This window comes from Sceloporus occidentalis, unplaced genomic scaffold (genome assembly GCF_023333645.1).
Source record: "Sceloporus occidentalis isolate IW3139 unplaced genomic scaffold, rSceOcc1.0.p SCAF_14, whole genome shotgun sequence".
Taxonomy (NCBI): Eukaryota; Metazoa; Chordata; class Lepidosauria; order Squamata; family Phrynosomatidae; genus Sceloporus; species Sceloporus occidentalis.
Genome location: NW_028316994.1, coordinates 504,060 through 569,459, shown reverse-complemented (window position 1 = coordinate 569,459; position 65,400 = coordinate 504,060). Strand labels below are relative to the sequence as shown.

General features: G+C 38.3%; 7 protein-coding genes across 7 annotated transcripts; 2 read left to right on the top strand and 5 right to left on the bottom strand.

The window, feature by feature from the left end:
• Positions 1–6,603: 6,603 nt before the first annotated feature.
• Positions 6,604–15,258, bottom strand: LOC149303387 (vomeronasal type-2 receptor 26-like). The gene is made up of 5 exons (XM_089480681.1): positions 15,034–15,258; positions 13,201–13,492; positions 8,954–9,080; positions 7,280–7,350; positions 6,604–6,612 (listed from the first exon to the last, which is right to left on the bottom strand). Exons 1-5 carry the CDS (start codon positions 15,243–15,245, stop codon positions 6,604–6,606), a joined length of 711 nt encoding a protein of 236 aa, XP_089336807.1. The 5' UTR covers positions 15,246–15,258.
• A 3,937-nt stretch (positions 15,259–19,195) lies between these two features.
• On the bottom strand, positions 19,196–20,134 carry LOC149303386 (olfactory receptor 10C1-like). The gene has a single exon (XM_089480516.1). It carries the CDS (start codon positions 20,129–20,131, stop codon positions 19,196–19,198), a length of 936 nt encoding a protein of 311 aa, XP_089336642.1. The 5' UTR covers positions 20,132–20,134.
• Positions 20,135–24,021: 3,887 nt separating this feature from the next.
• On the bottom strand, positions 24,022–31,917 carry LOC149303385 (vomeronasal type-2 receptor 26-like). Its single transcript, XM_089480680.1, has 5 exons — positions 31,585–31,917; positions 29,447–30,304; positions 27,981–28,208; positions 25,782–25,908; positions 24,022–24,923 (listed from the first exon to the last, which is right to left on the bottom strand). The coding sequence occupies exons 1-5, from the start codon at positions 31,915–31,917 to the stop codon at positions 24,022–24,024; spliced, it is 2,448 nt and encodes an 815-aa protein (XP_089336806.1).
• Positions 31,918–36,969: 5,052 nt separating this feature from the next.
• Positions 36,970–41,474, bottom strand: LOC149303384 (vomeronasal type-2 receptor 26-like). The gene is made up of 3 exons (XM_089480675.1): positions 41,325–41,474; positions 38,810–38,936; positions 36,970–37,871 (listed from the first exon to the last, which is right to left on the bottom strand). The coding sequence occupies exons 1-3, from the start codon at positions 41,472–41,474 to the stop codon at positions 36,970–36,972; spliced, it is 1,179 nt and encodes a 392-aa protein (XP_089336801.1).
• A 1,152-nt stretch (positions 41,475–42,626) lies between these two features.
• Positions 42,627–46,946, bottom strand: LOC149303383 (vomeronasal type-2 receptor 26-like). Its single transcript, XM_089480674.1, has 3 exons — positions 46,738–46,946; positions 45,829–46,120; positions 42,627–43,505 (listed from the first exon to the last, which is right to left on the bottom strand). Exons 1-3 carry the CDS (start codon positions 46,944–46,946, stop codon positions 42,627–42,629), a joined length of 1,380 nt encoding a protein of 459 aa, XP_089336800.1.
• A 4,613-nt stretch (positions 46,947–51,559) lies between these two features.
• Positions 51,560–52,501, top strand: LOC149303382 (olfactory receptor 10C1-like). Its single transcript, XM_089480081.1, has one exon. It carries the CDS (start codon positions 51,560–51,562, stop codon positions 52,499–52,501), a length of 942 nt encoding a protein of 313 aa, XP_089336207.1.
• Positions 52,502–64,094: 11,593 nt separating this feature from the next.
• On the top strand, positions 64,095–65,048 carry LOC149303381 (olfactory receptor 10A7-like). Its single transcript, XM_089480673.1, has one exon. The coding sequence runs from the start codon at positions 64,095–64,097 to the stop codon at positions 65,046–65,048; it is 954 nt and encodes a 317-aa protein (XP_089336799.1).
• Positions 65,049–65,400: the final 352 nt, after the last annotated feature.

The following is a 65,400-nucleotide window of genomic DNA, read 5'->3' as shown; positions in this document are numbered from 1 at the left end:
GAAAGTGCATGCTGAATAATAAGTCTTAAAGGGACATAAATCTCTGTTGTCCCTGCTGCAACAAACTGATGTCTATGATCTACTAGGTTCATTTGAAGCAGAAATGAAGGTCCCTGTCTAACTGCTTGTTATCTAGATGGCTCTAGTTCCGAAAATGGGGCTTCTATGAGTAAATAACACTAAAACCCTGGAATGATGCTACCTGTCCCTAGCATACTTTGCACAGCATTGTATTTAGTAACATATTCAGATCACTTTGCAGCCTGAAGTGGAGTAGCCAATAACCCTGGGTTCCAAGGACAAATGCCTTACTGTAGTATGATGCGTCACTGTAACACTGTAATAAAACAAATCAAAAAAGCCACATCTTCACTCCTCTTTAACTTGGAGTAAAAATAAAATAACATGACATAAGTACAAATACACCTCATGTAACAAAGTCTCTGACAAAGAACCACCTTTTTTACAAAGTCTTTTTATGTCACTCATTTGCGCTTTCCTCCTTTTCTTCTGTCTAGCTAGAAGTGTTTTCTTTGTTTTGTTTTTTAAACAACCTCAGTATTCAAAGGAGATCTGGAGAAACACAGTCTCCCAGAGTTTGCATCTTCAGAGCAATGCATCTGAAGTAAACAATGCAATAAAACTTGACATGGAGAAGAATGGGATTTATACTCTTGCTTGTTGTACTGCAGCTGTGTATTCTCTGACCAGAACTTGCCAGGTAACCAGCAGCTGCCTGCAGCATCCCTTACTGAACATGTCTGAACAGGGAAACACAGTTCAAAGGAGAGAACAGATCAGCCTGCCTCACCAGCTATTCCCAAACTGATTTTAAAAGACAAAGAAACAACAAAAACAAAATATTGATCTGTAAGTCTGGCTATCAAAATTGAAATCATAACAAATGTAACAGCAAATTTTTATTGATTAGTCAGCTGACCCTATCAATAGAAGACAGAATACAAAATACATAATACAAAATCTAAATGTTAGAATGTCCAAATACATACCAGGATAAAAAATTGATCACATCTAAATAAATAATAAATGTAGAGGCTGGTGAAAGAAAAAGTTATTCCATGATCCATTTTGGGAGAAACTATCAAATGGTCTCCTAAATTGTTTTGTTTATTCGTTCAAGGCTTCCTTGACCTCTTTGTTTAATTTGTTTCATTTCACATGTGCAAGTAGCTAGTTTGATTAAAAAGTTTTCTAAAACATGATGAACTGCTCTTTTTTTCATGTTGCAGCAACCTACCTCTATTATTTTCATGTTATTTCTCCCACTGGAACCAAAAGTTCTGCTACTTGGGGCCCTGAACAGACAGGCCAAAAAATAAAAAATAAAGCTGTTTTGGGTCACTTTGGAGGTATGCTGTTTGAATGATGCATGCGTCTTAAGAGGCCAGAAGTCATGCCAACGCCAAGCTCCAGTCCTAAGGACTAGAGTGCAACTTTGGCACAGCTTCTGGCCTCTTAAGATGCATGTGTCATTTAAACAGCATACCTCCAAAGTGAACCAAAGCAGCTTTATTTTGTCCTGTCTGTTTGAGCCCTAAGTCATGCTAAGGAATACATCTACTTTGCTAACTGAGGTATATTTGCAATTTACAGTTCCTTGTAAGTATACTAACTTTACTCACCTAACGGCAAAGCCAGCCTTTACAATATCACATGATTGATTTCTTTTACAATTATCATGTACTTTATTATGTATCTTCTATCTACATATCCCTACCTGGGACACCTTGTAGAGGCCTAAAATATTGGCCGTCTGAACAGAGGTTTCTGAACCGACCACTCCAATGACAGCAGGCATTTTGCAGTGCCTTCCACATCTGTAATTAGGTAAATTTTCTTTTTGTACTGACAAAAGGGACAAGGTGGTCTCATAATTGAATCTTTCTTCAAAGAAGTTGTCATAGATGTGGAAGCCCAGCGTGATATTGGAGAAGAGGTCTGGGTGATTGTTGATCTCTTCTACAGCAAAAATGAAAGCCAAGGCATGCTGATGGTTCTTACTTACCACCCTGAATTGGAAACAGTATAGTTTAATTTATTTCTTTTCATTCCACACATATCAAAGGTATAAAAGGATAATGCTTCAGTCCCATAAACACTTACTGGGGTATAAGTCAGGGAGGGTATAAATGGACTTACAAATAATTTGATTTATATTTGCAATAAGATTTTTTATAAAAAAAAATAGACAGTTATTTTAATATAAGCACATAGTAAAATATTCTGTTTTAGTTAGAACAGTAATCTAGTGTTAAGAGGCTATAAATGTTATAGTTGGAGAAATCTGGAATGCAATAAGATTTGGAAGTGTTTTGATGAAAGGAAGAAATGCATTCTAGATGTATCAAAGTACAATGGAAGTCACAAAGCCCTGTACATAGAGAGACGGGAGGAGTTATTATATTGCAATAGTGATCATACAAGAGAGGTTTGTCCCCTCTCTTCAACAACAGAGGTTTGTGTGAATCAGAATCTCTTAAAGCAGGTTAACAAACCACATACATACCCCAAATGAAGTAAATACTAGAAAGAGAGAGAGGAAAGCCAAATACAAGACATGCTTTGAACTTTGCTAAGACCATTTTTAAATTGTGTTTTCTCCACAGAATCCTATAGCTCATACCTACAATGTATTATTTATAGTGCATCATAATATATGCTTTCATTTTATCTTTTAATTCAATAGCAAAATTATCTATCCATTCCTGCTGCCAGAATTTATAGCTCTGAAGCACTGCTTCTCTTCTCTCCTCCCTCATTTACAGTAACCAATGTATTATTCTACATTATCTATAAAAGGTTTCTACAATGGTATTGTCAACTTGAATACTTATAGTGATGATGTTAATATAGTGGCTCACAAAAGTCATCGTAGTGTAATGGTTTGAACTTTGGACTGTGACTCTGGAGACCAGAGCCTGAATCCCTGACTGATCATGGAAGCCCACTGAGTAACCTTGAATGAGTCACACTCTCTCAGCCTTAGAGAAAGGCAAAGGCTACCCCCTCTGGAAAAAAAATCATGCCAAGAAAACCCCATTATAGGTTCACCTTAGGGTTGCCATAAGTTTCTAATGACATGTAGGCACACAAAAACAACAACTACTAATATATTTCACATTGATTCACATCACTCAGGCACAGAATCTGAACTATTGCATTCTGTTTGCACTTACTTAAAGGAATATTCAGTGTAGCTGGGTAAAATATTGAAGAATTCTTCAAAAAACCCCAAAGTAACCAAAGATAAGACTGCACCTATAATATGGTTCCCTGGCTTAAAATAGCCATCTCTGTATCTGTGTGTTGTTGCTCTGCAGTCTCCCCTTGGGTTTGTGTTGATTGTCTGGAAGCAAGACATGAACAAGAGCAGCAGGAAAATCATTGCATATCTTTGTAATATACTGGAAAATTCAGTCAAGTTCACCATTTGATTTATCTGAAGCCACTGAATACTGGAGCAGAAAAACATATATATTTTCCTTTAATTTTTATATGAGGTAATATTCACCCACCAAGTGATGGTGCCCTGCTGCATCAGTCCAACTATCAACGACAGAAATACTATTTATAGCAGGTTTCATAACTTATGGATGTTTTTACCAGGATCTTAACTTGATTGATTGATTGTTTTGCTTTGTTCCCCGTCCTACGTCTGGTTCCCATATGGAAAACCTCAATTACAGTATTTATTTTTCCTATATTATATATATAATTATAGTGAGGATAATTGTCTCTCCAGTGTCTTTGGTTCTGCGTAACTGACCATCTGGAGAAAAATATCTGTAAAAATGTGTAGTGGGCCAAAAATATATTGTGAACGTCTCAGCCCTATTCACTGTTGGTTCTTCAGAGCACAGGTTTAGGTGGAGAAATTTGTGAAAATTGCGACTTATGTTTAAGACTGGCCACTGAATGGTTTCTCCCTGACCCCAATGCATTTTTGCTGCTGCTACTACAAATGCCCAATCTTAATTCCAAGGCCATACTCTATACTTTACATGATACATCTAAGTCTGTAGCTGCTGCCTTCTTGGGATTAGCTGGAGAAAAATAGTAACTCTACAACAACTCACCATTGTAAGTGAGGCATTTTTCATCAATAATGTCCTTGGAAACATGTTAGGCTAAAATTCATTGGTTGAAATATAAAAGGGACAACCACCCTACCCTCTAACATTTCTGATGTCCCCTCACTTTCATAGTCTGACGCGTGACCTCCTCTCTTTGCTTTGAAGTTATCTTAAACCTCTTATTAGAAGGCATGTGGTCGTTGATACTGCCCTGCATTCACCCTTTATACACTTAGCAAGATCCCTCCCTCCCTCCTCATACTAGGTCTCATAAGAGTGACACAAAAGATATTACCACACAGGGTTATAAAACAGAAGAAAAACAGAATGCTTATGTCATTATAGTGCAATCGTGTGAAGATTTTCACACAACGTTGCACTCATCCAATACTTGTCCCATGAATAAACTGGAACTGTCTCGTAACTTCTTATTAACTGGGAAACCCTGCAAATGGTTTCCCAATAGCTCTTCATACTATTCCAAAGGTGCGAAAGCTAATAATGATACATTTATGGAGTGCTATTGGGGAGGTTTTCACACACTGCACTTTGGCACATGCAATTCGCTCTCATTGCTAAGATCATTTTCAGAGTATTCGGAGTAGATTTCTGTCTTATTTTGAGGTATAGGGTACAATTTTATTTGAACTGGATATATATCATGGGGGTTCAGAGACAGGAATTTGGCAAGGGGATTCATAAGGTCAACCACTTCTTTAGTTGCTGTTCAGGACGTATTCTAGTGTGAAAAGGATGGCACATTGAGACTGGGCATGACCTAGCAAGGGTTAAATGATATATGCACCTTGAATCCCTTGCTCTTAATGAAGGATATGTTAGAATGCCTAGCAAAGGGGAAATTTATTAGAAAGCTGGTGTTGTGAGAAACGTTCTTTCAGGTATGCATCAAAGGACATGAATGCAAAAAACAAACACAAACCATGCCATGTTAAAGTTAGGCCTAGTTAGCTATGTTGTAGCCATGTTGAGAGCTTGTATATAAAGAGAGGGAGGTAAGCAGTTGTGTGTAATATTTGTGTGTGAGCCAAGGCCATATAGTGCTTGGCTTTTCATGGGAATGGAGTGGAGGAAAAAGGAAGGAGGTGAATCTGGAGAGGGTTTAGAAGTGAAAATTAGCTCAGATCTAGCAAAGCATCCTATACTGTGCTACTGTGCCGATCTTTTTCAATAACCTATTTCTGGTTTTATGCATGAAGCAAGTTCATTGAGTTAGAGAAAGGGCATTACACTGGGCATATTCAGTTTGATCCAGGGAAGACTAAGAGGTGACATGATTGCACTCTTTAAATGCTGCCTTGGCTGCCATAGAGGAGGTAGGCCTGTTCTCTGCTGCTCCAGAGAGCAGGGCCAAGTCTAATGGCTTTAAGTTACAGAAGAGTAGACTTCAATTGAAAATTAAGAGGGATCTCTTGACAGTAAGAGTGGGTTGGCAATAAAACCTATCACTTAGAGAGGTGGTGGGTATCATCAAGAAAGGGGTGGAGCAGGTGGCTAGACTCAATGGTCAATGAGGCTCTATCCAACTCTATGATTCTATTGTTTGAAATGGTTCTGTTTTTTTATCAACAAACCCATTTCAGATGGAATGGTTGTCTGAAGAGAGATTTATCACTTACATGACTGAAACATGAGGTCAAAATGTCCTACCTCCTACTGTTTATGTATTCTGGCCAGTGCAACTCCTGCAGCTAATTTCTGTGACAATCAGACCCATGTTCAGAATAATGTAATAGTTTGTATGTGTTAAATTCATGAATAACTGAAAAATCAGTTTTGGGACCATTAGATTGGGAATATACAGATCTGGCTGTATCACTGGAAAGATTGAGGTAACCAGCTTAGGTGACAGGTACTGAGAAGGGAGGAAGGGTGATGAAAGACAGAGGATGTTTAAGGATAGTCTTGCCATGTACCAAGTAATATTCTTTACTGCTATCAGGAACACATAGTGCCATTACCAGTGCCAAAATAAAATCTAATCACCAATCCATACAGATTATGAGCATGAAACAAAGGGTTGATCTCTTTTAATCCTCCAACAATAAAATATATTGGTTCCAAGTAATTGTTCAGATTGTGTTCCTGTTTTTCTGTCCTGAAAGAAAAGCATGCTACCCATGGAAAAAAGACATACAATGTGTATATGTATTTACACAACGAATGCAACATTACCTAATTTTATTAGTTTTCAACAGCATATGAAATCCAGTTCTGTTAGAAATGTTTAGTCTTGTTTATATTTTTACATGCAGACATATTGACATGAAGCATGTGGGAGTCTGTAAATCTCTAGGAATGCTTTCGTTCCCACAATGGAATTTTCAGTGAGTTACCTCATCCTTTTTGTTAAAGAAATGGTGCCTGTGATTCACTTTTGGGTTCAGAAAAATAATATACATTTTAGGAGCAAAAATGCAACCCAGCAATCCAATGCCAGAGGCCAAAATAGAGAAGATCTCCACAGCCACCATGTATTTGCCTTTGGTGCTCAGATAGGCTGGAAGAAAGGATACCCAGACACTGCAAAACACTAGCATGCTGAAAGTGATGAACTTGGCTTCATTGAAAGTATCAGGAAGCTTCCTAGCAAAGAAGGCCAGTGTGAAACTGACACTAGCCTGAAGGGCCAGGAAACCTAGGACAATGTAAAACATGATTTGTGACCCCTTGTTGCATTCCACTATGATCTGATCAGTCTGCGAGAACATATCAAGGTCTGGGAATGGAGGAGAGGTGCCAAGCCACAAAGTACAAATGCCACCTTGAAAAGCAGAACAAAGAAGGATAATATAATAGGAGAGCCTTTTGCCCACCCATTTTCTCAACTTATTTCCAGGATTTGTTGCTGTGAATGCTAGGATGACTGTGATGGTTTTGGCTAGCACACAAGACAGTGCAAGAGAAAAGATGCTGCCAAAAGCAGTTTGCCTAAGAAGGCAGGTGATCTTGCCGGGATGTCCAATGAAGAGCAAGGAGGAAAGGAAGCAGAGCAAAAGAGAAATGAGGAGAAGGTAGGTAATGTCTCGGTTGTTAGCTCTTACAATAGGTGTATCCTGATAGGCAATAAAGGTTCCAAACACAAACAGTGTGAGCAGAGAACAAGAAAGTGCAGAAGAAAACAGACTGATTCCCAAAGGTTCAGTGTAAGCTAGAAAATTTATAACCTTAGGGAAACATTGGTACTGTTTCTTGTTTGGATGTTCATCTTCTTGGCACTTGTAACACTTGTATGCATCTGAAAAAGCAGAGAGATTTTTTTGTAAACCAACTTTCAATTTGCAGCTTACATAATCAGGTAAAGGCTATCACACCTACAATGGATTTACAAAAGCTTCCTGCGTGGTCTTAAATTATATGGCTTATTTTAGATTTATTTAGATTTTGAATAGACTTTTTGAAATAAATGGCGCTTATCTGTTATGAATAATTAGTTCTCTTAAATCCAGTTGGTCTACTCTAAGTAGGAATAACTTAATAATAATAATAACTTATTTATTTATAGCCCACCCAATCACGAGGAATCTGGGTGGGTTACAACAACAAAAAATACATGGAATAATAATAATTAATAATAATAATTTGTTTTATTTATATACCGCTATTCCAAAGATCATAGCGGTGAACAGCAAGTAAGCTAATTAGCAAGTAAGCTAATTTGCCCCCAACAGTCTGGGTCCTCATTTTATAGCGACCTCCTCAGAAGGATGCAAGCCTGAGTCGAGCTTGGGCCCTTTTGCTGGTCTTGAACTCGCAACCTTGTGGTTTTGAGTGAATGGCTGCAGGACAGGCATTGAACCACTGCGCCACCAGGGCTCCTTTTCAATAAATACAATAAAATCCAAATTTAGTCCCTGCCCAACCCCTCTCCCAATACTAAAACTGCAACTAAACTATCCCAATTTAAAAGCAGTTAAATAAAATAACTCAAAAGGGGGAAATAACTCCCAAAATATCCCATATTGTTGTTGTTCTGTGCCCAAATTGTTTTCAGCTCACAGCAATCTGAAAGCAAACCTGCTTCCGTGACAAGATTTCTGAGGGGGGGGGGTGTCTTTGCTTTTATCTGAGGCTGAAGGGGTGTGATTTGCTCAAGGTTACCCAGCAGGTTTCTATGGCTGAGCAGGTATTCAAACGCTGATCTCTAGAGTCATAGTCCAATGGTCAAATGGCTGGCTTTCATCCCATATTATGGATTTCAGAAACCTAATAAGCCACAATACTTGACTTGTAGTGGAGGATATCATAGCATGGGTTCATATCATTGGTCATCTACCAAACCCCATACCTCAATCAGGGTCTACTTTGTCCATTTCCATTTTATAATCCATTCTTTGCCTCCAACTCAGAGGGAGAGCACAAGTATATGATGAAGGTTTATGATTGCCCATAGGCCTTTTGTGGAAAAGGAATAATTACCCCAAACTATTTTTCAGGGTATACATGAGCATGCAGCCATTCAGAGTCTCATTGAACCTGATGCACAGGCTCTCCGAGGCACATAATTTAAGTATGTAAAAAAATCAAAACTAATTATATTACTGATTTGTGATTGGATCACTGGGCTCTGTACACAATAAAAGATACCATTTCCAAATTCTCATACTGATAGCCAATATAGCCACATTCAGACTGGGGCCTCAGTTTTTAATAAGTAAATAAATGAAAAAGGTTCTTCCTGCATGAGTCATATTTCAACATATGATTGTGTTGAATCTAGTGCCTTCATTCTATAGTTATGAGGCATGGACACAGGCAAGCAGGCAGGGAAAATGGTCAGCTTTCAGTATGCTTGAAGTACTACTTTTTTGTGGGGGGCTGGATGGCATCTCTGAAATTACCTGTCTCATTTGAAATGGTCCCTTCCGGACATGGAAAACAATCATAGCAACAAGACTGTTCTTCCTCTCGAACTTTTCTGGTGTATCCAAGGTGACATCTCTCTGAACACACTGACTGAGGCAATGTCTGAGCATAGACAGAATTGAAGTCTGATCAATTTACTTGAATTCAGTTTTTCATCTTGAAACTATATATTTTAACTTTTTGTAATTTCTCTCTCATTCTCTCTCTTTGCACTCTCATTTTCACACAGAGAGAAACTTGGCACAAAATTCAACTGATGTTTCCATGCTCAAAGGAAGGATTTTCTCTGGCCATTAAACTGAAGACATTGGTTTTTGTCTCCACCACAAGGCTGCAGAATCTCAGACGAACAAAGTGTGTGTGTGTGTGTGTGTATGAGGAGGGGACTACATAAAGCCTCATACCCATCTTAGCAAACTCTTTGAAATCAGTTTTGCAAACCCACCAACTGACACCAGGATGGCCTTTTCTTTGCTGTCTATTTTGGCTAAATAGGGTGGATGTATATATGTGTTTTTGTAGGGGACTCCTGCTTAGAATGTTGGGATAACTTGTTTGTTTGTTTTTATCTACTCCACAGTGTTTCAGTTTGATATGATTTGATGGACATTTGTCATATCTGTCAGGAAGTACAGGCCTGCAGTAAATTTCATCCTACAGACTTTTGGAAAGAAAAAAAATCAAAGCAAACCCTAATGTTATTAACAAATGCCTACCTGGTTAAAGGTGTTGGGCCATATAATGGAATCTTTCTTAATGGTAACCCTTTGTTCCAAGGATGCCTGGGAATCTACCATTCCAACTTTAACTTGGAAGAAGGATTTATTTGGGAAACCGACCAAATTAACAATGTCATAGGATCCACTCCCAAATTCCATGTTTTCGTTGAAAAATATCGCATCCCCAGCACTGTTATTGAAATGGATTTTTTTCAAAAATGGGTGAATCTAGATAGGGAAAATGAAACCCAAGGACTTCTTGGCATAGGTAACATTTTTAACTTCAACTGGTATAATGTACAATATATGTCTAATAAGAAAGTCTGGGGGGCGCAGAGGAGGAAATATCATGCCATGAGGGGAACATTTAAAAAAAGTTTACTTAACCAAACAGGAGTTGAAAATGAAACAGAGATCCAACCAAAGTATGCAACAAAGCCAAAAATCTTGTTTTGGCTGAAAACTATTTAAAAAGAGAAGATAATTTAAAGAGTACAGTGGTGAGTAGATGGAATTCTACATCCAGGATTCTATAAGAGAGACCCCTCTGCTTTCTCTAATTTCTGTCAAGAAAATGCCTTTCTTTTATTCCTTTTCTTTCATTCCTTTCATTCCATTCAGACAGCGGATGTGGGAGAGAAAAAAGATGACTCTTATTTATTTTAATGTGTATAAAAAGACACAAATCTAGTGCTTTATACTTCATTCTGCCTATTCATTCAAATGGGCACATGCGCATGCGCACAGCCACACACGCACGCACGCACCAGAGGAAAAGGTTCCTGGCTATCAGTGTATGAGTAATCTGGATGAGATCAGAAAGTACATGAGAACAAAGACTCCCAAAAATCCCCCATAAAATCTCAGCACATTTGAAATTTCCTGGCAGCATATGTGCACATGAGCAAGAACATTGCAACAGCATTTGGTCTAAAGATATGGCATTACCTTCCAAAGCTTTATAGCTTGAAGATTCAGTCTAGTTTGTTTTGTCGCCATTGCTTGTCTTTGGGAATACATGGCATGTAGAGCATGGGCCACAGCATAGACTGCATTGTAGATACTGTAACTATGGTCTGACATGATTCTTTCAAACACAGTCCTGGGAAGACTGTCCAGATTTTCCTTCCCTGTACAGGGTTTTTTATTTTGCATGATCTGGTAGGAACTTGAAACTGTACATTTAAATGCAGAATACCAGAACTGCTTCATAAAGAAAGTATCTTTGTGCATGTGGGGGTTACATGTCTGGAGAAAGTTATGAAATCCTGGGACATCATTTTTGTGGACTGACAGGGAAAGGGAACCATGGAAGTACTGTATGTTCCAATCATCTGGAACAACTTTTGATGTGAACTCTCCTTGTGTTGTTGTGACCCAAACCTTTTCTTTAATTTTCCTTATTCTGTGAGCATTAGTATAGAGTATAATTTGTAAATTTTGAATGGAGTAAGTGTCCGCATGTACAACAATAACATTGGCTTTAGTTTTATGAAGAACATCCAGAACGCTTCCCTTGGAAATTATTTTTTTTTCTAGAGTCTCTTTATGAACAGATTCTAGAAAAACAAATGGTGTCTTTTCAGTGAAGGCAACACATATGCCATTCTTATTAAGCATAGGTTTCAAATTTTGTGCAAAGCCTTCTCCTGTGTCATCATCTGAAACAACAAGTCCAATCCATATCCATCTGAAATAATGCAGCAATTGTACTATCCCTTCGTATTGAGAGACATCGTTTGGGACCATTTGGTAGGTAAAAGGGAAATATGTTTCATCACTCCGTACAGGATGAAATGAGCCATAACTGAGCTGTTGAGGAAAGCATGGTGATATTTTGAACTGTGAAACCATGTAAGGACTGGTCATCACTTAAGCTAAGCCAAGCAGTTAATCAGAGGTGCACAGATACAGGTCTAAATGTTTATCAAGCAGATATACTGATACCCAGTTATGCGCACAAATGTAGTACCCTTTAAAATGGCAAGAAAGCTACTCGATGTTCCTGTCTCTTGGGAATTGTCACTTCTAGCTGGGAATGGCTGTGTGACTACTGGACACTGTCTGTCCTCCCAAACTACCATAAGTTCCTTCTTCTGTTGCCGGTGTAAATCCACGATTCATATATATGTCCATGCAAATTTTTCTGGCAAAATTGGAGAAAGCCAAAATTCTTTTTTATGTAGATTTTAGCCTTTTGACCCCTCAAAATCCTGTACCCACCACAAATTGGACAGAATCTAATCTGAATCACTACCAATTTCAAGTGAGTGAGGTTTTTTGTTTTTTTATACTGGCAACCTTCCCTAAAATATAGACATATAGCAACCTCATAAGACAGGTAAATAATGAAGGAAGCAGTGGTCCTCTGGCTAGATGTGTTGAATACTCTGCCATACAAGATAGTAGAAGAAATTATCTCACTGTGGTGGAAATTCCTTGTTAAAATAAAAAGCCATAGAAAGATGGAGTCACCTTTGTCAGCCAGAGAGATAGTTTTTAAAATAGAGGCTTGGAGTTTAGGGGAAAAAATAGAGCAAAGGAATAATGAGTGCATCTTGACCTAAATGGAAGCTGGCACCAGTAAAAAGACATAACATAAACTACTGAGATAAGGATACATTCTTGACATTCAGAAGCAAGGTTAGAAAGAAGCTACTAAATTCCTACAGGAGGGGGTAAGGAGTGATGATGCAGTTTTAATATATGCATGTATTTCTGTTCTGATTGTAAGAATTCTGTATGTTTAAATTGTAATTAGCCAATCAGGTATATTGAAGAAGCTTCTTTGTCTTCAATAATATCAAAAGAGCCATTTTGTCTTGTTCGGGGCCTCAGCTTTTTGGAACTTGAATTCCACTGAGTTCAATGTTTTCCTTTGTCGACAATTGGAAATAAACTTATGGATTTTCCATGTATTAGGTCCTCTTGCCAATTCTTTTGCTCTGTCAGTCCTAGATTTTTAAGTTTCCTGAAATTTCTGTTACATCACACCGTGGAGAACAATGAATTAGACTGTTTTGCCTTGCTATAATAGATGGTAAAGATGATAGTAATTTCTTAAGTGCACAGCAAATTAACTCAGAAAAAATGTGACAGTACTTTCCCCCCTAATAAAATAGTAATATTGACCAATATTCACTCCATATTACACTTGGAGAAGTATGATAAAGAAATAGCAGAAGAAGAAAATTACTGGGAAATCGTCTTTATAGTGTGTGGTGACACGCTAGTTGTGAAATTGCATTGTAATCTTTGTAGCTTAACGGAAAACATTCAGAGTTTTAAAGAAGTAGCATTGTTACTTACTCTTGAGAAACACAACAGTAAAATATAATAATCAGAATAAATACACCAAGGACCTTAGACGTTTGACCATAATAGATTAGTCCTGAAAATCAACTTTGCAAGCACTGCTTCTTTTTAATGAGCAATGTAAAATTTCATGGATATTTTATCTTTTGGAAGGTGAATTTATAAAGATATTATCCACATAAGCCTACCTGCGGGATCTTGTACAGACCGAGGGTTGTGGCTATCTGAATTGACATTTCAGAAGTCTGCCCTCCAATCACAGCTGACATTTCCTTTTTCCTTCCACATTTGAAATTAGGAAAGCTTGCTTTCTGTACTGACAGCAGTGACAATGTGACATCTTGGTTTAATCTTGGTTGGAACAAGTTCTCATAGATTTGAAACCCCAGGGTGACATTGGGTAGGAGGTTCAGATCCTTGTTGATTTCATCAATAGCAAAGGTAAAGGCAAAGACATGTTGGTAATTCTTTCTCATCAACCTAAAAAGATAGTAAATCATGATGATATATGTGTTTACCACCCCAGATATAAAGGGTCTGAATGGTTAAGATAAAAGTGTTGTGCTATATGGCTTACATCCAGCCATATATTGATATATGTTTTTGTTAAATATGTTGCATGAAAATATTTTTTTCCTAGCCCTCCAGCTCTGCAATTTTCAGAAATCAGATCATTGTTACTGTTGAAAATCCCATACATACAACAATAATGCATCAACTCATCCTTATAAAAACACCAACAGGACTATAATGGAGAACAGTTGGTACAAAGCTGAATCATTGTTGAATGTTTTGCATGGGATTTACTTGAGTGAAACATAGAAACTCTTATATTGAAGATGTCCCCTTGTTTGCATATTACAATTTTCACAATCCTGCCATCTACATGGGAGGTACATTTTTCATAACAGGTGATCTATAACATATTTTTCAACTAGAGCTTTTTGTCTTTCCTCGATGATGAGTTTCAGAAGGCCCTAGCCAGCTGGGGAATTATAGTCCAACGAGTGGCATACAGTTTTCACTTCGAAATCAGAAATCATATAGTTACTTCTTATATTTATAGTACAAGCTTTTATCACATCAAATTATATCATATCACATTCTTCGGTCTGTATTTTTTCTAGTGGTGGGGTACTATGGAATACCAGGTGCTATAAGCTATGTTCAAAGGAATGTAATGGCAGACATTCTCTGAATAAGCATTACCATGAAAGCCTTATGATATGATCAACATAAATCAGAGTCAACGTGAAGATACATACCAATAACAATCCCAGAATCCAAATTCCTAAATAACAGTTGGTACCCAATTCACTGTAGAAACATATGGCACTTCACTAGGCAGTGCAAATAATTTATTTCCAAGAAAAAGACTTTTGTGTGTGTGTGTGACAAAGTAGTATTTCTGCAACTGACAAAGGTCATTCTGAGAAATAGCATGCCTTGTCTCAAGAAATCACTCATTTTCAAGGTTTACTTATTGTTAGTGGAAAATAAAACACCCCACCCAAGTGTGTATTTTAAATGTGGATGGCTGAAATACACATAAATGAAAAACAGCCACAAACAGACTTTAGTCAATGCAGAAAAATTCTGTAAGTTAAGCAAACATTGGAAAATTGTGTAATACAAATTTCAGTGCAAGAATAAAAGATAAAGAATAAAACACAAAGCCTCACAATCTGATATGAAATAAGGTCAGGAAGAAACTGCAGGTGAGTGACATTTAGAGACAATCAAATTGAAATGGAGAGATTTTCACATGAATCCATTATGAAGTATTTCTTACACTCTTTAATGATTCCCCCAGATCAAAACTGACCATATATCCTATGAGTTATTTTATGGTGTAATTGTTTACTGGTGAACATCAAACTGAGCATGTCGTAAAACAGTTATTTTGCATTGGATACACTGGTCTTCATCGTCTATCAGTCCCTTCTAAAGTTCCCATAAATCAACATTAAATGTCCTAACTTTAGATAACTGCTATTTTTAAAAACTCTCTATATACTTACTGGAACACGTATTTGGTGAAACTGAGGGGTAGGGTCATAAAGTCATCTTCTGGGAAAACACTCATGCGCAGAGAGAAAACCGTGCCAATAATATGGCTTCCTGGCTCAAAATAGTCATCTTCATATCTGTGGGCAACAGCTCTGCAGTTTCCCTTCAGAGTCCTGCCGATGGCCTGAGGCTGAAGCAGAAGCAAGAGCAACAGAAGGAACATCTTTTGGCATGTCTATGTAAACCCTGAAACCCACTTCTATTCCCTCAAACAGAGGCAAATGACAAGACATAGCATGAATATGACAATATATAACATTGCAAATATCCTCCTCCAACTTTTTCTATTTTATATGTTGCAGCATTCATGCTAATATTGTCAAAATTCTTCTATGTTTCATTGCAGCTGAGGTTTTACTGCTGTACACAGCATACATAGCAGACTCATTGCCTATAAAAGCCTGTGTCAGATTTGGGATTGATTACCCTTCACCTCCTCAACATATTGCTGTTTCCCATTTGAAAGATCCAGGTTTATTACTCTTTCAGATTGCTGTGTCTCAATAACAGTATTCTGAGTAATTACAGGGAAGATAATAATCTACTGAAAGGCTTTGCCCCACCTTTCCACTATGATCTCAGCTGGAAAGCATTTGTTTCTAGAAGCCAGAGATGAACTCAAATGGTCACCACACCATGCAACACCCATTAGAAATTGAGAAACTGGTGTTGCCTAGATAAATGTTATTTTGAAAAGACAAGCTTGCATCCTTGAAACAGGCATGGCTGGGGAGATGCCTAAAATCTGGGCATAGTTCTTTTTACCTTCTCTTCCTACTGTAGCAAAGTTGGTAAGAGCAGAACCTGGGAAACTGTGGCCTTTCTTTGTTAGGAAGAAGGTTGGCAGCAGCAGCAGCCGCTGCACTAGTGGAATGGCAACGGACTTCACATGTTTTCTTCATTTCTTTTCTTTTGTCAATAGGAATCATAGAATCATAGAATCATAGAATCGTAGAGTTGGAAGAGACCACTAGGGCCATCCAGTCCAACCCCATTCTGCCATGCAGGAAATCCAGATCAAAGCATCCCTGACAGGAATCCATTTGATTTTGCTTTATAATTGTACTGTTGGAGAATGTAAGAAATAGTAGTGTACCTCACAAACAGATTAGCAGAAAGTGGGCCACAACCAGTCCCATTCCACCCCTACTTACAGCAAAGAAATAAAGCAAGCCTAGGCCTCACCCCTAGTACGTACTGGGGGTGTCAAAATGGTAGCACCCAATACAGATGGGCGCCACCATTTTGACGTGATGGACGCTTAGCATCCGCACATCGCGGCTCGGATGTGATGCTGCAAGTGCGTCATTGGTGCCTTGCGGCATCACAACTGCGCCGCAAGAGTGTTTTCCCAGAAGATGACTTTACGACCCTACCCCTCAGTTTCACCAAATACTTGTTCCAGTAAGAAGAACCCATTTTTTGTGAGTTCTTTTTGCTGCGCGGGGGAGTCGTGCGGTTTATCTGCTGCGGCTCCCTCGCACAGCAATCACAGGCGCCTGCAGAGCGCCCTTTTTGGGCGCTCTGTAAAGCGCCTTAGTTTTCTTTGTAAAAGCACATGAAGTAGGTTTATTTACAAATATCAAAAAGTTCATAACATCTCATGGTGGGAAGCTCTGTAATGTGCTCTTCAAGCATAAAGGAGAGACAAGACAACAGACTAAAGAATGAAGGATGAACACACTACCTGCAGCCTAACTGATGCAGGATGAAAGAGTGTATAAGACGAACAAGCAGGAAATGACATGAATACATGCTGTGCCTAAATTCTTAGAGACAAATGTAGCCAACCATCTATTGAGATTGCTAAGGTTTCTACGTCTAACATAAGCAATTCTGGATGTACTCAGACCAAAAAAAAAGAGGTTTCATGAAAATACAAAAATAACTGTTTGTTTATTTTATGTTTTTCTTGCAGGAAGGAGCATAAATATTTATTAGCTTTTCTGTCTCAGTCACATCCTTAAGTACTATCTGCCTTGAATTTGAGAAAGGGGCAATTTGATGTTCTTATTCAAACACAAAATAAATTTATTTGGCAGTCCTAAATTTTCAGCTGCTTGCAGAAATTACCAGTTAGGAAACTATGGGAGCCTGAGTGAATATGGGCTGTCTACATGGGTAAATGCAATAACACTCATTTTCAACTTTCAGATCCCACGTCTCTCCCGCCAGGATTCCTGGGTGTGATAATCTCCTGACAGAACGGCAAGGTCAATATAAATGTGGCATGTCCTACAGAGTCCAAGATCCCAGTGACCCATGAGGCAGAAGATAGTTGGAAGCAAAACTTCTTCTTCATGACAGTGGTGTATCACAGTGGGAGACATATGGCTATATAATGATCATAGGCCATGATGCAAAGGAGAAAGCATTCTGTGACAGCAAACAGAAGGAAGAATTACAACTGTGTTGCACATCCAGGGAAGGGATTCTGTTTTCTTCCAAGCAGAGACTCACTAGCATAGTAGCATGTTAGGGATGGTAACTTATGCATAGCAGATCTCCAGGAATAACAGGTTTCTAAGGAAGAAATGCATGGGTGTATCAAGGGCAGAGACAAAACTGACAATGGTGATAATGGAGATGTTACCTACTAATGTAAGAAAACAGAGACACAAAAATACTATAAAGAAAAAGAACTTCATTTCTGGGAGATTAGAGAAGCCTAACACAATGAAATCGTTTCATTTCCCATGGTCATTTCATCAGAGCTTTCCATTTCAAAGATCTACAAGAAAAAACAAACGAGTTGTTAATATGTTCCTATTTGAGCCCCAAAAACCCCACATTTCCCTCTGTGTTACATTATGAGATATAGATACCAAGCTGGATAAGAATGAAAAAGAAAAGAATAGTAAAAATATATTTTATTCCAACCTACTACAATTTAAACAAATCCACTCTATAAATGAAAGTAATTTCATTAAACAAACAAACAATTATCCAAACATAGGTCTTCTTAAAGCAAAGAAACAATTCTGCTGCATATAACAAGCAAGATCCTAACTATCCATACTCAAGAACAAGTAGAACTTACAATAAATGTTCCAGCCATTGTAGTAGGCATTGTATCTGTATCTGTATCTGTATGTAATTCACATTTTTCACAAAGGCACTTTGTTCAACCTGTTTCTCAGAAAGGACTAAGTACAATTTCACAACTGGCATTCCAGCAAAAGTATTTCACCACTGAAATGTTTAACTATTACAACATTTAAATTGTTTCAGTAGTTTAAATGAGCATGAAATATGTCAATTGGATCAATTATTAATGCCCTGTACCATTATAACACTACATTAAACAATGAAGCATTTCATATTTAAGGATAGATAACCTAAGTCATATCAAATGTGAAACAGGAGTGGAGCCCCTAGGACTTGCTCAGCCACCAGTCCAACCAGGCGAAACTCCCAAGGCCTTCACTTGAGTGGGGGTGAGTGGCAGAAATGCCCACAGCCCCTGCCTGAACAGGTCCCATAAGAGGACTCCCTGCCTGTACCCTTTCCAGGGTACTGACACCTCAGTTTAGTCACTGTCTCTTAGCTTTATCTGTCAAATAAATTGACTTTGACTACTGTAAAGGAAAATGAAGATTTCCTTGAGCTCTATGGAGAATGGGCATGACAATGTTAACCCTATGGTGAATGTTTATTTTGGTGAATGAGATCAAGTGAAGTAGTGTGTCCGAAAGAAACAGTTTGCAAATCTAAATGCAACAAAATGTAAAGGGGGAGCAGACAATACTTGTCAAACTGAAAGAAATTACATACAGACTGGTGAAAAATACATCTTTCCATCATGTGTTCTTGTGAGGTTCCCACAGATGGCTTACTAGCCACTATTGGGCTATGTGATGACTAGTGCAGTATTAGTACAGTAACACAGAACATTATAATTGGGTAAAGCATTTCCCTTTTGTGTTGATACATGTGCTTTAATGCATTAACTGATTTATTAGTAGGAGTTTTACAATTCATACTGGTTATCCAAATGCTTTATAATACAATGGTTCTCGAAGCATCAATTACAGCAATAAGGAAGCATTGATAATTTATTTTTTTACCATAGCTCATTTTATCCGTTACCCAAACATCTATCTACTGTTCCAGTTACAAAAAATAATATTTTTCCCATAGCTTTCTCAGGGCTGCCTGGATTTCCTTGTTCCTTAGGCTATAGATAATGGGATTTAACAAAGGCGTTAAAACAGTATATGAAAATGATAAAAACTTGTCCACTGGTGGAGAATAGTTGGATTTCGGTTTTAAATACATAGAACTAGCTGTTCCATAAAAGAGGACAACCACTATTAGATGTGAAGAGCAAGTAGAAAAGGCTTTATATCTGCTCTGCAAGACTGGCATTCTGATGATAGTGAAGATAATGCCAATGTAAGATAGGATGATCAGCAGGAAAGGTAGCATGATAGCCATCAGAGCCACCCCAATTACTTGAATTTCATTTAGGAAAGTGTCTCCACACACTAGATCCAACAATGGTTGCACTTCACAGAAGAAATGGTTGATGATCACTCCACAAAACGGCAAGCCAAATGTGACAGTGGTGTGCACCAGCCCAACAACAGTCCCACAAATGTATGAACCAATCACCATCTTCCAGCAAACATTCCTGCTCATAATTATTGTGTAACGCAAAGGCCAACATATGGCAACATACCGATCAAATGCCATTACAGCCAGAAGAAAGCATTCAGCAACTCCGAAGAATAGAAAGAGGAACATCTGCACGGCACATCCCAGAAAGGAAATAACATTAGGTTTCACCATCAAATTCTCTAATAGCTTAGGGATGATAACTGACATATAGCAAGCCTCTAAACAGGCCAAATGCATAAGGAAAAAATACATAGGAGTGTTAAGCACAGGATCAGATTTTACTATCAAGATAATCATAGTGTTTGTCATTAAGGTGATCATATACAGTGACAGCAACAGTGCAAAGATTAAAAGATGGAATTGGTGAGGCTCTGCAAACCCCACAAGTATAAACCCAGACTGAACTGTAGCATTTTCCTGCTCACTCATATTCCCACTGCTGTCTGTATCCACATTTCTCAGTTTATCTCTTTAACCATTGAACTATTGATTCTTCCACAAGCATTGCCTCCTTTTGCTTTCTTTTCAAATGCAGTTGCTTAAGGATTAGAAATCACTGCCATATCTATTGATCAATGATGAAGTTGGGAAAATTGGTTGAATTGTCTTGCTTTTGTTTTATAACATGGTTTCTTTTTCTAGCTCATTCACTGACCACCATGAAAGGAAGTCTTCATTCTGTAAGACAATAAAAAGCAGCATTAAAACACAGATATGAACATTATTTAGTCACTGCATCTGAAGGGATAACAATTGTGAAAACAATGGAAAATGTGACCAAATATCTCAGACCATCAAAGTATAAAACTGAGAAGCTAGAAAGAAGGTTGTTACTTATCTCACAGTTTGCTGACTGAGCACTGAGTTGTATAATGTGAGCCTCGAGTTGTATAATGTACGCTTTATGTGCCATTTCCAAGTTGTTAAAGTCATTCTCTGAAGTCTCTTGAGTGTCCTGGGGCAATTCTTTTCACTCTTGCTGCATTTTAAGCTGGAGAGGGGAGAGCATTCCTCCCTAAATACTGGAGGCCTGATCACTTCCAATTCTGAACCTTGGCCCTTTTTACATTAGACCAGAATAGCACCATGATTCCACTTTAGGGGCCATGTCAACATCCTATGGAATCCTAGGGTTTGCACTTTAGGGAGTTGCATTCAGAATTTTCAGTCAAAGAGTTCATAGGATATTACTATGGCAATTAAAGCACAATCATAGTGTTACAATTGGTAGCATGAGAGGGCATCTAGCCACTTTAAGCGTTGAAAAAAAGCCTAAGACAGTTAACAATATAATCATAGCAAAATGACTTCTTTGCTCCTTTCTAATTGTTTTTTTAAAGAGAATCTCATCTTTTTGAAGTTTGGTATAGAACTGTGTGAGTACTCCCCCATTCTGGTTGCCCTGAAACATTAAATGTTCCATGCATCAAAGCAACATGGGAAGTGCTTAGGAGTGAAATAGCCTTTGTATCAACAGGAAACCACAGCCTACTTTTAATTTGCCTTTTCTGTGGCTCAGTATAAACTTTCCAAAAAGGAACACCCTAAATACATGCCCTCCAATACTTCACAGATTAGACTGGGACACATGTAGCCAAGCAACATTAGAGGGTGGTCAAGATGCCAGATATTATTGTGAACATGGCACAAGTTAGAAGATGCTGCAGCAATTTGATTTTGCCTGACACTGCTGGGAAGGACAAGATTCCACCCACTCCTCTCCTGTTCCCACTTCTGAGATTAATGAGTGCCATTTGCATTTTGAATTCAGTTTGAAGTATTTGGGGGGAAAGCAGCTGAAAGCAAACAGGGAAACTGAGAGAAGGAGAAACTTGAACATTTTGAAAGGAGGTGGAAAAGTGGGATGACAGAAGATTAATCGGTACTGCCAAATTGGGATAGCTGGAAGGTATATAACCATAATGGGATCTACTTGACTGCCACAATAATTCAGCTACTCTTTCTGTATTTCTTTACTGTACTATATGCTCCTGCAGCACCAGGAATGAAGATGGGGAGACTCTTCTGTTTCTGTATTGTATTGCAGATGAAAACATGAAATAAGACAAAATTACATATATATTGCCTTGACAATCTCTTCTCAGTTATATGCTGGACTCAAAAAAAATATGCCAGTCTTTGTAATGTCTTCCCTCTAAGATGGAGATTTGAATATTATGAGGTATCTTCCAGCTCTTGAATAAATCTGAAAATTGGGAATGGTGGTTCATGTTTATTTATTTTTGGGTCTGAGAGAGATTTCGGAAAAACTGTTTTCCACCAAGTGATATTTGAAAGAAGATAAAACTCTGTAAGATACATAACAATTTGCAGAGAAAGAAAGATATATAAAAAAAGGAGCCATAGTAAGAAAAGAGAAATACTGGGAAACTATGAAAGAGAATGCTAAACTGTTTAACAACAACTATAACAACATTGCCAATATCTTTACTACTCCCAGATCCTGTACAGGATGGAAGAGAGGGAAGGATAAGTTATCTTGGATATCCATGTTTGTAAAACCTTTTTGCAAAAACTAAGAGTATCAGGTATAATAGTGTGGTCTACAATGATCTACAAATCATGTTTGTAAATTAAGTAATGTATTACCTTAGTGAGTCAGGGATGCTGCTGTCACATATGTAATTCTTCTTGCTCTTCTTATGTGTAACTTTATGGCACAAAGTATTGTAATACCCAAGACACACAAGTCTCCAGAAGGCAGCAGACTAAGATGAGATAAAAGCATAGAGCACAAGATTTCCCTCTTGTGGTCTTTGCAGTCATTAGCAAGATGTTAAGTGCATCTTATGTCTAGGTAATTTAGAACACATAAAATTGCCATAGTCTTGAAATCAACATAGATCTTAGCCACAAAGGGAGCAATTTACAAATGAACAACTTATTACTTATTACTTATTATTTCAGTCCCATCCTTTGAATTCTCACACATGATCCTTGGTCTATGTCTATATCAACAAATATTTCCCCTGCAAATAAACTCAGCCTCTCCCTCCACTCTAGAATTGCTTTTGTAATATTAAAGCTCAAACAAAGGTGTATATATGTATTCTAGATGTGAAGTATCTTTTTAAAAGCTAAGCAATATCACTGCCACTGTGTAATCTTTCTTTCCGGGAAGCTTAGCTAGTCAATGATATTTTTTTAGAAATGAACTCAACGTTCATTGTGAGGCTGATTTTCTGGTTATTTTCATTTATAATTTGAAATCAGACCTTACCTAATTTATTAATGTGAAAGAAAATTAAATTGACAAATTTGTCCATGCATTGAATGGACCCAAAGTAGAAATCTATTACAATTTCTCAATGGAATAATTGTTAAGTGGAAGAGAGGGAAAACTTTCTCTCTTTCAGATTACATAATGTTTAACATTTCTATTTTTTATATTCTTTGGTATCCTTTCTTTGCCCACCTGCCTTGGCTGAATTGTGATTAGATATGAATTATATTGGGTCTTAAGAAAATTTCAGAGACGTTTGAACTCATTCAGCTGTGATGCAAAGTGGCATTCTTTTAGTGTCATACACACTGAGGATACTGTAAATGGCCAAAAAGACAAACACTTGGATCCTAGAACAAATCAAGCCTTATCTCTCCCTGGAGGCCAAGATGACTAAGCTGAGGCTGTCATACTTTGCCCACATCATGAAAAGGCACAAATCATTAGGAAAGATCATTATGATGGAGAAAGTGGAGGGAAGTAGAAATAGAGGAAAACCACATGCCAGATGGATAGCTTCAATCATGGTGCTGATGGGCCTGAGCATTAGCATGATGATGATGATGATGATGATTTATTGTCAGGGTTAGAAAACCGCATTAATAACCAAGAATTTCAGTTTAAAAGTTCAAATACACCAAACTCACTTAAATCAACCCATATTCCTCATTTTAGCCTACCTCAAAGAATGTTCTGGGGACACTTCTGAAAACTAAAGAGAAAAATGTCATAGGCTGCATCCATATTGTAGAAATAATCCAGGTTGATGCCACTTTAACTTCCACGGCTTACTGATATGGAAAACTGGGATTTGTAATTTGTTGTGGCTCCAGAGCACTCTAACAGAGAAGGCTAAATGTCTCAAAGAACTACAAATTCCAGAATTCTATAGCATTCAATCATGGAAGTTATAGTGGTGTCAAACTGCATTATTTATGCAGTGCCGATGCAGTCCTAGTGAGCTTTCATAGTTATGAAATCTACTAATGCTTTTTAAAAAAAAAGACTCATTTACTTATTAAAATAAAATAATCTGAGTGGATTAAAAAAGGTAGCTAATCTAATCAAAACTTCATCAATGTTTCCTCTTTAAAAAATTCTCCTTTTTGTTCAGTTCAGGCTTCAACAAAATAATGTAGCATTTGGGGAAAAAGAGGAAACACAGCAATCCAGCACTGGAGGCTAAGATAGAGAAGATTTCCACAGCTGCCATAGACTTTCCCTTACTGCTCAGGTAGCTTGGAAAAAAGGTCATCCAAACACTGCAAAACACCAACATGCTGAAAGTGATACATTTGGCTTCATTGAATGTGTCTGGGAGCTTCCGAGCTAAAAAAGCCACAGTGAAGCTGGCAATGGCCAGAAAGCCCATGTAGCCCAGGACACAGAAAAACATTACGGATGATGACTCATTGCATTGCAAAACAATTTCTTCTGTCACTGAATGCATGTCAATCTCTGGAAAAGGGGGAGAGGTTGCTAGCCACAAAAGACAAATGCCTGCTTGGATTACGGAGCAAGAAAAAACAATGGAGCCGGTCAGTTTTCTCCCCATCCATTTCTTAATCCTGGATCCTGGCTGTGTGGCCATGAAAGCTAATACCACTGTGATAGTCTTTGCCAATACAGTGGAAACAGCCATTGTGAAGATTATGCTGAAGGCAGTTTGACGAAAAAGACATGCTGTTTTTTCAGGCTGACCAATGAAGAGCAATGCGCAAAGGAAACAGAGGAGGAGCAAGATGAGAAGAGTGTAGGTGAGATCCCGGTTGTTGGCTTTCACTATGGGAGTATCATGATGCTTCATAAACAATCTTAACATCATAGCCACTATCAAAGAAAATGAAAGAGAACAAATGGCAAAACTTATGCCCAGAGGTTCTTCATAAGATAAGAATGTTATAGTCTTGGGAATACATGAATTCTGGCCCATATTTGAATACTGATCATCTGGGCATCTGAAACAGTCACTTAAATCTGTAAACAGAAAAATGAAGTTGTAATTGCTGAAAAGTGCCACGTTTTGACTAGAATCATGTTGAGACAAAACACTAGCAAATGGCTTGCTTCACAGATATACTTTCTCAATGGTTGTGTAAGTGTAGAGACGGGGGAAAAATTTTAATGTTGAAAGATATCTTTCTTGACACATAATCACAAAAAAGCAAGAATCTGTGCAGTTTGAGATTTACTCTGAATGAAAAATTCAGGTTTCTCCCATAGAAAATGGCATTTACTGAACAGAAAAACACACACACCCTCTCTCACACTTTCAGTTTGAAAGAGGGAACAAAGACAGTTTCTGACACAGTGGTTCCACTTTGAAAAGAAGGTATTTTAATCCATATGTGCATACCTGGAGGAGCAATTAAGATGTAAAACATGTTCAAAACACCACTAATCCAGAGAATTCACATGATGAACATGTGAATTCATGTCAATGAAATGGTATTCTAGGAAAAGTGTTAATACTGTCTCAAGCAATGTCTTCCATCCATTCAGAGCTTATGGTCTGAATAAGTAAAAATGTCTGACTCGGTCTCATCACTTCCCTCATGGTCTGTCCCTGCTTCCATATTGCACCATTGGCTCATTTTGCAGATCATAGCCGAAAAAACTGCCCCCTTCCTTTTTTCTCCCACTTTGTCTCATCTGTCTTCAGTATTTACAGATGCAAAATTTACATTTACAGCAACCAAAAACTAGTAACACTGGGGATCATTATCACAGAATGCCCAGAAAGTATACAGATGAAATTGTGTACACTAATCCTGCATACATGGGTTCTAGTATACAGACAATATATTTTATTTCTGTGCATTATCCAACCCTTACCTTCTTTGTCAGATATCCATCCTTTGGGACATGGAATGCAGTCATAGCAACAAGAGGGCTTTCCTTCCACCTTCTTCTTCCTGTAGCCAGGTTGGCAGCTTGGATTACATACAGAGATGGGCTGTACCTGACCATTAGTGAAAGAGGAGCATGTGAGTCTTATTTAAAAAGGCTGAAAAGATGGATCTCTTCCGGCAGGCCTTTCCAGAATAGTAACCCGACCACCCATTGAATCAACCATGATAATGAATACCCTGTAACCCCATTCACCCATCTCTGATTATTTTGATGGATTATTTTAATGTTCAAATGTGTTTAATTGATGTTTTAGGGGAGGGAGGGAATAACTGGGATTATCATTGCACTGAATGGATTTTTACTTTAAGCCACCTTGATCCTTATGGAGAGGCAGGGTAAAAATAAAAGTATTATTATTATTATTATTATTATTATTATTATCTGGATCATTACGGTTCAGAAGAAGACAGGCTACATTGTGAATAGTGGCGTTGGAGAACAAAATCACAGGAGAATATAGTTCTGGAATATTACAACAGAAATGATGATGACTTCTACTTGAACAATATATTTTCGGCATCATAATTTTGTATGTGTATGTGTGTGTATTGATTGGAAAACAGACCTTGCATTCCCAATGACACTTTTCTCAGACATGACACACTCAGACACTGAACAACCAAAAGTCACTGAGTAAAGTTCGTGGCCATTATAAACCTAGGGGTCCACATCTCTCTCTTTCTTTTTGTATGTTTTTGTGTGTTGTGCTGCAAATATGGGAAAAAATTACAACATTTCTCTTTCTTAGTGAGGAAAGCACAGTATATTGAAAAAAATGCCTGCATCAACATTACTTCTTATTGCCTTCAGAATGAAAATGTTCTTGCCTTCAGTTATTTATTATGGCTTCTGTAATTTGTACAAAAAATGATTTTTGCAATGTTGCTGTCTTTCCCATTTCTAAAGCAAAATGGAGAGAGATTGGGGAACAGCACATGCACAGAAGAGCTGGTTGATGGGTCTAAAGGAAGCAGTGCCACCATAGCTTCCAAAACCTTGTGAACAATTGTTCTCACAACTTTGAGAACTCTTGTTTGAAGACTAGGAAAAAATATTTTAGTCTCTCATTCTCACAGTGGAGCATGAATGGAGGTTTACATCTATATAATAATATTGTGCCTATACTGTGATGAGCATTCATTCTGGCCATCTAGGTGGTCACAATGAGCTCTTCTGTTTCTTAATTTACTACTACTTCTTGTAACACCAGGTTGAGGTATCTGTCAGATAACTGTTCTAACCCTTTGTGATGGCAGACCTTAGCAAAAGGTTACAATTTTCGAGAGGAGGGTAAAATCTGTTTTCAGAGATGAGAATTTAATGAAGTAAGAGGGGTACTGACAGATTTTGTCTTCATCTTTTTTCTTATGCAACAAAGTATTTCTGCCACCATTTCAAGCAAACAATAACTCCCAGTATTCCAGTGAATGACCCCCCAGGAAAAGAAGTACATTATGGTGCAGCATGATCCCCAGATTAGATAAAAATGGTGGCCCTCATAGGGCAGTATGGGAAGCCATATTTTGTTTTTAAAAAACAGTGTCATTGGGAACAACAATGTGTCTCGGTGTTCATTCAGTATGAAGAATTGTTTGGAATACTGGAAAGCAATTTGAAGAAGTGGCAGACCTCTCTCTGCTATTTCTCATCTATTTCAGTGAAAACTGGAAAAAACAAAACAAAACTTCTCTTGCCTGCCCCAGTCCAGAAATGAATGAAGCTTCTTTTTCCCTTGCTGCGTTGCCAAAAATGTCATTTAGTTTTTAGCCGAACTATATGTCCCTAGGAAAATCAATGGGTTTGGCACAATACAACAGAGGTTGAAACAGATTCTTTTCTTGAGATTTACTCCAGGGACTAATGGAGTTGCTATGAAGCATATGGTTTCATTAACTTTGGAGTAACTCATCTTACTAAAGAGAAATTCCCATTGTACATAGAATCTGGATATTTGAAGGTCATTTCAATAGCCATACAAGATGAGAGATTGGGTACATTAAAGAACACATTAATACATGTCAGTGCAGGTCATGGTACAAGCATAATCCATCCATCATGTTCTGAAAAAGATATTCTGCCAACACGAGTATAATTCAAAATGCAAAAAGCTTGCATTTTTACCTGATTAAACCAATGATGCCACACTATGGTATCTTCATTAATACTGAATGCTTCATCTGAAGGAACCCAGGGATCCATCTTCCCAACTTTCACTCCAATGAAAGATTCATTTGGAAATGTGACCCAATTTATGATGTCAAATCCTGCAATAAGCTCCCCGTTGTCATCAAAGTGAACTTTTTCCCCAGCACTGTTATTGAATGAGACAGACTTCAGAAAGGAATGAAGCTGGATTTTAAAAAAGAAAGAAGAAAGAAGAAAGAAAGAAAGAGAAAAGAGATTTTGTTTTTTCCCTAGTAAAGATGTTGATAACGACAATGACCTGAACATGCTTCTTCGACAGACAAAATATTCACACAGTCATTTAAGAATGAAGAACAAATGTATTTATTATATATGTGTGGGCTGATATGATGCCACCTTTTCCCATTCCCTCAACCGTTAGAAACAGATTATTAGAAAACAAGACTTTTTTAATCAGGTGAATTACAAGTATGTTGTGAAGGATTTTAAAATCAATCATATGATTGCCATCTACACTATTGAAGACCCACGAAAATAGGTATGTATTGTTAAGGCAAGTGAACTTCAGAATAAAACAACTATTAAGCAACACAATTACAAGTTATACCACAGCACAATGCATACACATTTGAAAGATACTGCTTATCCACATCCTCAACTGTGAATACAATTGTGTATGTGTGTGTCTGTGTAAATGTCTGCATATATGCAGGCAGGTGCATTATAAATGATGCATGAAATCCCTGTTCTGTGAGTCAAATTCCACTACCAAATTTTGAAATCTACTCTATTTCTGATTGAAATTTGGGTATGCTTTACCAGTTGCTGTCATTTTTTATTTAATCTATTTTATATCCCAATTTTTTTCTTATATGTACTATTCAGCACTTTTAAATAGAAATGAAAATGTTCAGAGGACAACACTGTGATATAAAAAATAAAAATTATTTTAGCGATTATTTTAAAATATTTATTGTCTGCTTAGATCTGAGGATTTCAAAGTGATGCAAAATAATAAAAATATATTAAACATAAAACAGAACATTTATTTTGTTCATGAAAACAGATGGTAGGAGACTGGAAAAATGTGTATTTTTCAAAATGTATCAAAAACTGCAAAGTGTGGTGGGTTGTATTCCATGTAGCAAGAACAACTATGCTCCTAATAAATGTCCTACCAGGAGGTAATTTGAGATTACTCTAAAAGCTGAGCCAACAACTGAGTCCATTAGAAAACAATCTCTCAAGAAATGTGAATTCAGCCCAGTACAATGTGTATCAATTCTTGGTTTCATCCATTTTGTACTCTGTTTTTGTATAACTGATATTTTCTATGGTGGCGGTCATGTACTTACCTTTGGTCTGCATCTAGTCTTACTTTAGATTTCTGTTTGCACTGATGAAAGTGATATTAAACAGCCAGCAGATTAAATTGTCATTACCTGCCATACCAGATGATCATGATGCTCTCTTTTTTCTATTCTCATCTTTGCTTTGCTTTTGGGTCTGGATGAATACATGGCATGTAAAGCATAAGCCAGAGCATAGACAGCATTATAAATGCTGTAACTCTGACCTGTTACACTCTTTGGGAATACATACTCAGGAAGGTACTCCAGCTTCTCTTTTCCAGTGCAGATATTTCCACCCACATTGTCCTGAACCGAATCCTGAAAAGTACAGCCAAATGCCTGGGTCCAAAAGTCTTTAATGAAACCATCTTCCTTAGAACTGGAAGGGGTTCTGTTTTGAAGGAATTGTTGAAATCCTGGGATTTCATTGGAATGAACTGTAAAAGATATAGCACCATGGAAGTCTTGTGTGTCCCAGCTTTTCCTATTGGCGATATTTTTCAACTCCATTCCTGCTGCCAGAAGCCAAACTTTGCCTTTTGGCTTTTGCATTGTTTGTCTGAATTCATAATGAAACAACCATCTCAGTGGCACCATTGTGCGTGTTTCTCCATAAAAGACCAAAACATTGGCTTTGTTGTTCATGACTTTTTCATAAAACTCTGCTGAAGTTTTCATGAAGCCTCCCTTGTCAGCATCATAAGAAATACTGGTGAATGATTCCATGACAGCAAAACAGATGCCACTCTTAGAAAATTGTGGAAGCATTTTCTTCATGAACCACTCCATAATCTCCCCATTTGCAGCAAAGAACCCAATCCAACTCCACTTGAAATGCTGTAGTAACTGGATAATCCCTCTGTACTGATAGGCCCCATTTGGAACCATCTGACGGATGGACAGAGCATTGCTATCTTTTATTTCAATTGAAGAAGTGGCATACATGAGCTAAATACAAATGTGAAGGGTATAAATATAAAGACTTTCAGACTGGCCTATGTGATCTTTGCTACACACAAGAAAGAAAAAGTGTGTTTTTATGCTGTTGTATATTTTTTAAAATGTATTTTTCTTGATATCACTGGATCTGAATTTGCTTGGTACAATAATATCTATAGAAGCAACTAGATCTATCAATTGACTAGTGTGACCATTGAACAAACTACAATACCACAGACTCCAGGATCAGTGACATGAATTTGGAACTTAATTATTTCCCTGTTTGTGACTTACTGTAGTACTGAGTAATATGGTGATTTTGTGTGATCTTTATACATGTACACAGAAATGCACACACACACATAGACCAAACGCCAAAACTAGGATATGATGATAGTTTTTCATGGAACTAGCATGTAGTGATGAGAAAGAATGATCTTGTTTGCTTGTTCTGCTATATGTTCTTTAACCTCTTCCAACCCACTTTACCCTATTGTGCGAGTAATGTATGTGATTTAACAGAAATGTCTTAAAACTGAGACAAGATTCATTTGGAATCTAGCCTTGAACTAGCTCTCCTGTTCTTTTCCAGGATTATACATTTTCCTGGTGTGGAGTCACTATCCAGGACAGAACACTTTCCCTACTACACATACCAACATTTGCACTCAGTTTCAGGGGCTGTCCTTGGGTAAATCTACATTGTAGAAATAATAGAGTTTGACACCTCTTTAATTGTTATGCTCCATCGTACACAATCCCAGGATATATAGACTCTGGGGAGAAGAATAAAGTGCTTGTGAACTACAGATCTCATGATTCTATAGAATGACACTACAACAGTTAAAGTGATGTCAAACTGCATTTTTCTATAGTGCAGATGTACTCTTTAATGCCATTTCACAAGAAAAAGTATGGATAGGGGAAATGTGAGATTCAATATTTTCCATTATAGCAGCTAAAGTATTTGTTTTCAACAGCTGTAAGACTGTTTTGTTGCTTCTAGACACTTTTTAAATGTCCATTTATTTTTTTAGGTGTGCTGGGTTTGAGATAGTGTTTATGATACTGCTTTTATTATTGTTAGGAACCAATGATAACCCGTTAATAGATTTTGTCATAGTGAAGAGGAGAATATACATTAATACACACAAACACACACAACACTTACCTACCTACTCATCTTTAGTGGAATTGCTAATACCTCCTTATGTATAGAACACATTCACTCCTGTCTCAACACCACAAAATCATATGTGAAATGCAGTTGATAAGGAAACACATCCTACCTGTGGAATCTTATAGATACCAAAAACATTTTGTATTTCATCTGAGAAGTAAGAAGTCAGATCCTCAATGACTGCCAGCAGATTGTCCTGGATGCTGCATTTGTAGTTAGGGACAATTTTATCCTGTGAAGAAATAAGCTCCATTGTGGCACGATTGGTCCACCATGCATTCAGACAGCTGTCATAAATATTGAATCCCATTGTAATATTGGATAAGATAAGGGAATTTTGATTGATCTCTTTTACAGCAAAAGCCAAAACCAGGACATGCTGATAGTTCTCAGTCAGCCTGCTACGAGCAGAAATGAATTTTGTGTGACTGCCAGGTAACATACTTCTAAAATAGTTGTAACTTTTCAAAATTATCAGTATACAATGCTATTATAATTTACTATTACTAAGACTAATATCTTCCACATTTTATGAGACAGTGTTTAGTACAATGCTTAATCCAAGATGAGTTACTAAGGGATATGGTACGTTCTATCAAATAAGTCAGTGTTTGGAGGGAGAAACATAAACATACCCGATATGAGCCTCTCAAAGCTCTAAGAAAATCAAAATGTGTGTGGATATCGAAATTAGCATCCTTTTGAATTAAATGATGTCATTTTAAAATGCAAACCAGATATTAAAAGGAAGCAGACAAATAATGGCAGATATTCAAAGAATATGTGCAGAAAGCCATGTTAGAACTATTGCAAAAATAAAATGCATTCACAGAGAAAAGTTTCACAGAAAAACTTGAATGACTTTTCATGAAGACTGGATCTTTGGCTGAATTTGCAAACCAATTTAGAAACAGGATGAAATCAATTTATGATTAAGAAAACAAGAAACTGAAAAAGACCAAAAGGAACAGATCTGCCCATGTCTAGTTACCTGTCAGATGCATATTGGGGAAGGATGAACTTTTAAAATACAATGGAAAATCCTATACTGTAAAACTGAACTTTCTCAAATGAATAGCTACAGAGTACTAGAGGAAAGAGCATATGTTATATGTAAAAAAATCCATATACAAACTTTTTTCTTGGTAGAGGCCCAGGAGGTTGTGTATTGAAGTTATGGGGACCTATTAGGAAGAATGTCTGAAAAATAATGCCTCCGTAGATGAAGTCACCTGACTGATAATACTTAGAAAGAATAGGTTGGGAATTCCATGTTCCACATTTTAGAGCCTCAGCCTGGCACACCATGCCAGGCAGCAGAAAGAATAGCAATACCAACATCACCATCCTGAATATGATACTCCTTCCTGAATATAGATTCGCCAATGTGCATCTAATGCCTGATTTCAGTGGTTACTTCATTTGCTGACAGGCTAAAGGACGGTGCTACAGCCCATAAAGCAACAGAAATCACACTGATGAATTACTATCATTTTGTAAGTTCTACTAGCCCTTATTGTGAAATCTATGGAGATATATTTATATAATCCTTCAAAACATTTGTTATTGTTTATATTAGTGGCCATCTGTGCTCCAGAAGGGATACTGCAAGTAGCAGAAATAATTGCAGTCATTGTGGTAGTGATAGGGACTCAACACAAATTGGTCTATTCCCTGTGGCATTATTGAAGAATGAATGTGTTTTTTGTTTTGCTTTTGACACCTGAACAGAAGTACTTGCTCCCTATCAGCTGGGTAACAGTGGCCCAAAGCAGCAATTAAAAGCATTAAAATTCCCTTATTTTCTGTAGGACCAACCAGACTGTGAATATGGACTCGCTTATCAGTACACCTAGAGGACCTGTGTTTGCTTCTTGTCACATTTGCAACATCCAAGAGAAAATAAACAAGTCTGTAATGAACATTTTGTTCACCTTTGCTGTTAACTGTCCTTGAGTCGACCTCAACTCATGGCGACCCTGTAGATGAGACTTCTCCAAGACCCCCTGTCCTCCACTGATCTGGTCACACAAAAAGATGCAGTTCTTGGGGCTTAAACTAGACTATTGGCATTTTAAGAAAGTTGGTTTCTTGTACAAGAAATTATGGTTATTTTCTCCTTCCCTGGTGGTGTATAATCTTGGTCCCATAATAGGTAAGCAAGAACTGTCGTTCCGCTGAAACTGTATTTCCTTATTGCATTACCTTCACAGTTTTATGACTTTCACAGTTCTAGTGACAGAAGTGCACCCTCTCACATGCTGCTCCTGCTGCATTCCCTCTGAAGGCCCCAGTTGTGGCCTGTGATGTTGGAAGTGTGCTCCTGGCCACGTGAGCTAAGCCATGGTATTCTAGGTGAGGTCCCAAAAATCTGGATAGTGCTATGTAGGATAATTATTCACATGAAGGATATTCTTACAAATCAGGATTCTGCTACATATGACCATCCTCTAGATGAAGGACTGTCCAACAACTTGGATTGTCCTAGTTAGGATTATCCTCCACACTTATGACTGGGCTGAAAATTTGGAATTATCCTATGTAGGAATGTCCTATACATTGGCCTAAAAATGTGGGATCCATCTTCCGCATGCTGGGCTGTCCTCCAAAAACAACGGTGGAACACAATGATGAATTGCACTCTACAGTATAATTGTGGATTTTTTCCTGGAAATGTTGGACCTGATCTGGAATTATTGACCATGTCTAGAAATGTGGGACAGGTTCAACAATTCTACAATATGACCTGGCAATGTAGGACATGTTCAAAAAAATGTGATGGCCATTAAAACCTTAGGTCCATTCTGGTTCTGATTAACCAGCAAGAGTTGTGGCTTTATATGACTTAGATGTCATCCATTCCCAAACTTTGGCCCTCCAGATGTTTTGGACTTCAGCTCAAAAAACTCCTGTGTGTTGACTAAGGTAGCTGGGGTTTGTGGGAGTTGAAATAGAAAACATCTGGAGGACCAAAGAATGATATATGCAGAGGAAGACAATAATGAATAATAATCTACAGTGCAAATGTGGGCGATGTGCTGGACATTTCAGTTGGGTAGCAGAATGGCAGAACGGGGTTTTACTAATGCAGGATGACTTCCATCTGTAGGATGCTTCCTCCCCATGTAGGACTATCCCAGAAATCTAAATTGTCCTACAGAATAGAGTCCTCCAGATGAAGAACCGTGCCACAAATCTGGGCTGTCCTATGTAGGACCATCCCTCACATGTAGGACCATCCTACAAATCTGAGATGTCCTACATATGTAGGACTGTCCTACAAATCTGGGCTGTCTCTGCATGTAGGACTGTCCTACAAATCTGGAAACAGCTTATGCAGAATGGTCCTCTACATGTAGAACTCCCTTGTAAAGGTGAGCTGCATCCTCCACATGCAGGGCTCTCCCAAAAATGTCTTGAGCAGTGCATGCCCTACCAATTAAGTCTTCCAAAGAAAAATGGGGAAACACAATGATGAATTCTACTCTGCTGTGGAAATCAAGGACCTTTCCTGGAAATGTAGGATGTGAATGGCAGTCCGTGTCCTGGAAACATAGGATGGATTTAATGATTCTACCATATCGCCAAGCAATGTAGGACAATCCAAAAAACCTGGTGGCCATTGAGTGCATAGGCCCATTCTGGTTCAGGCTAACCAACAAGAGTTATTCCTTTATATGACTTACAAGTCAGCCATTCCCTAACTTTAGACCTCCAGATGTTTTGGACTTCAGCTCCCAGATCTCCTCATTATGGGCCAAGCTAGCTGGGGCTTGTGGGAATTGAACTAGAAAACACCTGGGGAACGAAAGACAGATGTATGTAGAGGAAGACAACGATGACTTATAATCTACTGTGGAAATGTAGGACATGCCCTGGACTTTGAGGTTGGGTCCCAGAATTGTAGAACTGGGGCCCTACAAATGCAGGCTGGCTTCCTTCTGTAATATACATCCTCCACATGTAGGACTATAGTAGAAATCTAAATTGCGGTACACAGTACCTTCCTCCCCTTGTAGCACTCTCCTACAAATCTGGACTGTCCTACCTAGGACCATCCTCCACTATTATGACTGTCCTACAAATCTAGACTGTACTATGTAGGACCATCTTCCACATGTAGGACTGTTCTATGTCCCAATATGTGACACCTCTTCATATACTTAAGCAGGGCTATCATATCACCTCTTAAATGTCTCTTCTCCACGATAAACTTTGCCAGTTTCCAGATCCTTCAGCATTTAGGTCACCATTTTGGTTGCAGCTTTTATTAGCTTGGCCAAGGGTAATGGAGCTGTCTTCACCTGCTGGTTCTTCACTTCCTCCAAGGTCACAACAATGGCAGTAGAAATAGACCACCACATGAAGACTTCTTGGTATTGAAGAACTGGTAGAGTTGGTGATGTATTTATGAATGTATATGTAATAAGATGTATATATAGAAAGAAGGCAATGTAAAAAAAAAATACCAAGAAGAACTATTCAGGGGAAGAACATTGGAATAACGGCAATGGATTGTTCATTATGGTTTGTCTGAAAAATAATCTCAGAAATTTCATGAACCAGAACTCAACTCCTGGTTTATTTCTCCTGGACATAGAAAGGCATGAGGGACTGTAGCAAAATTATCTACCAACCTTTTATGGGTGAGGGCATGTATTGAGCAACTTTTAAAAATTAAACTTTTGTTTTGAAGAGTTGCCCAGCACTGGGGACCTTGGGGCCAAGAAAAATCAACCTGGAGACCACACCTTCAACACATTAAAAATCTGGTGAAGATAACATTATCATGTTAGCCAGAAGTGGGAATCATGCAGCCCTCCAGGAATTCTGCCATAACCTGCCATAGCAAATGGAAGGGATGCTGAGACCTGCAATCCAGGAATATTAGAATACATGATTCTTGCACCAATATAGAAAACAGAACTATATATAGGATTGGTTCTAGACAAGATATTTCCACACTAACTATTCACCCTTTACTGATACACTGTTCTAAGTTCTGAGAATGTCCCTTTTGGCTCCTGATCCCAAGAAACAGCAATGACTTTCTAAATAATTGTAAGTTCTAAAATAGATTTGGGGGTGAAGATGGTGGTGGTGGTGATACTTTTCACAAAGGGGTGATTTAGAGTGTGGCTACTGTACTTCACTTAGGACCAGCAACATAGCAATTTAAATCCCAACTTAACCCACAGGCTCATTGGTTAAACTTGGACAGTGTCATATTTCACAAGATAACTACCTCATCTTGTAATACAGGGGAAATGTATGATTTATAAATATAAGAAATAAAATATCCTCAAGATTTAAAATGCATGTAACTGTTGAAACCAAAGGAAACAAAACAAAGACAAGTATGGTAGTGTAATCACAGCTGTATCAATTTATCATAATCTCTGAAGCTATTTATCTCAGTTCCAAAGTATTCCTTTTTTAGATTGGAAAGCTATTTGTGGATTTTAGAAAGCAATTTATGAGATCAGAATTTTTTTCAGTGTTTTCTCTTTAAGAAGAGCTCCTTCTTGTTCAGATCAGGTCTCAACAAAATAATGTAGCATTTGGGGGAAAAGAAGCAAACCAGCAATCCAACACTGGAGGCTAAGATAGAGAAGATTTCCACAGCTACCATGGATTTTCCCTTGGTGCTTAAGTAGCTGGGAATAAAGGATAGCCAAACACTGCAAAACACCAACATGCTGAAAGTGATACATTTGGCTTCATTAAACCTATTTGGAAGCTTCCGAGCTAAAAAAGCCACAGTGAAGCTGGCAAAGGCCAGAAAGCCCATGTAGCCCAATACACAGTAAAACATTACAGATGTCGACTCATTGCATTGCAACACAATTTCTTCTCTCAGTGAATGCACATCAGTCTCTGGCACTGGGGGACAGGTTACCATCCACACAAGACAAATGCCTACTTGAAGCATGGAGCAAAAAAGAACTATGCCCTGTGTCATTTTTTTCCCCATCCACTTCTTGATCTTGCATCCTGGCTGTGTGCCTCTGAATGCTAAAACCACTGTAATGGTTTTTGCCAGTAAAGTAGAAATAGCCACTACAAAAATAATGCCAAAGGCAGTTTGACGAAGAAGACATGTTGTCTTCTGAGGCTGGCCAATGAATAACAATATGCAAAGGAAACAGAGGAAGAGAGAGATAAGAAGAGTGTAGGTAAGGTTCTGGTTGTTTGCTTTGACTATAGGAGTGTCATGGTGCTTCATAAACACTCTGAGTATCAGAGTCACAGTGAAGGAAAATGAAAGAGCACAAATGACAAAACTGATGCCCAGAGGTTCTTCATAAGATAAGAAGGTTATATGCTTAGGAATACATAAATCCTGCTCCATGTTGGCATATTGATCATCAGGACACTTGAAACATTCAGCCAAATCTGAAAGAAAGTAAAATGGAAGGGAGGGAGGGAGGGAGGGTTATTGTCAATACAACCTATGTAGTATTATTATTTAATAAAGTCTTGCAATCTGTCTGGATGTCTCTTTCCTTGTCTCTCTCTGTCTCTCTCACCTTTTATCTCCATCTCTCTTATACATCCATGCAACCACATAACAAATTTAAAATAGCAAAGCAGTATGGTAGTGCAGTGGTTAAGTGCCTGTACTGCAGCCACTCACTCACAAACCATAAGGTTGCAAGTTCAATCCCAGGCAGGGGCTCAAGTTCGACTCGAGGTTGCATCCTTCTGAGATCACTAAAATGAGTACCCAGATTGTTGGGGTCAATTAGCTCACACTTTGTAAGCCACTTAAACCAGGCTTAAGTGCACTGATAAGTAGTATTGAAATGTGCTTCCTTTTGCTGTTGCTATATAGATACAAACAAAATGCATGCCTGGAAAGAGATGATACATATAAACTTTCTATATATTGAATTTCCATGCATATTTTTCTGGATGGAGGAGATTATCACACTGGCTTTATCCCATCGGGATAAAAGCATGTTTAACTTTAAAGACACGTCTTACTGCATTCTTCTATCTGTGGCCCATCTGTAGCTCATCTGTAACCCATGCTTGAAAAACCACAGGATAAGCCCAGTTTGCAGATGGTCTCAGACAGGTGAATGTAGTAAGACTCATCTTTAAAGTTAAACACTGTTTATCTCACTGGGAAAACAATGGGATAAAAGACCATGTGATAATCTCCATAGTCTCAACTAGAGTAGATTGATTGACTCAATCATTAAATGGTGAATGGATATTTATTTACATGGAGAAGAGTGCTGGCGCTTCACAAAACTTGACAGTTCTGCTCTGTGTGGAACTACTAATAGGATTCAGATCACTGTATTTGATATGTTTCTTTGGCTTACCTTCTTTGTCAGATATGAAGGCTTTTGGACATGGAATGCAGTCATAGCAGCAGAAGGGTTCACCTTCCTTTCTTTTTTTCCTATAACCAGGTTTACACTTGGCATTACACTCGGAGATGGGCTGTGCCTGAGCACCAATGAGGATAATATTAATCTTCAGCAAAATGGGTTAGGTTCATTAATCTTCTAAGAAGACTGTGATATGAAGTGAATTTTCACAAGCAGTGATATGTACGGCTACAGAGTTGTTTCACATCAGCAGTAATAATGTGGCTGACTGAAGCAATAGTTGTTGATGTTGTATGCTGGTGAAGAGGGACAGGCCTGACCAACTGTATCCCTTTTTTAGGTAGAATACACTCAAAAAATGAGTGGCCCAAGGTCAGACAGTGAAATTAATGAGTGATCATGAAAGTAAACTCTGAACTCTTCTTCTTTCCTTCCTTCCTTCCTTCCTTCCTTCCTTCCTTCCTTCCCTTCTTTCTCTCTCCCCCACACTCCTTTCTATGTGTATATATAGACAATCATTGCATTCATAACAATCTACACCTATTAATGGATCAGTTAATTTTGCTATCTGTTTGGCATTATAGCTTAGGGTGTATCTACACTGCAAAAATAATGCAGCTTGATGCCACTTTAATTGCTGTATTAAATTCTATAGAATCCTGAGATTTATAGATTTACAAGTTCTTTAGTCTCCTCTGCCAATGATTGCTGGTGCCTCACAAAACTACAAATCCCAGGATTCTGTAGGACAGAGCCACGACATTTAAAGTGATTGTCAAACTGCATCCCTCCTACGGTGTAGATGCAGCTCTAGTGATAGAAAGAAATTTTGTTGGAGTCAGCAATCTCAGTGAAGCTGGCATTTACACTTTTGCAAGGCTTATAGACCATTTCAAATGAATGAAGTAGAGACAAATGTACACATTTTAGAATATGAATATTAAAAGATACACAGGAACATGCTCTCATGAAAAGTTGTATTTGAAAATTTGTACATATCACTGTGCAAATAAGAGAAAATGGGTTAGGGAAAAGTGTACAAATTTCAGTCTAGGAAGAAAATACCATGGCCTAAATCCTGCTATTGCTTCCTATTAATGTAGATCCATTGACTCAACTGGATTTCCTTACATTTTGACCTTGGCCAAGTCACACTTTTTCAGCCTTAGAGGAAGACAAAAGCAAACCCCCTCTGAATAAAACTTGCCAAGAAAACCCAGTGATAGGTTTGCCTGAGGGTCAACATCAGTTAGAAATGACTTGAAGGCACACAACAACAACAGCAACAACAATTTGATGATCAATGAACTTGAGTCTGAAATTTTCATAACCTTATATCTACTTATGGAGCCCTGGTGGCACAGTGGTTAAATGCCTGTACTGCAGCCATTCACTCAAAACCACAAGGTTGCGAGTTCAAGACCAGCAAAGGGCCCAAGCTCGACTCAGGCTTGCATCCTTCCGAGGAGGTCGCTAAAATGAGGACCCAGACTGTTGGGGGCAAATTAGCTTACTTGCTAATTAGCTTACTTGCTGTTCACCACTATGATCTTTGGAATAGTGGTATATAAACAAAACAAATTATTATTATTATTATTATTATTATTATTATTATTATTATTATGGGTTATTACTGAGTTTTGATTTATTTGGTTGTGATACACCACATATAGTGATTATCACTACAAATCCAGCATTTGGCCAAAGTACTTTTTGGATACTTTTCAGCTAGTTTGAAAGACTGGAGTACAGTGCAAAGAGCTTTAGGAAAGGATATAATTTTCATAGAAGTAAGATAGAACTATGACTCTGGAAAGCAGGATTTGAATTGCTGCTTGGCCAAGAAAACCCACTGGCTGACCTTGGGCGAGTCAAATACTCTCGGCCTCAGAGCAGGGCAATGGCAAATCCCCTCTGAAGAAACTTGCCATGTAAATCTTGTGACAGGTTCACCATAGGGTTGCCATAAGTCAGAAATGACTTGAAGGCACACAACACACACACATAGAGTAGAATCTTCCAGTTTTCAGAAATGTTGATTATCATTGTAAGAGGAGGTGTAGGTGGTTTTTCCCCCCTCTGGAAATATGTTTTGTAATATATATATATATATATATATATATATATATATATACACACTCTCTTGTGGCTTCTAAATTTCCAGAAATGTTACATTTCTGCTCTTGGGTAGTCATAGTAGAGAGACTCATATACTTGCAGTGGACATTTCAGATTTCAGTAGACCTGGACCTTATTAGTACACCACAAATGTATTCATGATGTTGAAGCTCTATATAAATAGAAAGGTGTGTAAGTCATCTAAAGGCATATACAAAGATTCCACTAAAGTTAATTTAAAAAAGAATTAAACACACAGAGAGATGCACAGTTACTTGTAACCTGTGCTCATGGCACAAGAATCATCTCTTGCACATGGATAATTCAAAGAGGAATTCTATTAAAATATTCAAAAAGGTGATCGTACTTCACATATTTGAATTCATACCTGATTAAACCAGCTGTGCCATGTAATGGCTTCCTCATTAATGAAGATTGCCTCATCTGCAGAAGCCCAGGGATCCACTTTTCCAACTCTGACTCCACTGAATGACTGGTTTGGAAATGTGATCCAATTAATGATATCAAAACCTGCCATGAGGTTCCCTTTCTGGTCAATGCAAACCTTTCTCTCAGCAGTGTTGTTGAAAGACACAGATTTCAGAAAGTGATGGAGCTAGATTTTAAAAATTGAAAACATTTTACTTTTTTAAAAAAGCAAATAAATAAGAGTGATCTTAATGTCTGCCGTATCAATGCACTCAAAGCTGTAAAAGAACACTGGCCTTGCATTAGTGCTTCCACTGGTATTTATTTATTTATTTAGGTATTGATACCCCTCCCTTCAGCCCTAATGGCTCTCAGGGCAGCTTACAATTATTTTTAATCAGACAGTTCCCTGCCCTCAGGCTTACAATCTAAAAGACACAAAACAAAAGGAGAAGGGAATGGTGAAGGGAAAGGGGATGAGGTCCAGTGGTTCTTCTCTCCCTCTGAGGCCTGGACCAAGGCAGATGGATTGGAGGGAGGGCTCTTCCTTCTTCCAGGCTAGTCCTGATGGAGCTGGACCTGCCTGGTGAACTCCTTCTCAGGCCGGCGGATGGCAGTTATGGAGAGTGGAGTCTCCTTCCTTTCAGGCCGGTGGATGGCAGTTATGGAGTTTGTGTTTTGCTGCAGTCACTGTTGTTTGTTGCTTATTATAAGTTATGGCTTATACTGTAAATCATTTAACTGTATTTTAAGGGGGTGGGATTGGGGGATATGGACTGTATATTTTAATGTTATAGGCACCCCAATTGCATTGCATAGAGGGGCAGGATAAAATAAATTTTATTATTATTAATATTATTTATCAAGCAGAGAGAGAGAGAAAGAGAGAGAGAGAGAGAGAGAGAGGACATTATCAGACAAGGGAAATTGGAAATATAATCCAATGGCAATCCAAACGCAATCATGAAGTTTAATGTTCTTGCGTGATAGACTACCACACGCAATTTTGGCCAATGGGAAGTCAGACCGAACGCAATCAAGGGGTTTCATGTTATTGCGTGAGAGGTGATCACATGCAATTTTGGGCAATGGCAAGCTATTTTCAGGCAATGGGAAGTCAGCTCGAACACAATTCGAATTCACGTAAATTTGCTGAACTAGCGAATTCACATGAATGCATTCTGGCCCCACTTTCTTTTCATTCAAAATTAAGAGAAATTCCTCCCATATGATAAACTCCAGAGAGAGAGAGAGAGAGAGATTAAATTGTCATTACCTGCCACATCAATTGATTATGATGCACCCTTCTTTTTCTTTTCATCTTTTCTCTGTTTTTAGATCTGAATGAATACATAGCATGTAAAGCATAAGCCACAGCATAGACGGCATTGTAGATGCTGTAGCTCTGGCCTGTTACACTCTTTGGGAATACATGCTCAGGAAGGTTTTCCAGCTTCTCCTCTCCAGTACAGGTGTCTCCACTCACATCATCATCCTCAACCAAATCCTGAAAAGTACAACCAAATGCCTGTGTCCAAAATTCTCTGATGAACCCATCTCCATTAGAACTTGAAGGTTTTCTGTTCTGAAGAAATTGCTCAAATCCAGGAAGTTCATTGGAGTGAAGTGCAAAGGATATAGCACCATGGAAGGCTCCTATATCCCAACTCTTTCTGCTGACAAAGGATTTTAATTCCATCCCAACTGTCAGAATCCAAACTTTGCCTTTTGGTTTTGACATTATACCATCAAGGTCTTTACTTAGCAAATATCTCAGAAGTATCATAGAGTGTGTGTCCCCATAAAAAACCAGCACATTGGCTTTGCTGTTCATAACTTTCTCATAAAATTCAAATGCACATTTCATAAAATTGTACCTTTCAAAATCAAAACAAGCACACAAACTGGTAAATGACTCTACAACAGCAAAACAGATGTCTTTCTTGGAAAATTCTGGAAGCATTATCTTCATGAACCAGTCTAATGTCACCCCACTTGCAGCAATGAATGCAATCCATCTCCATTTGAAATACTGAAGTAACTGGAGAATTGCTGTGTACTGATAGGTTTCTGGAACCATCAGATATGAGGAAAGTAGGTTGGTGTTTTCAATATCAACTGTAGCAGAGCTAAATACAAGCTAAAAGTAAGTTGGGGGAGGTTATAAAAAAACACAATATGACACAGCTATTGTCTATTTAGGGGAAAGAAAAAAAAGTTTTGTACATATTTTTAAACCTGAATTTATTTTTCCTCATATATCATTATTGTCATTTACAGATAGTAGTTGATAAATTTCTTCAGTCCCTACATTTTCCTCTTCTTATGTTCAATAGGTATTAAAATGATTTGATAATTAGTAATACCCTTTGCCATTCTACCTTAACATAACTCCATAAAGAGCCAGCATTGATTTGGAATGGAATATCATTAAGAAAACCATCATGATTTCTTACTCTGAAATCATGTGGACTTGCTTTACATGCTACTCCAGGACAGAAACAAAATAAGAGTTAAAAAATGTATACAGTGGACCCTTTGTACCTAGGGTTTGGTTCCAGTACCCACCATGGATATAAAAATCCATGGACACTCAAATCCCATTATATATGTCTTAATAGTGTAGTAGATAAGAAGGTATCCCTTCTATAAAATGGCAAAACCAAGGTTTGGTTTCTTGGAATTTTAAAAAAATACATTGTCAAGCTATAGACAGTTGAACCCACAGATACAGAGGGCCCACTGTATATGACTGAACAACTGCATTTACTTTCCATAGTAAATGTGATCTGAGCTAGTGTAGAGATTTTTGTTGTTCATTTGTGCCATCAAGTTGTTTTTGACTTATGACAATCCATGGGTTTGTTTTTTTGACGTATTTCTTCAATTGGGGTTGCCATTACCATCCTCTAAGGCTGAGAGAGTCTGACTTGTCCAAAGTAACTCAGTGGGTTTCAGTGGCCAAATTGGAATCCAAACCCTTGTCTCCAGAGTCGGGTTGGATTCAGATCTAGGAGTTTACTGCTTGTATTTTCCAGCCCGATCCATGCACTGGATGGGATCGGACTGGAATGGGGAGAAATGGGTTTTGTTGCACACAAAATGGCTGCTGTGCTGCCGTCTGACCAAGATCCATCCCCAAGCAATACTGTGAAGGCTGATTTTGCTAAGACGGAAAGCCTCCCTGGTACCAAAATTGGCCACCAGAGCACTGCTTGGGGGTGGATTTTGGTCAGACGGCAGTGCAGCAGTAATTTTGTGTGCAGTAAAACCCATTTCTCCCCATTCCAGCCCAGTCCCGTCCAGTGCACGGATCAGGCTGGACAATGTGTGCGATAAACTCCCTAGTCATATTTAGAGGTCACCCATTGAAATCAATGTGGCACAAATTAATCATTATGTATCATGTGTCTGTCTCCAAGATGGATAAGACAAGTATGAAGTGTTTGTGGAATGATACAAAGACAAGCTGAAGCATCTACAGCTCAGCTGGAGTTGTCCCAGTCATAATCACTCAGTAACTCGGTCTCTGTAGAAAAGGTAAGCACAAGCACAATTTGGTTTTTGGAACCAACTCTAGCTATTCATTGTGAAATATGTCCTTTGGTGCATCTACACTGTAGAAGTAATGCAATTTGACACCATGTTAAGTGCTGTAGCTCCAACCCAATGAATCCTAGCCTTCTCTGTCAAAGAGTTCTGCCACCCCACAAAACTACAAAGTCCAGGATTCTGTAGCATGGAGCCATGGCAATTAAAGTAGTGACAAACTGGATTATTTATACAGTGCAGAGGCACACCTTACTAGCTCTGAAACTTGATCTTGATTCCAGTGATATCTAGAAATGGCTCCTGACTATTCTTCTATATGTCCACCTATCTGGTTTGTTTCCTTAGCTTCGGTATGATTTTCTCAGCTTCTTGACTTTAGACCAGTGGTCCCCAAACTGTGACCTTTAAGAGATTTTGGACTTCAGCTTTTTCAGCCATGTTGGCCAATAGTCTGAGATTCTGAGAGCTGAAGTCCACAATCCTTTAAAGGGCGCCATTTGGGGACTGCTTTAGACTATTAATAACCAGTACTGCAGTTTATCACTATATGCAGTAATTTATGACTGCATGTAACTTAACTCACAAGGATTTCAGTAGCTCTCCTCAAAACTGTGATACAACTAAGTGTGTTCTCTCAGATAGGTTTCTGAAAATATAAAGTGACAGGCTAGCCATTTTCTCTCTCTCTAGTTAAGACATAATAATAAGCATTGCTTCCTTCTGAATAGTTTTTCTATTAATAGAAAATATTATTTCTGATTATATGAAAGTAACCCATTCTTGTCTACCTATAAGACATATAAAATTCCAAAACCACACATAAAGTACGAAAAGTACATAATATAATATAATATAATATAATATAATATAATATAATATAATATCTTCAAAAAAATTCTGTGAGATCCTACCTGTGGGATTTTGTAGATGGATAATGCATTTGGTATCTGTACAGAGAGTTCAGAAATCAGGTCCTCAATGACTGCCAATAAATTGCCTTCAGTCTCACATCTGTAGTTGGGAATAAATCTGTTCTTTGGAGAAATTAATTGCATTGCAGCATGATAGGTCCACCTTGCACTCAAATAGCTGTCATAAATGTTGAATCCCAGTGTAATATTGGGTAACAGATAGGGATTGTCATTGATCTGATTTACAGCAAATATCAAAGCCAAGAGGTGTTGGTAGTTTTCAGTTACTACACTACAAAGAGATTTGCATAGTTATCATAAACATGTGTTTCCTGTTCCATAACTGTTACCATTTAGTCATTGTTATTATTGCAAATATTATATTATATATCCTTTATTAGGTAATTGTTAATTCATGGTGAGTGGCACAAAATCAGGAGAACAAAACTACATCAGTGTACAGACTAGTAGCATTTGCAATTTGCTGTGCTGTTAAAAACATACATATTTAGAAAAGAAGATATTTCTGTTTCATAACAAAGCACATTAATCTTTCCTTTCCAAAAGTGCATCCCTCTCCCATTATGTTGCCTAATATTTCCTATGATTATATGCATGCACCAGCACATACATGTACTGATTGTGTTAAAACATAGATATCTTCTGTTCACAATAATTAGATCCCTATGCAGTTTCTTCCTCAAAATTACAATGCGTTCACAAGCCTGATGAATTAGGATCTGAGTTTCACTGTTGTTTCTATTCAGTGTTTGTTACACCCTTGAAGGAAAGAACTGAAACTCTAGCAGGTTCATTTTCAGTTCATGTTTTCACCTATAAGTATGATGGTCCTACTACAGAACATGAGTTGGACATACACACATTAAAAGAGGAAATCCATATACCAACATTTTCATTAATGGTGGTCCAGAAGGATGTTTGCTGAAGTTGTTTGGATTGACATAGAATGTGGCCTGAAAAATAATGCCTCCATAGATGAAATCTCCTGGTTGATAATACTTGGAAACAATAGGCTGAGAAGGTGATAATTTGCATTTAAGAACCTGATCCTGGCATACTATGTGAGACAGTAGCAGCAACAATATTAATATCACCATCCTAAGGACAATTCTGCCCTCTGAACATAGATTCTCCAGCTTTCACCCTCTATATTACCAGATGAATCTCTTTAATTAGAGCAGTCTGACTTGAATTTTCATTTTATTTGCTGATAGTATTGAAGGCAGTGATAATAACATTAAAAAACAAAAAGTAAATAGGTATAAGTCTGAGTCTTATTTGTTCCAAATCTTTTAAGCACTGACTCTGAAATAGATGCTAGGTATATTTATCACATCTTGCATTAACATTGTTATTATTTGCCACTGGCCATGAAAACTCCAGTGGGGATTTGGAATGGAGTATAGTTTTGGGGGTAATTATAGATGCTCAGATCAGAGAGTATTCTCTGTGGTACTGCTGAAAATCATATGGCATGATAAACATGTTTGTCAAATCTGATGACTAATATTATCTCTTCGTTGCCTAGATAATAACATACAAAAGTAGTCTAAAGGGCCTGCATTCAAAGCCAAACTGGATACAAAATTCTTATGTCAATAAACTTAGCCTAATTAAGATTATGTTTTATGTTTTTTTCTATTTCAATCATGCTAGAAGAATGCCATAGATGTCTTTTGTTTCATTCATTCCCTTTTGTGTAGGGCTAATATGATGACAGATGATTTTCATAATTTTAAAGAAGATGATGATGACATTGATTTACTTCAACATTTTCTATACCTTGAGCCAATGATTAATTTGAATGGAGACAGCTTTCAAGAAATCAGATGAAGACTAGGACTTGGAAGGACAGCTGTGAAAGAACTAGACAAAATCCTGAAGTGTAAAGACATATCATTGCATACTAAAGTAAGGATTGTCAATACCATAACATTTCCCATTTCTATGTATGACTGTGAAATCTAGATGGTGAAGAAAGTTGATAGGAAGAAAATCAACAGTTGAAATGTGGGGCTGAAGAAGAGTTCTATGGATACCGTGACTGCTAAAATACAAATAAATGGGTATTAGAGTAAACCAAGCTGGAACTCTGCCTGGAGGCCAAGATGGCTAAACTGTGACTTGTACTTTGACCCCATTCTGAGAAGACATTATTCACTAGAAAAGACAATCATGCTTGTTAAGGTCAAAAGCAGGAAGAAAAGAGGAAGATCACATTCCAGATGGATAGACTCAATACAAGGAAGCCACAGCCCTGAGTCTGTAAAACCTGAGCAGTGCTGTTGGTGATAGGCTGGCTTGAAGTCTTTCATTCATAGGGTCAAAGCTGACTTGAAGGCAGTTAAAAATAATATGAGAAGGATGGATTCAGATTCCTGTTCTTGATATGTCCCCATTACTGGTCTTGGACATCGCACAAGGGCTTAGAAATAAAGAGGCAAAGGTCTAGTAGTGGGATTACAATGTTTAACAATGTTATTACAATTGCAAATAATGTTGTGCATATTCTGGCAAAAAAATTCACTTATGTAATTCCTCAACCCTCTGACTGTAAGTCCTTAAACAAGAGTCAAGAGACTTTCCTCCTGCCATTCATGATTTGGCCAATCTCTTTCAACCATGAAAGAAGCTAGCTGTTGAAGTTCCCAAATGGTATGAAATTACACAAATGAGCTTCACTTTGCTTTTTAATAAGTGCTCTTTAGATGGGCATTGATATATTTAGCACTGAGGGTAACGATGAGGCATTGTTTCTGAATATGTCTCCAATATGGGATGTACAGACTTTAAAAAGAATGTTAAAAAAACCCCAAAACAGAAAAGTATTACAGGACTCCAATAGAACAAAATTTTAACACATCCCTGTTTGTCATTCAGATGCCAAAGGCAGGAGGAGGTTGGATTTGCACATCAGATGGAGGATTTACTGTTCAGACCTGTTTTTAGATTACATTTCTTTACCTGCAGTAACTGAAGAATATTATAAATACTCCAAATGAAGTACTACCATTATTACTGCAATATAATTTAGGCTAACCCCAGGGATTTCAATGAAAAAAACAATAAGATGCTTTCATTTGCCTGGATGATGGTTTAGGCTGATTGTTACTTTTTCACATCATCACAATCACAATCAGTACCACCACTAAGCATCAAATAACAATCTTGATAGAGTTCAAATGAAGAGACATACTAATTTATTTATGACAATTTACTTGACTACTAGAACAAAACGACTGGTAAGCAAAAAAAACACAACCCTTGTAGTAAATTAATCAACAGCAGAACACACTCCCTAAGAGTGTGAGTGGAGTCTCCTTCTTTGGAGGTCTTTAAACAGAGGCTGGATGGCCATCTGTTGGGGATGCTTTGATTGTGATTTCCTGCATGGCAGAATGGGGTTGGAGTGAATGGTCCTTGTGGTCTCTTCCAACTCTATGAGTTTATGATTCTGATTAGGCCCTATTACCAGCTATTCCACTGGGCCAAAAGCAAATGATTTCTGTAATACTAATCAGATCAAGGTTGTTATACCCAGAGGACTGCATCCCTGGAATCTGTAAAGATATTTAAAAGAAGCTCAATCAGTTCTGCCTAAGATGTAAAGTAACCAAGGTAAATTGAGGCTGAAGGATATAGGTAATATCACTTTGATTTGACAATTTTTACCGGTATTATTATTATTTCTCTTTTTCGCTATCAGGGTCTCCCTAGGATGTTGTGATTGTATATTATTTCTTTCTCTGCAAATGTTTTACAAGATTTTCATTTATATGAATGTATATACTTGGAGTGCTATAAATGGTTGTTATTTGATTAAAGCCTGGGGATAAATTTTGTAACAAACAGAAAATAAAATTTTTATATTGCTTTTGATGAAAGATTTCCAATCACAGCTGTAGGACTTTTAGCTACAGGTAGCAGAGCTATACATCCAGTTTCGTATTTTCATAAAAAAAGAATTAACAAGTAATGTAAATATCTTATCATATTAACCAAAACTAATTTTCATGGTTGGGAGGAAAGATTTGAATGTAACCTGAAATGAACCTAAACTGTTTGTTCCTAATCTATTTGCATTGAATGTGAGGGTAAAAACTGGTAACCTAGCAAGCAGTAAAATGTTAAAGATCAAATTCTAAGGTTATGGGAGAAAGCACAAAAGCAAGCTGCAGAAAAATACTCTTTGTACCTCCACTATATTTCTGGAGCAACTCCAAAAGCTACCAAGGACTATCCCTCTAAATCTATAATCCTTGACAGTACATATTTTTGAGCAGATCTATATAGATCTCCAATACAAAAGGAACTGACTCAGATTTCTCTTTTTTGGCACAAAGTTAAAACATTTATCTTTTCCCATCTTTTATCTTCCAAATCTAGCTTTTATTTCAGATTTCTAAAGAGTGGGTGTAAATGGGATTATAGCCTTGACTTGTTACCTTATTGGCGTGCAGATGTGTTTTGGTTCCAATGTTTGACCAAACCAAAATTATTTAGTCTTCAGGTATTTTCTTTTTACAGCATCTGCTGCTTGTTTTGGGCATAGTAAATGCCTGCGCCATCCTTATATTGCTTGACTTTTGTTGTTCTGGCTCTTTCAAAATTGCAAAACCTCACTGAGGAATTTTCCCAGTTTTTTAATCTCAAATTTTTAGGATGACTTGCTTGAATTTTTACTTCAGGCAATCGTCTACTAAGACAACTTTCTTCAATCTTCCTTCATCTTCCTGATGTCATGGACTACAAATTTCATCATCCACAGCAAGCACATTCCATTTGTGCGAATTGGGGAAGACAAGGGTTTGTAGAACAACGTATCTGCATAGAAGTAGATTGAAGTAGGCTGTCCTGTATTGTTCAAAAGCCAGACAGACAGACACCCAGTGTGGTGCAATGCAATTGCTGGGATGTGTAATTTTCTAGATTGAATATCCTATTTCCATATGAAACAAACTAAGCAGCCTTGACTATGCCAAAGACATATATCTTTCAGAGTAACCAAGTTTATGGGATTACTGTGAGGCTAAGAGCACAGCCCTCTGCAAGCTGCTCCATTCATTTCTATGACAATTGCTCCCGTTGTATATATGCATTATTCTGGCTGCTATTAGATATATATGCATTGTTCACACACAAGTGAACATACAGAAAGTCAAATTGATAAATGAGAAGAGAAGCGTTTTTAGCAGAACAGACAAAACTATCATTTCATTAACAGCAAATGATCCTTTTTAGTTTAACATGCTTTATTTAAACAATATGGTATAGGCCCATATAGGACTATGGCAACCTATATGGTCATGCTGACCACATGACTGCAGAGTTGTCTGCGAATAACGCTAGCTCTTTGGCTTAGTAACAGAGATGAGCACCACCCCCTACAGTAGTACAAATACACATTCATGTCAAGGAGAAACCTTTACTTTTGCCTTTATGGGACCATGTCTTGCAGTTAGTTCTATGTTAACCACTACATTCGAGTGAGTTGGTTGTAACTGGCAGGGTGGCAGATCTAACACCCAAAACCAATACACATACTGATCTGGAAATTAATGTCACTCAGACAGAATGAAAGTGTTGAATTTCTATTGCTTCCCCCTTCCAAGATGATGAAGACATAGATGATGATTATGATGATTATGATGGTACTGATAATAATGTCTCTTTTTCCATTTTCAAGGAAAAATATGCTGAAAATGATGCCATGGGTAACAAAACACGGATTACGAGTGAATTCATTTTACTGGGATTCTCCAAACTCTCAGAAATGAAATGGATTTTCTTTAATATATTTTTATTCCTCTATATTTTTACAATGCTTAGCAATATTACCATTGCCATTGTCACAAGTGCTGATGCTACTCTTCAGACACCCATGTATTTCTTCCTAGGGAAGTTGTCTTTCTTGGAACTGTGCTTCACCTCAGTCACCATACCCAACATGCTAGTGACTCTTTGCTTGGAGGAAAGCAGAATCTCATTTGTTGGGTGTGCAGCACAGCTATATTTCATTTTACTTTTTGGTGTCACTGAGTGCTTTCTCCTTTCCGTCATGTCATATGATCGCTATGTGGCGATATGTCTCCCACTGCGGTACACAGCCATCATGAATAAGAGAGTATGTATTCAACTCTCTGCTTCATCTTGTGCTACAGCAATTATGGTGGCTGCTGGACACACAGCCTTCATCTTCACCCTGCCTTTTTGTCGATCAAATGTAATTAACCATTTCTACTGTGAAATCCAGCCATTACTTCTAGTTGTTTGTGGCAATACCTACTGGAATGAAGTCCAAGTTATTGTGGCAGCTGGTGTGGTACTTGTGCTGCCCTTCCTATTTATTTTGGTATCTTACAGCCAGATCATCCTCAGCATCCTAAAGATGAGGTCAACGCAAAGCAGACACAAGGCATTTTCCACCTGTTCCTCTCATCTCATTGTAGTAATGCTTTTCTATGGCACAGCCCTCTTCATGTATATGAGACCCAAGTCAAGTTACTCTTTGGACACTGACAAATGGCTCTCTCTGTCTTATACAGTTATTACTCCAATACTGAACCCTATAATATACAGTCTCAGAAACAAAGAAGTGAAAGGAGCCTTGTGGAAACTGGCAACCAAAATTATTCTTATACCAAGAAGATAAGAACTTGGTTCAAAAGTTCTGTGGATCATGTGTTATACCAATTTCGCCCCTGTTTATCTTCATTTACTGAAGCTACTAGCTTAGGACATATAATTATTGATTTTAGCCAAATTTAGACATTGTGGCTTCCTCCCTTTAGTTCTGCATAGCCTATCTGAAAGCAACTGGAAGAAAATTTTCTATTTAAGGCTCTTTTGTAAAGCAGATACTTGGCTCGTCTGCCATTTGTTGATTAAATCTTTCTGATTAAAAACAAAACAAAACAATAATTTGGCGTTTTGTTGTCATTGTTTTGAAAAAAGGAATCCCACTATGAGTACTTGTTGATACATCAGCATTTTATTTATGAGTTCCAACCATTCTAAAATAATCATGGACTGAACTTATTATCTTCTGGCATGAGGTCATTTCTGGAGAAATGCATTTCCAGAATCCAGCATGAGTGTGTGGAGACAGCAATCGCAAAACACTGGATCGTATACTGAAATTTGTTCTTTTAACAAAGATTTACAAGCAGAGTTAAATAGTCAGTTCTTTTGATTTTTCTGTGTCATTCTTTTCTTGTCTCATTTTGGTGACAATAAAGTCCTTTAAAAAATAGCAAGGGCTAATAAGATGTAGTCCACTATCATTTTGAATATTTTTAGTTTGGAAATATTGTCTGGAATCCTGTTGGTGACATAAGTGTATATAGCCTGAGCTCAGGCTTACAAACTAATTATTGTCATGACAGAAAATGCAAAGCGGATGGCAGTCTGGGTGGAACTGCTGATCATATGGTTCGAGTAGCATTCAACTTGCTGCTTTATTTTCCAGAATCTAAAATGTATGAAGTGAGCAAGGAAGCAAGCCATCCATTCAGGGTACCAGCAGCAAAGGAAGGAATTTAATAAATTAATTAATTGTGGCTCTTCCTAAAGTCACCAGCGTTGAATTAATAACAGCACTGAGAATTATCACGATATTCATAACTCATGTAGCAATTTCAAATAGACCTCTAGCCATTTTCAATGGTTTTATGGACAAATCAGGATTGAATCACACAAATAGCAGGTGAGTGCCTTGGGTTACGAGATGATTTAACCCAGACGGCTCAGGGTTATATAACTGAAATTGGTGAAGGGTGTAGGAATGATTGTGGCAAAATACAATATGTATTTATATTGAAGGGAAGTGCCGTGTGTGTGTACATATATATTTTAAGACTAGCAATGCAGGTTTCCCTGAATGAATACATGGCCGATGAAGACATAACAATGACTGGGTCCAGGACTAGATGAGTAATTACGAACATAACATAATTACAGCAAGCCACCCCTAAAAACAGAGTAGGCATTGTGGTTTGCACTCACATCTCCTCACAACAGTCACCTATTAGCCACATTCCAAGAGAAGTAGCCTGAAATACTTTAGCTGAATCAGAGGATAAGACCTGGCAATTTCACCCCTCATGTTTTGTTATCTGTATTTGTGCTATATATCAAAGAGACATTGTAAAACCCTTGATTCTGAGGAATTGTTGACCTCACTAGTGCTCAGCCAATCCGTGAGGCTTGTGTTAAGCTTCTGGGCCTTTGAGACATCACAGAGGCAATAGCTAAAGAGGACTTGCATGCTTGGCAGGCTTCAAAGTAGTGTAGCCCACAGAGCAGGGTGGATGGCAGGCAGAGGAGGCCAAGCATGAGAAGGCAAGTCCATTGTGACTTGCTAAGCAGGAGCTGGGTCTAGGGACCCGAAGCCAGTGTAGTTCCTTGACCTAACACTGGGTGATGTCGGGCGACAGACCCAGCAGAAGCCTGTTGGTGGAAGCTTGGTGGATATTTGTGGATTGAAGCTGGGGTGTGTCTGGGAGTGAAAGGAGAGTGTCTGGTAGCCAGCGTTTGTATGCGTGTGTGTCTGTAAGGCTCTTCAGGCTCTGGCGGAGGTCCGAATCTGTTGGTGCCACGTGTTCAGAAGGTGGTGGAAGCTCCCTTCTGGATACAAAGTGAATGTGATTAAGCTGGTGGATGTGTGTGTGAATGTGTGGCGGAGAATGTGGTCAAGGCGAATGCGTGTGTGTCTGTGAGTGCACTCCAGACTCTGACAGAAGTCCAGATCTGCGGGTGCAGGCATGACTGGGGACGGGTTCAGAAGGTGGCGGAAGCTCCCTTCCAGACACAGAGTGAATGTGATGAACTGGTGGATACTTGTGGATTGAAGCCGGTGGATGTTGGCAGGCAGAAATTTGGGGATGAAGTCACCGACAGAAGCCGGTGGATATGTCTGTTGGGATGAAGCTGGGGAATGGTTGCTGATGAGCCAGCCCTCTTAGCTTGTTTGTATTTCTCTTCCAGGGATGTGATGCTTCTTCTGAAGGTGCAACCATGCAAAGGATCCTGTGGGCAAGCTTCTTGTTGAATCAAAGCAGCTCTGGGATGGGTGAACATGAGACATCCTGTGAAATCTTTGTAGAGCATCCTGGTTTCACTGGTGGACAAAGACTGAAGTAACAGTATAGGAAATAAATCTAGAACTTCCTTGAAGGCTATTTATGATATTTGAATAAAATATATGTGACAACAAATAAAACCTATATTATTATTATTATTATTATTATTATTATTATTATTATTATCATCATTATCATGGATAATGAGAAGGCAAGTCCATAGTGACTTGCTAAGCAGGTGCTGAGTCTAGGGACTTGAAGCTGGTGGAGTTCCTTGACCTAACACCGGCTGATGTCGGCTGACAGACCCGGCAGAAGCCCGTTGATGGAAGCTTGGTGGATATTTGTGGGTTGAAACTGGGGCATGTCTGTGAGTGAAAGGAGACTGAATGGAGCCAGCCTTCATATGTGTGTGGATGTGGTCAAGGGGAATGCGTGTGTGTCTGTAAGGGTATTTCAGGCTCTGGCAGAGGTCCGAATCTGGTGCAGGCGTGACTGGGTACCACGTGTTCAGAAGATGGCAAAGGCTCCCTTCCAGACACAGAGTGAATGTAATGAAGCTGGTGGATGTGTGTGTGAATGTGAGGTGGAGAATGTGGTTGAGGCGAATGCGTGTATGTTTGTGAGTGCAGGCTCTAGCGGGGGTCCAAATCTGGTGCAGGCATGACTGGGTACCATGTGTTCAGGTGGCGGAGGCTTGCTTCCAGATACAGAGTGAATGTGATGAACCGGTGGATACTTGTGAGTTGAAGCCATTGGATATTGGCAGGCAGAAGCTTGGGGATGAAGTCACTGTCAAACTGGTGGATTATGTCTGGGATGAAGCTGGGGGATGGTTCCTGACGACCCACACTGCTTAGTTTGTTTGTTTTTCTCTTCCAGGGAGGCGATGCTTCTTCTGAAGGTGTGACCATCCAAAGGATCTTGGGGGCAGGCTTCTTGTTGAATCAAAGCAGCTCTGGGATGGGTGAACATGAGACATCCTGTGAAATCGATGTAGAACATCGTGGTTTCACTGGTGGACAAAGACTGAAATAACAGTATACAAAATAAATCTAAAACTTCCTTGAAGGCTCTTTATATTTGAATAAAATATTTTTGACAACAAATAAAACCTCTGTTATTATTATTTTAAAAAATATTATCATCATCATCATCATCATCATCATCATCATTACCCCACCTACACAATGTCAACAAATCAGCTATCATTGTGAGTACAGTTGCAGCAGTTTTTGAATGGTATATCCCTGCATAATGACATGATGTGATAAGCTCCTTAGCATCTAGAGAGGATGTACCCCAATAAAGTCCCATTAACAAAAAGCAAAAAAATGATTGTGTGTCAGCCTTAGTACTATAAAAATGTAATGATATACAGGCTGTGTGTGTGTGTGTGTGTGTGTGTGTGTACGTACATTTAGAGCCTTTATGGCTTTCTTATTCCTTTTGTTTGGATTTCAAATTCCAACATCTTTGTTGGAATCCCTGCACACTTCCTCCCCCCTTTATTTTCTTTCAACTAATTGTCCTCTTTGGAAGGAACTGGAAATTATTGAGAGTCTGATTCTGATTCTGATAGATCGCATCAGGGATTCCTCTCCTGTAAATAAGGAGATGAGGCTTTAGTCAGTTTATCCTGCAGTGCCATCCTGATGTTGAACATGGGGTCAGACTACATGTCATCTAGGAGCCTATGTATTCCTATGTATTCCTTCATAGCAGAAGAGGGTTGGACTGGATGGTCCTTGGGGTTCCCCCTAACTCTACCATTTTTTGTTGGGGCTGCAACTAAAGTTTATTTGTTGAGATTGTTTTTGTGTGCCCGCAGGTTTTTTCTAGCAGAGGTATGTTCTTCAAACCTCTGCCAAACTTCCCTTTGACACACTAATTAGTTTGAAATGCCAGGTAATTAATGAAAATGTTCGTCTCCCTTGTCTTTTATTTTCACTGGAGAAATCTGTGAAAAATACGGATTTTTCAGACAGGGAGAGAAAAAAAATAACCTTTTGAAAGTGGGACTTTTGAAAATAATGGTTTTTTTTTAAAAATTACATCTAGTTCTCGATGGGAGAGAAGAAAAACATTGGTTTGTCACAACACTAAAGCAGGATACCAAACCCAATAAAATCCCCATCCCTGGGAGGTCTAGATCTTATTCAGGTAGTTATGTTCACAGTTTGGATTAAAATGTGAATAAGAGAGAACTTGGTTCCCTTCCCCTCTTTTGTCATGCAAACTATGGGCTGGTACAGACATGCCAAAATAAAGCTGCTTTGGGTCACTTTAGAGGTATGCTGTTTCAATTATGCATGTGTCCTAAGAGGCTAGAAGCTGCACCAAAGCTGTGCTTCAGTCCTAGGGACGTATGCATCATTGAAACAACATACCTCCAACATGACCTGAAGCAGCTTTATTTTGGCCTGCTGTCTGTACCGGCCCTATAGCAAGGGAGGGTGGAAGGTTAGTTGCTTCTTGCTTAGACTGAGGCCAACAGCATGAGAAAGGCAGCTTTAAGTATGCTACCTACATTCAGGAATATGACAGACTCCCAGTGCATCCTGATATTATTCCTCCAAAGAAACAGAGAGCTAGTGAACTTTCTTTCTTTCTCAGTTTTAGTCCTCAGTTTAAAGAAGTTATCCAAAAGGCTGAATCCTATCCCTAAAATAGCTTTAGCACCTTTAATAGTTCCTATGAAATTTAGACAAAAACCCAGAACGGATTCACCACTTTCCTGACATGGAAGTCACCAGCAGCCATTGGGAAACTGTGCTAGAAAAATAATATGGAATCTAATAAAGAGACAATAATGAGTGTCCTATGGGATAGAAGGACATTCTGTAATTTTTCTTCCATGCTGAATCCAGTTTAATCATTTATTAAACAGAGGCCGGATGGTCCTCTGTTGGGAGCGGATGATGTATTATTGCATGGCAGAAGTTTGGATTAAATAGCCCTTGTAGACTCTTCCCACTTTATGTGATGTGATTCTAACCACAACTACAGAAAACCATGGATATGCATTAGACATAGGTTACTCGATGTGATTTCGATGAGGCTACTCAAAATGTTAAAATTAATCTACTCCTTTCAGGGCTTGCTCCTGTGCCTTTCCCTGCTGCATCCAGCTACTGAGGAAGCACAGCTCTTGTTAAAGAGGCTGTTTTTTCATGATTCGCTCTTTTGTATGCCAAGACACTTTCAACAAGTGTTATTGGGGGTCATTTAAAAGAACATGTCTACCAGCTATTTCACAGAGACCTCCTCTGTTCAAATCAATGTGTTGCTGGGTGATTCAAATTCCCTATGATTTAGATACAGTGTTTTTGTTCAGTACCTTAGAAGTATTCTGTTTTACAATTTAAAAAGAGGAACTATATTAGTGGGAATTACTCCAGTGAAATTACTTTTAGTTAAAATAATTTCTTGATATATCTAGAACTGCATCCACCTTCTCAAGGATCATATTCATGATTTTAATAAGGCCTGCAGGGCTTAGTTATTGTTTGTTTTTTACTTGGTGTGTGTATGTATATATATATATATATATATATATATATATATATATATATATATGGCATTTATTTACAGAAGCAAAGTACAATCCTCATCTATTCCCTAAGCAGCTAGTTAAAACTACAAGAAACTCCAAAACTGACCATTCTCACATGTATAACATTTGGTCTATATAATAAGGTAACAGGAGACAGCATAGACACATTTTTCTCAGAGGTGACCAAAACTAAGTTGAAGTAAATTTTTAATTGGAACTGTTAAATGAGATCATGAGGGAATTCAATGTTTGAGGAAACTAAATTGGTAGAACCATATCTTTTGAGATGTAAATTAGCACTGCTGAGCCAATGTCTATTTAATTAATTGAATTCTTTTATGATATTTCAAATTCTGACTGTCACAAGAGATTAGAATTTATATTTTTCGTTGCAAAAAGGGACTGGTTTAATCACTGACCTGCTTTTAATATAGCAAGTTTTAATTCACCTACTCGTCACAAGGAATAAGAAGGAACAATTACTTCCAGTTGTTAGAAGCAGCAGTATCACTTGAACCCAAATGTTTACCTAGCCAGCAATGCTCAGCGCTTGACCATTACAGGAGCTGGCCATGTCATAACCCATGCCATACCTTCCTCTAATATGCATTTCAGGAAGTAATTATTCATCTTTAAGAAGTGGTAGAAATCTCTAAAATATGATTACATGAGAAATTCACTCCCTCAAGTTTTTAAAATTGATTTAAAAACTAGAATCAGAGGTGGAAGAGACCACAAGGGCCAGCTGGTCCAACCCTCTGCCATGCAGGAATATACAGTCAAAGCATTCCCAACAGGCGGCCATCCAGCCTCTGTTTAAAACTCTCCAAAGAAGGAGACTCCACCACTTTCTGATGCAGTGTGTTCCAAAGTCAAACAGCTCTGTCAGGAAGTTCTTCCTAATATTTAGATAGAATCCCTTGCCATGTAGTGTGAATCCATTGCTCCATCTCCTAACCTCTAAAACAGCAGAAAACAAGCTTGCTCCATCTTCCATGTTACATCCTTCAAATATTTATAATATAGCTATCTTGTCACTTCTTAACCCTCTTCTCCAGTCTATACACACCCAACTGCCAAGCAGCTCCTCATACAGCATGATTTCCAGAACTTTTACCATTTTGGTCAGCCTCCACACATCCCAGTTTAACAATATCCCTTTTGAACTGTGATGCCCAGAACTGAACACAGTATTCCAGTTGAGGTCAGGCCCGTAACTAGGCTGGGGCAACCGGGGCTCCCAGCCAAAGGGGGCTCCAAAAGACGCGGCTCCTTTGTCCGCCACAACAGAGGCACCATAAGTGCCCTGGAGCGGCGCTGTTACATCATCGATGCATGCCCCATATAAATAGTGGTGCACCAAGATGGTGCCCGTGGCGCACAGTAGGACTCGGGAGCGTGTGAATGCTCTGCCCTACCGAGCCCTAAAATCAGCCTCAGGCTCCCCTAATTTTCTTTTCTACAAAAACATCTGTTAAAAACGTATTTAAATCGTCTTGAGTTTAAAAAATATAGGCACTCCGAATGTACTTTCTGCCCCAGGGCCCCTAAGGCCTAGCTATGGGCCTGGGTGAGGTCTGACCAAAGCAGATTAGACTTCCATCAGTCTAGACACCATACTCCGGTTGATACAACCTAGAATCACATTGGCTTTTTAAGATGCCACATCGTGCTGATGACTCATGTTCAGCTTGTGATGTACTAAGACTCCTAGACCTCTTTCACATGTACTGCTGTCAAACCAAGTGTCACCCATGCTATATCTGTGAATTTCTTTTTTTCCCTGCTTAAGTGTAGTACCTTAACTTTTTCCCTGTTGAAATTCATTTTGTTAGTTTTGGCCCAGTTCTCTAATGTCATTAAGGTTAAAGTCATTTTGAATTCTGATCCTTTCCTCTGGGATATTAGCTACCCCTCCTAATTTGGTAAGTATGCCCTCTATTCTATCATCCAAGTCACTGATAAAGGTGTTGAATAACACTGGGCCTAGGAATGAACCCTGTGGCATCCCACTAGTCACTTCTTTAGTCTGGCATTACTTGTTTTTGACAAACTCATGCTGACTTTTAGTGATCATGATATTCTTTTCTTAGTGCTTACAGACTCTCTGTTTAAGTATCTGCTCTAGAATCTTTCCTGGTATTGATGTCAAGCTGACTGGGTGGCAATTGTTTGGGTCCTGTTTTCCCCCTCTTTTTGAAGATGAAGACAACATTTGCTCTTCTACAGTCTTCTAGGACTTCTCTTCCATGAATTCTCAAAGATTATTGACAGTGATTCTGAGATTACCTCTGCAGGTCTTCCTGGTGAGCACCTTTGAAACATAACATGTTTGCCCACCTGGCTGTTTTTGACAGTACCATCTGGTGAGGAGACCTGCTTTGGGACATGTCCTTGGGTCTGCAACAATGGTTAGCCAACCCTCAGGTGACCCACCAGGAAGCATCTCTCCTCTGTACATCCAGAGGACTCTGTAGATCTTGTCTGACTGAGACAAGACATAATGATCCATTTCCTAATATGTATCTTTAAAAATTGCTTTCATGAGATGATCTTTGGTAATGCATCATTTGATGGTACCATACTTAACACTTCCATTGTTACAGATTAGTTTAACTTAAATGATGTTTAGACCATGTTTAAATCCACGTTTGTTGCCTGGTCTTTACACCCTAAAGAGGTTGTGATGAGGGGGCATTTGTGGTATTTGTTGCTATGAACTTCTTGTAATTTTTTTTACAAAAAATAATAGAGTTCAGTATACATTTCTTAAATAGAAATATATTTCAAATCAGCTTTAGGGCATCTTCATGAAGTGAAGATGAGGCATATTTGAAATTTTATTTGTTACTCATTAATAGACTACGTACAGCTAGTATGAACACATGACTAGTGGTATTTATTGGAGAAAAGATCATAATGTATTTGAAGTTTAGAAGTAGAATTACTTTTAAGTATTTGAAGTATTTCACATTTGAAAACAGTTTTGGAAAGCCTTCATTATTTATGAAGTCACCAAAGTTTGTGAAAATAGTGTTTTTAGAATTTTAGCAGCGCAATCAGTTTTAGAGGCACTGAACAATTCAGTTAGAGACTGAACAGAGTATAAAGCTGCAATCCTGTCCATATTTCCCACGGATTCAAACTATATATATATATATATATATATATATATATATGCAAAGAGGTTTCACTAGAGCTTGCCTATTCTACCTCTCTCTGAGAGCTGGGCCATTACTCTCACTCACATTTGCACTAGTTGAGGGTGAGCAGCTGTGCAACTGGTCTAGTTATAAATGTTTCTGAAAAACTTAGTTCTCTTCCTGTGGATTGGGATTTCAGTCAAACAGCTCATTGGGGAATAAAATTGGAAACTATTAAAATTATTTGCCATCCAATTGAGCATGTCATTGCTTCTAGTCTTCCTCCTCCCATATAAACCATCCTGAAACATATGAAAACCTCCTGACCTTACACAAGCCAAGCAACAACCTGTGATAAGCCTATTTATCACAACTCTCTACAACAGCTTCCAGAAATTTTATATATCTTCCAAACATGGTTGGCTTTCCACAAGTAAGTGCTATTATTATTCCTAAACCAGCACTGTTGCTCATATCAATGTGTCTTATTGCATGTATTGCTAGAGATTGATTCTTTGCATAAATAGTATTTTTTTCTGACTTACATACAATTCTTACATAAAATTTAGAACAGTCAAAGTATTTGCTTGTCATTCATGTTCTAACACCCAGTGAGTTTATGATTAATGTAGCTAAAACAGACTAGCCACTCTGATGGCTTTGCATTTTCAATTTTTTCCTATCTGTCTAGTTGAACTATCCATTCTTCATTTCATTGAAAGATCAAGCAACTTTGCAAACTGTAATAGAGCAACCTTTCTTCCAAAATATATAATCATTATATTTGTCACTAAGATTAGCCACTGGGTATAATTTAAGAAACATTTCTGAAAATCATAGAATCATAGAATCATAGAATCATAGAATCGTAGAGTTGGAAGAGACCACTAGGGCCATCCAGTCCAACCCCATTCTGCCATGCAGGAAATCCAATTCAAAGCATCCCTGACAGATGGCCATCCAGCCTCTGTTTAAAGACCTCCAAGGAAGGAGACTCTATCACCCTCCGAGGAAGTGCATTCCACTGTCGAACAGCCCTTACTCTCAGGAAGTTCCTCCGAATGTTGAGCTGGAATCTCTTTTCCTGTATCTTGCCTCCATTGTTCTGGATCCTATTCTCTGGAGCAGCAGAAAACAAGCTTGCTCCCTCCTCAATATGACATCCTTTCAAATATTTAAACAGGGCTATCATATCACCTCTTAACCTTCTTTTCTCCAGGCTAAACATCCCCAGCTCCCTAAGTCGTTCCTCATAGGGCATGGTTTCCAGACCCTTCACCATTTTTGTCGCCCTCCTTTGGACACGCTCCAGTTTCTCAATGTCCTTTTTGAATTGTGGTGCCCAGAACTGGACACAATATTCTAGGTGGGGCCTGACCAAAGCAGAATACAGTGGCACTATTACTTCTCTTGATCTAGACACTATACTTCTATTGATGCAGCCTAAAATAGCATTGGCCTTTTTAGCTGCCGCATCACACTGTTCACTCATGTTCAACTTGTGGTCTACTTGGACTCCTAGATCCCTTTCACACGTAGTTTCATTCAGCCAGGTGTCACCCATCCTATATCTGTGCATTTCATTTTTCCGCCCTAAGTGCAATACCTTACATTTCTCTCTGTTGAATTTCATTTTGTTAGAAAGACATGTACAATAATTTTAAGCATGCTTTCTTTGTAGTAAATCCCACTATATTTGAAGCTTTGATGTGCAATTCTATGTAGTCTGCCTAATAGTAAATTCCCATTTAATGTAACTTTTCCTGTATAAATAATGTTATGCATTTGATGAAAAAAACAAGTAAGGTTAGCAATTTTTTCCCAATGTGAGAGTCTTCAAAAAATGTCCCATTTTTAAAGATTTTTCACAATTAGATGTTTATCCTAAACAAAATTGTCAAAAAAATTGGTTTTGGTTTGTTTTTATAAAAAATGCACCATTCTCCTTGTGGTAAACAGTATTAGATATTTCTGAAGATGCCAGCCACAGATGCTGGTGAAACAACAGGAAGAAACTCTTCTAGAACATGGCCACATAGCCAAAAAAACCCAAAAAAACCATGGATGCCGGCCATGAAAGCCTTCAACTTCACATTGACCAGAAGTAGCTTTATTTTGGCCTGTCTGGTCGGGCCCATACTTACTCTTTTTTCTGTTTTAGGCTTCATGTATACTGCAGAAATAATCCTGGTTGATTCCAATTTAATTTTAATGGCTTAGTATTATGGAAACCTGGGAGTTGCTGTTTCCTTTGGCACCATTTCTCTCTGACAGAGAAAGCTAAATGTCTCACAAAACTACAGTTCCCAGAATTCTATAGCACTGAACCATGGCAGTTCAAATGATGTCAACCTGGATTATTTCTGCAGTGCAGATGCAGCCTTAGAATAGTATGTGCTCACTGATACCTTATATTAGAAATGTGCACATTACAATGGATTTTTGTGATCTTTTCAGGAGAGAGACATGGAAGAAATGAGAAATGAGAACAGGACCACTGTAACTGAATTTGTGCTCCTGGGAATTTCCCATCGACCTGATTTGCAAAGCTTTCTCTTCGTTGTCTTCCTGATCATCTACCTTTTCATCCTGACAGGAAACACGATGGTTTTTGTTGCTACAGTATCTAACCGTGCTCTGCACACACCCATGTACTACTTCCTTAGACATTTATCTATTTTGGATATATGTTACACATCAGTGACTCTTCCTCAAATGCTTGTGAACCTTATGTCAGAAAGAAAAACCATCACATTCTTAGGCTGTGCCACTCAGATGTTCTTCTACATCCTCCTAGGAGCTGCTGTCTGCTACCTCCTGGCTATAATGGCATGCGACCGTTATCTGGCCATCTGCCATCCCTTGCATTATATAAGACTTATGACAAGTAAAGTCTGCCTCTTCTTAGTTTCTGGATGCTGGGTCACTGGTTTCTCCATATCTATTGTGAAAACATGGTTGATATTTTCTCTCCCCTTCTGTGGCTCTGACATCATCAATCATTTCTTCTGTGATATTTCTCCACTAGCAAGGCTACACTGCCCAAGGTCCTACATAAACAATGTGGAGAGATTTATAACTGTCTTCTTAATTCTCATTACCCCATTCATACTCATCCTGGTCTCCTATATGTTGATCATTGCAGCCATCTTGAAGATAACTATAGAGGGTGGGCGGCAAAAGGCTCTGCACACATGTTCCTCACACTTGCTCTCTGTGGCCATCTTCTATGGCACAGCTATGTTCTCACATTTGAGGTCCAGTTTAGGTTATTCAGATCCTATAGAGAAGCTTCTGTCCCTCACTTATACAGTGGCGCCTGCCATGCTTAACCCTGTTATCTATAGCTTGAGGAACAAACAGGTGAAAGATGCTCTCAGGAATATGTTCGCCAAAGGGAGGAATTTTGTGGGCACATGAGGCAGTCATTTTGGAGTCTGATTAATTTTTGGAAAATATCTTTGCCAAGCTGTAAATTATCATTTCAACATGGTTGCATTTTCCTTTCCTAAACTGAGAAGAGGAACAGTAAGAATTAAAGTCCATGGCCTGAGTCACATGGACGAAGCAACATATCTACACTGGGAAGAAATAGACCAAAACAGAAAATACAGTGCAACATTTTGCTACTGGAGGCAAAGGACAAGATAGCCCTACTCCTACACATACAGCCCCACCACCACCACATGTATACACATCCACTGTCCATGTGGAGAAAAACAACATATTAACTATTTGGGTTCTAAGACTTTGTCTGTACATCTTCTCCATA

Coding starts and splice junctions, on each gene's coding strand:
- LOC149303386 (XM_089480516.1), bottom strand. CDS start 20,131: ATGAGTGAGCAGGAAAATGCTACAGTTCAGTCTGGGTTTATACTTGTG.
- LOC149303384 (XM_089480675.1), bottom strand. CDS start 41,474: ATGGCAGGTTTTGATATCATTAATTGGATCACATTTCCAAACCAGTCA. Junction 38,937..41,324: donor GGCACAGCTGGTTTAATCAG/GTATGAATTCAA, acceptor ATTGGTGCTCAG/GCACAGCCCATCTCCGAGTG. Junction 37,872..38,809: donor CTTCATATCTGACAAAGAAG/GTAAGCCAAAGA, acceptor ACTTTCTTTCAG/ATTTGGCTGAATGTTTCAAG.
- LOC149303387 (XM_089480681.1), bottom strand. CDS start 15,245: ATGTTCCTTCTGTTGCTCTTGCTTCTGCTTCAGCCTCAGGCCATCGGC. Junction 13,493..15,033: donor TTCACCAAATACGTGTTCCA/GTAAGTATATAG, acceptor CTATCTTTTTAG/GTTGATGAGAAAGAATTACC. Junction 9,081..13,200: donor GTCTGTACAAGATCCCGCAG/GTAGGCTTATGT, acceptor GTCTATGCTCAG/ACATTGCCTCAGTCAGTGTG.
- LOC149303383 (XM_089480674.1), bottom strand. CDS start 46,946: ATGGTGATATTAATATTGTTGCTGCTACTGTCTCACATAGTATGCCAG. Junction 46,121..46,737: donor GGACCACCATTAATGAAAAT/GTTGGTATATGG, acceptor ATCTCTTTGTAG/TGTAGTAACTGAAAACTACC. Junction 43,506..45,828: donor CCATCTACAAAATCCCACAG/GTAGGATCTCAC, acceptor ACTTACTTTTAG/CTTGTATTTAGCTCTGCTAC.
- LOC149303381 (XM_089480673.1), top strand. CDS start 64,095: ATGGAAGAAATGAGAAATGAGAACAGGACCACTGTAACTGAATTTGTG.
- LOC149303382 (XM_089480081.1), top strand. CDS start 51,560: ATGGGTAACAAAACACGGATTACGAGTGAATTCATTTTACTGGGATTC.
- LOC149303385 (XM_089480680.1), bottom strand. CDS start 31,917: ATGTTACCTGGCAGTCACACAAAATTCATTTCTGCTCGTAGCAGGCTG. Junction 30,305..31,584: donor GTATCTATAAGATTCCACAG/GTAGGATGTGTT, acceptor ATTTGTATTTAG/CTCATGTATGCCACTTCTTC. Junction 24,924..25,781: donor ATGGATATCTGACAAAGAAG/GTAAGGGTTGGA, acceptor TTCTGTTTACAG/ATTTAAGTGACTGTTTCAGA.